This window comes from Diceros bicornis, chromosome 4, assembly GCF_020826845.1.
Source record: "Diceros bicornis minor isolate mBicDic1 chromosome 4, mDicBic1.mat.cur, whole genome shotgun sequence".
In the NCBI taxonomy this organism is placed as follows: domain Eukaryota; kingdom Metazoa; phylum Chordata; class Mammalia; order Perissodactyla; family Rhinocerotidae; genus Diceros; species Diceros bicornis.
The window spans coordinates 54,680,503-54,750,807 of record NC_080743.1 but is presented as its reverse complement, the minus strand read 5'-3'; the positions used below and the strand labels follow the sequence as shown (position 1 = coordinate 54,750,807).

At 41.8% G+C, this 70,305-nt stretch overlaps 4 protein-coding genes across 8 annotated transcripts in view; 2 read left to right on the top strand and 2 right to left on the bottom strand.

The window, feature by feature from the left end:
- Positions 1-3,591, bottom strand: part of C4H1orf54 (chromosome 4 C1orf54 homolog) — a 7,747-nt gene extending 4,156 nt beyond the window's left edge. For 2 of the 3 annotated variants that reach the window (XM_058539033.1, XM_058539036.1), the window contains exons 1-2: positions 1,453-2,146; positions 146-229 (exon numbers count right to left, since the gene is read on the bottom strand). In XM_058539033.1, coding sequence (XP_058395016.1) covers positions 146-229; positions 1,453-1,498 — 130 coding nt within the window. In that variant the 5' untranslated portion in view covers positions 1,499-2,146. The other variant, XM_058539035.1, reaches the window with a different exon arrangement.
- A 248-nt stretch (positions 3,592-3,839) lies between these two features.
- Positions 3,840-6,981, top strand: APH1A (aph-1 homolog A, gamma-secretase subunit). 2 transcript variants are annotated; one of them, XM_058539032.1, is made up of 7 exons: positions 3,843-4,145; positions 4,701-4,871; positions 5,049-5,122; positions 5,359-5,481; positions 5,635-5,762; positions 6,178-6,301; positions 6,639-6,793. In XM_058539032.1, the coding sequence occupies exons 1-7, from the start codon at positions 4,033-4,035 to the stop codon at positions 6,701-6,703; spliced, it is 798 nt and encodes a 265-aa protein (XP_058395015.1). In that variant the 5' UTR covers positions 3,843-4,032; the 3' UTR covers positions 6,704-6,793. The 2 variants fall into 2 exon arrangements, with proteins under 2 accessions (XP_058395014.1, XP_058395015.1); XM_058539031.1 differs by lacking the exon at positions 5,635-5,762 and having other exon boundaries at positions 3,840-4,145; positions 6,639-6,981.
- Positions 6,982-7,495: 514 nt separating this feature from the next.
- On the bottom strand, positions 7,496-13,739 carry CA14 (carbonic anhydrase 14). The gene is made up of 11 exons (XM_058539030.1): positions 13,628-13,739; positions 11,620-11,640; positions 10,491-10,670; positions 9,953-10,095; positions 9,635-9,730; positions 9,375-9,441; positions 9,032-9,189; positions 8,819-8,939; positions 8,554-8,571; positions 8,359-8,443; positions 7,496-8,236 (listed from the first exon to the last, which is right to left on the bottom strand). The coding sequence occupies exons 1-11, from the start codon at positions 13,680-13,682 to the stop codon at positions 8,173-8,175; spliced, it is 1,008 nt and encodes a 335-aa protein (XP_058395013.1). The 5' UTR covers positions 13,683-13,739; the 3' UTR covers positions 7,496-8,172.
- Positions 13,740-32,115: 18,376 nt separating this feature from the next.
- Positions 32,116-46,886, top strand: ANP32E (acidic nuclear phosphoprotein 32 family member E). Of its 2 annotated transcripts, XM_058539028.1 has the most exons (7): positions 32,119-32,473; positions 35,564-35,713; positions 36,205-36,327; positions 37,076-37,241; positions 38,556-38,734; positions 43,764-43,818; positions 44,493-46,886. In XM_058539028.1, the coding sequence occupies exons 1-7, from the start codon at positions 32,420-32,422 to the stop codon at positions 44,561-44,563; spliced, it is 798 nt and encodes a 265-aa protein (XP_058395011.1). In that variant the 5' UTR covers positions 32,119-32,419; the 3' UTR covers positions 44,564-46,886. The 2 variants fall into 2 exon arrangements, with proteins under 2 accessions (XP_058395012.1, XP_058395011.1); XM_058539029.1 differs by lacking the exons at positions 37,076-37,241; positions 43,764-43,818; positions 44,493-46,886 and having other exon boundaries at positions 32,116-32,473; positions 38,556-38,717.
- Positions 46,887-70,305: the final 23,419 nt, after the last annotated feature.

Genomic DNA, 70,305 nt, shown 5'->3' with positions numbered 1-70,305 from the left:
ACATCATGAGCCTTGACAGTCTTTGCTCATAGCCAAATTTCTCTCTGTCCCAGTCGCTCCATTGCAAAGGGAAAGGCAAAGTGTCAGACTAAGTATCCCCCACACCTCCCTCCATCCTAAAGGTCAGAGCCTTATACATACTCACCATAATTGGGGGTGATTGTGTAATAATAGACCACCTGATAATAATCATCTTCTTCCAGTCCTTTTTCATCCTCATATTCTTGTCCTGTGGGGACAAGGAGTAGAGGTCAAAGGGCACTTGGAACTCCTTAGCAACAGAAGGACACCTGAAGTTGATCTCAGCTCTATCAGTTTCCTTTCTCTCGGCCTCCCCTCCAAAGGTCCTATTATCTCCCTGCCTCTGCACCTTGAAACACTTCTCAGTCTTCTGGGCTCCATATCTGTGATGAGGCCTGTTACTCTGTGCCCTTTCAATCCAGGAACCCCCAGAACAGAAAATGAGTCACTTCACATACTGTAAACCCAAAACAAGAACTAAACCTAAAAAAGATAGGAACCAGAGAGAGACCAGAAATCAGGAACTCCAAATCTACTCTTCCATATTCTCTGGACAGTATTGTGTTTGTGAGAGATCTTCTCTTATCAAGATCTCTCACAAATAAGGAACACACATATCTGCTTAGGCTTTTAGACTTGGGTTTTAGTTTCAGCTTCACAGCTAATATCAGAAAAATCTTGAACAGGCCATTTAACATCTGCTTTCTTAAAATGAGTCAGCTGGACTAAATGACGCTTTGTTAGTTTTTCTTCCTTCCTAGGACTAAAAATATGTGGCTTTGACATGATCGTTAAGAACTCTAGGCCTCCTGCTAAACATTTCCCTAAGCTCCTTGAATGTTCTCCCTTAACAGCATGTGATGACACGAGAAGCTGGAGGAAAAGGAAACAATGAGAGCACCTGGCAGACTGGGAACAAAGGAGGGAAGGAGCCAAGCTGCTTTTGGAACCCTGTCCCTGAAGGCAGCCAGTTTTCCATTATCCTAAAGGCCACCCCCACTCCTATGTCTTTACTAATACAAGGATTTTTCTCCAACTACCTGGGAAAAAAGATACCCTGTCTTCCCTCACTAGTTTCAGACTGCCCACTTCCAAGAGTCCATCTCTCTCCTTCACTCTCACTTTAGTCCCTCTCATCTTGTTCAACTCCGTGGTGATGGAGAGCTGAATTCACTTTTGTTAGGACCTCCCCGTGTCTGGGGCTCTATCCCCATCAGCCATCTCTGCTTTGACAGGAGTAGGCTTTCCTCCCTCTTTCCTGGCTCTTTCTGGATCTCCCCTCCGCTCCCAACACTGGGCTCAAGCACAGATGAGAGAGTGTTATCACTCCCCATCGAACTGCACCTCTCACCCTCTCCTCATTTTCTTTTCTCCCTCCCCATTTATGGTAGAAGACCTGGCCCAAAAGCTCAGGGAGAGAAGTGAACTTACCCAGGATAAGCGGCACAGCAAGGATGGCTACAAAGAAGACATTCATTCTGGATTCTGCACTATTGTCGTGAAAGTGAAAAAGGAAATTACAGCGTTTCCCACCAAACTTAACCCCGCCTCCTGCCCTCCTCCAAAGCAGGGAGGGAGCTGCAGCAACTCTTCTCTCAGGGGGTGCAATTCCCTGACCACTTGCTGACTGACTAGATCATCAGTTACTACCCATCCAGTCCTCGGCCAGAGCTGCCCAGATTAAGAGAGGCAAAGTGGGTTCTGATGTGAACACGTTGATTGAGCTCCCCCAGTCCTAGATTAGATCCATTCAGGATTCCTGCTGCCACTACCAAAAAAACAAACAACTTTCCCCCACCAAAACCCTAGCCTAGAAAGGAGCTTCCCCTCTCCCCTCCTTTCCTTCCTTCTCTCTCAGGCCTCACAAAAGGCTCACCCTCCCTCTCACTGTCCCTAATTTACCATCACCATTCAGAGTTGCCCTTCTCTCTGGGGCTTAATCTGAATCTTTCTTCAAAGTCAAAATGTTCTGAGGAAGGGATGAGCCTTTTTCTAGACTGAAAATAGTCCCTCCCCTCTGCCTATCTTGGACTACGAAGTATGGGAGCAATATCAACATCATTGTCTGATTCTCAAAGCACCTGCTAACCTCTCAGCCAAGGCCAGTTATTTCTTCCCTGGTAAGTACTGACCTCACCTCACTTCTTTCTCAACTTTCTGGACACAGGATGGAGGAAGAGAGGAAGCCGATAGTCCCTTTCCCTTCTGTAGATGCCACACCCCTTCTGGTACTTTCAGTCTCTTGGTGTGTTCCCTTCATTACAGCCTACAGGGGTAGAGTTCATCTATCCTTCTCTCTCTGCTTTTATATTTCCCACTTTCATTCAATTCAATTCAGAAACATTTAGTAACATATTCTAGTCAGTGTGCTGGGCCTAGTTTGATAGGCAGTTCAGGGTACACACACAAGGGAATAAGAAAAGAATACGGTTACTTTTTTTAAAAAAGGGGTTAATAAATATCTATTCAACATCTCCTATGAGCCAGGCAGGCACTATGCAAACCTCAGTGGAACCATGAATGAATGAGACAGTCAGAAGATGCTGTGGTAACAGCCCAAAGGAGAGATGAGAAGAGTTGTCTTAACCCTATCTCTTTCCCTGATTCAGCCTTCTACACTCAGAAGCAAGACACGCTGGAGTCTTGAGCAGTGGCCAGGATGCTCCCACCCTCTGGACCTTATTGGGGGAGGATTTGCTTGGCGACTTTCCATGTAAATCTATACAATCTATTCCTTCAACTCCTCTCCAGAATTTCCTGGAAAAAATGTAAAACACTTATGTGGATGTACATATATGCATTAAACCATAAATCACTTCAGGAAGGAAAGAGGAAAGGAAGCCTGGTTCTCTTTGAACAATTTTATGGTTTTTGGTACTTGGATTACTCTCTCAAAAACAATATTCCAGATTCCCTCACTTTCCCATTCTGGTACTGTTTTGCCTAAACATTCTCCCTAAAGGCTAACCCCACCCCCATCCAAAATCGGTTACAATACCCTCCTCTCCTACTTTGACTTTCTGTCACTCTAATACAAAACCCTTACTGCTTCCCCCAGCCTGAGGAACAGACACCACTGAGGTTCATTTTCAGAAAATAAATAGAGGGAGTATGACATAAAAGAACTGAGTGACTGGGGTGGGGAGGCCTGTCATTTTCCTTCAACCCCATCTGTCTAATTGCTTTTTACAAACAATTTTAACTCTGAATCCCCCCTAACCTCCTTCCTAACATTGCTCTCCAGGCTCCTTTTGCTTCTGATTCTCTTGTCATTACAGATGAAGGCTTCATTAGCGATAGTGTATTGCATGTTTCCTATACTAGCCTCTTCAAAGAGCTCCTACTTTTAAGTCTAACCGTCATCTCTTAGTCAGTAGCTCTAGACTATTTCCTCTCATTCAAGTAAGAACAATACCCGTCCCTATCTCCCCGCACCCCTTATCCTGTGCTTTCTTTGTATTTGTCCCTTAGGTTCCAACAGGATCTTCCCCTCTCTGCAGCTCTTTAAGAAGAGATAGGATTGCCACCACCCTTTCCCACAAAATAACGAAAGGAAATCGCGGCAAAGGCCCAGCTGAACCCAGGAGGCCGTGCCCCGCCCCAGTCCCGGCCCACTCCCTTTAACCGGCTCCAGCCACTCCCAAGACCGAGATCGAGGGCTCAACAGGCCAGGAGGACTACAACTCCCAGCGGGTTGTGCAGCCACGCCCCCGCCTCCGCAGCTCCGCCCCCGCCGATTCTCCATTGGCCTTCGGGGGGTGGGGATTAAATGGGAGGTGGCCAAGGGGCTGCGGCCGGGATTTGTTCCCTCCTCGGCTTCCGTAGAGGAAGTCGCGCGGACCTAAATCTGGGGTTTTGGTTCCCCCCGCCCCTTCCCCGGGGTCCGGGGGTGACATTGCACCGCGCCCCTCACGGGGTCGCGTCGCCACCCCACGCGCACTCCCTAGCTGGCGTGCTCCTCCCATTCGTCTTTCTTGGCCAGGCCTCCAGCCCGCCCCCAGCTGCCCAGCCATGGGAGCCGCAGTGTTTTTCGGATGCACTTTCGTCGCTTTCGGCCCGGCCTTTGCGCTTTTCTTGATCACTGTGGCTGGAGACCCGCTTCGCGTCATCATCTTGGTTGCCGGGTGAGTAGGGGGTCGGGGAGACGCGGGGGGCACCGAAGAGAGAGGTCCGGAAAGGGCTGGAGGAACTGGGGCGAACCCGGGAGCCTCAGTGGGGGGAGACAAGTGGGAGGTGAAAATTGGAAAGGGTCGAGTCAGGGCTTTGGGTGATTTGCCCTCTCCCGCAGTTGGTTTCCGCCTTCCAGGGATCGCATAGATTCCTCCTATACTCCTCCCGGCGACGTCAGAGGAGGCCCAAGGCCAGACTCGTGAGGGGGCTGTGCTGACCTCGGCCCGCCCTAAGGGAGGATCCAGGAATGGATACCTCGCCCTTCTGTGCTCGTACACTCTGGCTCTCATCGCTCTGAAGACTCTTTAATCAGATTTCTACCCCTTCCCCCGCGTCCAGATCCCTACAGACTTTCTTGGTGGAGACACCTATCCTATCTCCGCCCTGTCTCCCTGACCATCCGGAAGTCTGACTTCCACTTTCCATGCTGCAGCTTTAGTTGGTTCCCCTCCTTGATTTCTCTGGCTGCCCCTTCCCTTGCCTGTCTGATTGCCCTTGTGTTTCCTCAGGGCATTTTTCTGGCTGGTCTCCCTGCTCTTGGCTTCTGTGGTCTGGTTCATCTTGGTCCATGTGACCGACCGATCAGATGCCCGGCTCCAGTATGGCCTCCTGATTTTTGGTGCTGCAGTCTCTGTCCTTCTACAGGAGGTGTTCCGCTTTGCCTACTACAAGCTGCTTAAGTAAGAAGATGGGATGGCCTGGAGGGGAGAAGGGCAGAGGATTGCACTATGAGAAATGGGACAGCCCCTGGGTGGTGGTTTGGAAGAGGAGGCACTAAGGGAGAACATTAGAGGGAAAGGAGCATTTCTGCCTTCCCTCATGTTTCCCCCACCCCATCCCATCCCAACCCACCCCAGGAAGGCAGATGAGGGGTTAGCATCGCTGAGTGAGGACGGAAGATCACCCATCTCCATTCGCCAGATGGCCTATGGTGAGCCAAGGGAGAGGGACTGGAGGAGGGAGTTGGACACCCCCACCCCCCTCCCAGGGAAGTCTCTAGACATCCACATGTTCTAAGTGGCTTCTTGTTTTCCTTTCCTGACTCCCAAGGAGAAGTGGTGTGGAGGGAGACTAGGTGTGGGGGAATTGTGACTGGGCATGGGGAGGGATCACTGGTAATGAGGCTATAGTGATCTCTGACATTGATGAGACCCTCCCTCCCCCCAGTTTCTGGTCTTTCCTTCGGTATCATCAGTGGTGTCTTCTCTGTTATCAATATTTTGGCCGATGCACTTGGGCCAGGTGTGGTTGGGATCCATGGAGACTCACCCTATTACTTCCTGACTTCAGGTAAGTTCCATTTTCTATCTTGCCTTCATGCCCCATCCATCCATGGCCCTGATCTGATTTATTGGCCCTCCCTGGGAGACTTCTTTGGCTCAACATCTCAGGAGGCTGGGAGAAGATGAGGGATGTATCTCATCCCCATCTCCCTCCCTGCAGCCTTTCTGACAGCAGCCATTATCCTGCTCCATACCTTTTGGGGAGTTGTGTTCTTTGATGCCTGTGAGAGGAGACGGTACTGGGCTTTGGGCCTGGTGGTTGGGAGTCACCTACTGACATCAGGACTGGTGAGTTGGGGACACCAGGGGCCTGAGTTAGAGAGAAAAGAATTTAATGGTGAGTGGGATGGAGGGGAAATATATCCTCACTTCTTAACATCTTAGAACTTACCTTGGGAGGAGGCAGAAAGGTGAGTCTTTAGAAGTCTCTCACCTCAGCATCAATTGTATGACCTGCTCTGGGGCTGTCTTGGGGAGGAGTTTGTAATGTAGATGGCCTGAGGTGAGCAGGAGTGGCAGAAACCTCTTAGGGAGCTGAAAATCAAAAGTCTCCTTAATCACAAGATGTTGGTGCTCCGAAAGGAAGGACTGGGGGATTTGAGTGAGATATTTGGGGGAGATTTGGGTCAAAGGCACAATGAGAATATGGGGATTAGGCAGAGGGAGAATCTAACTTCTATTTTACTCTTATTCCCATCCCCAGACATTCCTGAACCCCTGGTACGAGGCCAGCCTGCTGCCCATCTACGCAGTCACTGTTTCCATGGGGCTCTGGGCTTTCATCACAGCTGGAGGGTCCCTCCGAAGTATCCAGCGCAGCCTCTCGTGTAAGGACTGACTACCTGGACTGATCGCCTGACAGATCCCACCTGCCTGCCCACTGCCCATGACTGAGCCCAGCCCTAGTCCGGGTCCATTGCCCACCATTCTCTGTCTCCTTCTCGTCGGTCTGTCCCACCACCTTCAGGGTTTTGCTTTGTCCACCCATGACCTTTAGTCTCTAGGCTTTACTAGGAGCAGCCTGGGTTCAGCCAGTCAGTGACTGGTGGGTTTGAATCTGCACTTATCCCCACCACCTGGGGACTCCCTTGTTGTGCAGGACTCCCCATGTGTCAGTGCTCTGCTCTCACCCTGCCCAAGACTCACCCCCCTTCCCCTCTGCAGGCCGACGGCAGGAGGACAGTCGGGTGATGGTGTATTCTGCCCTGCGCATCCCACCCGAGGACTGAGGGACCCTGGGGGGGACCCCTGGGCCTGGGGTGCCCTCCTGATCTCCTCGCCCTGTATTTCTCCATCTCCAGTTCTGGACAGTGCAGGTTGCCAAGAAAAGGGACCTAGCTTAGCCATTGCCGTGGAGATGAAATTAATGGAGGCTCAAGGGTAGACGAGCTCTGAGTTTCCCAGTACCCTCTCCCCAGATTGGACCTCTTGGTCTTTTACTCAGGTCTGAGGGAAGCCATTTTTGGTGTGATAGAGACCCCAAACTGCCTTTTTCTTTGGGGGGGGGGGAGGAATTCTTCTCCTGTTGGAGAAATTGGAATTCTTCTCCTAACCTCCTTGGACTATATTTTCCCTCCTCAAATTGCTTCTCATGGCTGGGCTCATATCTATCCACCTTTCCACTTGGTCCCAGGCCTTGGGGGAAAGGAAGGAAGTGCATGTTTGGGAACTGGTATTACTGGAACTAAAGTTTTAACCTCCTTGACCACCAGCATCCCTCCTCTCCCCAAGGTGAAGTGGAGGGTGCTGTGGTGAGCTGGCCCACTCCAGAGCTGCATTGCCCTTGGAGGAGTCAGACTACCATGACATTGCAGGGAAGGAGGGCAGATTTTTTCTAGTTTTTAATTAGGGTGTGTGGGGGGCGGGGAGGTTTTCTATAAACTGTATCATTTTCTGCTGAGGATGGCATGACCCATCCTTTTAATCAAGGTGATTGTGATTTTGACTAATAAAAAGGACTTTATAATTGTGGGGGAACTTGGCTTTTAAGGGAGGGGATAACATGCTAATTTGCCCTCTCACATCTCTTGTCCAACCTCCTTCCTAACCTGGTAACCTCTGATCCCCTCCAAGCATAGCTTTGGAGCAAGGGCAGAAATCTGGGCTGGTGGTCTAACATGTCAGAAACTTTCGGTTAAGTGTTGTCCAGAAGTGGATCTCCCCTTCTAGAATTGGGGTACCAGTGGTTATTCGCCCGTACTTCTTTTTCCCTATCCTTTGCCCACTTCTGCCACCTAAGGGTTAAGGAACTCTCCTACTCAAGAGCCCCAAAGAGAAGGCCAGAGGTGGGGTCAGAAACTTTAATTTCCAAATATATTGAGCAAAAAAATATAACCCCAACAACAGCAGCCCTTTTTCCTAAAAGGAGATCCTGCACTATATCTAAGGAAAGGGACATAAAGGTAAGGGAGTGGGGGACTTTGGGGCACATCCCCAGCTTCCCCTACAATTTAACTTGCTCTCTGCTTTGTCAATTTAGGGGTTGTCTGATGTCCTCCTATATGTTTTGAGAGGCTGAAGACTATGCTGTTCTTCCTTGAGTGAGAGCCTGTCCATGCCTCTCTGTAGGCGCTGTCCAGAGGAAGGGGGGGTATCTCCCTACTACTCCTATAGTATTTTCTGGCCAATCTGTGCACCCCATTTTAGAAGCTCCCTGATAGGCATGAGAGGAAGGCATCCATGATGTCCAAGAGGGAGTCTATGTCTCGGTGGCTCGTGCTGAGGTGAAGACCACACTTTTCCGGCTTCCCAGTCTCTTCTTCCTGGATGGGGAAATGGTTCATGGAAATGACTACTGTCCTAGATGAAACAGATTAGAGGTGGAATAGGAGAATGCTTTTCAGTGGAAAAGGAAGGACTGGAAGAATAGAAAGTAGGACCTCACCGAATCTTTCTAGCAATGAAATAAACAGCCAGCAGAAGGCAGAGACAGCCAACCAAGATTCCTACTCCTAGACTCAGCATTTCGCCTGGGAGAGATGAAGATGGAAGGTGTCAGGCTAGGACTAACAGAGATACCGAGCCTTTCCCTCACTCGCTGAGGAGTCCCCCACCCCAAACCTGGGTGGAGCTGTCTTACCTGTGGTATACAAGGATCCTACAGTAAGGGAAGAAAACTTGGGTCAGTGGGACTTCAGATCACCATCCCAGCTGGGAGCAGCACACTGTGCTTCTATGCCTGGGGAAATCACCTGGGTACTCGGGGTTGGGGGGTGGTTCCCAGTCCAAGCAAGTCCTGGAAACCCCTTCCCCTCTTAGCCGCCTTTTCCCTCCCAGGGGCTCTCTAGTTGCTGCCATTGAGTCCCCCAGTTTCCCATCTCCTTTTCCCAGCCCTGTACAGTCACCTTGGATGAAAGAGGCAAAGACCGTTCGCTGATTGAGAGGCTGGGGTGCTCGGTAGTTTTGTACCAGGAGCTCAAGGGGCTCCCCTTCTGTGGAGAACAGTGTCTCCTGAAGCTTTTCCAGCTGAGGAGTAAGAGAGTGGGATTGGGGGGGAAGTGTCACTCATGTGGGGGAGTGGAAAAGGGTCTCTGCTGCCACAACTCTCCACCACTTACCTGTTCCCTCGAAATCTGGGCCCTTCGATTGAAGACTGTCCAGAGCACACTCTGGTAGCAGGGGGGTGTGGTGAGTGAGCCATTGTAACGGAAGAACTGCCCCAGCTGTGGGGGAAGCAGCTCTCCCACGTTGAAGGGAGGCATGGAGGTCTTCTCATCTGGGAGAGAACAGACGAGGACTTGTCTTCCTCTCACTGCAACCTAGCTCACCTAGACAGGGCTCCCAGAAGTGAAACCCCCTGGCCCCTAACTCACTGCTTCATCCCAGGCCTCTCACGCCTTTTTGGGGAAATTTAATCCCTGAAATCTAATCTTATTTTGTCCTTAGATTTTTAGGGCTCACCTTTATGCCTGATTTCATGCAAGTGACTCAGAATGTGTTCATAAGCTGGATTCTTAGCCTCACCCACCTGGAAGGGGAGGAAAGGGAGAGAGTTTGGAATGAATCCATGTTTGAAGTAAGACATTCCTGTATAGAATAAATGATCAGAGTGGGTTGCTGACTTGCCTTGGGAGGGAGACCAGCAACAGATACGGACAGAATAGGGCTGAGGGATACAGAGGGAGTGGAGAGAGACCTGGGAGGGATTGGGGGCCACTGACCTCAATGAGGATGCCCAAGACAGCCAGGCCCTGAGGCCTCTGAGCAGCTTCACTCAAGCTATCATAGGAATCAGAATCATAATGTACGATGTGGAGCTGAGGGAGGGGAGAGGAAATTGAATCATTTAATGTTTCTCCACTACCCCCTCCCAAAGGCTTTGACTCCAGCCACTGCCACCACCTCCAGCATGAAATCTGTCCCATAAAGCTTGGCCTTATCCCCCAAGTAGGGACTTTTCCCAGTTTCCAGATCCTTCCTTTCCCCAGTACCGACCATGCCTGTCACTGTTGCCTAGTCCAAGCTTTGCTCCCTGATACCTCTGCAGCTGTGGCTTCGCTGTTGATCTGGTGCTCTGACCCCCCTGGGGCTCCTTTCTGACCCCAGTGCAGATGGAGCTGGGCAGCTACATATTTTTGAGGAAGTCCCTCCAGATACAGGGTAGGGGGCAGAGAGAGTTGCACTGAGAGGAAAAGAGAGCAAGCTAGGGTTGGTGGAGGAATGTGGGTACATTCCCACCCCTGAATTGCCACCACTTCTTGGGAGACTCAGCCAGCCTTTTCTCTCTCCCTCCCCTAATAGCACCCAGTTCTTCCCAGAGGTCACTGCTTTTCTAGCACATCTCCCTCTTTCTCAGTGAAGATCAAGTTGATGCTATAATACTAGTCCACCCATAGAGAGCTTGATCATAGACTTTCAATTCCCATTTTTGGCTACCGGAGCCTCATCCCCATTCTCACATCTTCATATTTATGGATGAAGTCTTCTGAGAATTCAGAAATTAGGAGAATGCTTCTTTCCCCTGGTGCCTAAGATTGGAACTGGAGCCTACACCTCCTTGGAGCCTGGGCTTTTTACCTGTGTGGCCATTATTGTGCAGGTCCAAAGGCTCGGTGCCAGGCTGGTCATATCCGTGGGGCTGCAGAGCAGGCAACTCAGGGTCAAAAGTCACACTGTCCGTCTGAATATTTATGGGGGACTGGGCATTGCTTCCACACTCAGGGTAAGAGGCTGGCCATTTGTCTTGACCATGTGGGCCTGGGGGTGGTTACCATGGACATTTGTTCTCCCCTTTAGCCCCAGCCACACTTGAGCAACACCCAACCAAGTGATACATCTATGTGGAGGTGGAAATGCTCTTCCCTCCACCCCAGGTGACAACCCCAGTTGTGCAGGGCTGGGTGGGGTAGGAGTCCCTGCTGGACTTGCTGCTGCAGTTCCCTTCACCTCACCAGAGGCAGTGATGATTCCCCAGCTCTCCTGATACGTGGGGATTAATGGCTTTACTTACCTGTAGTTTGAGGACAAGAAAGCTGAATGAGAAGAAGAGGGGTGGATAGAAAGCCTGCATACCCAGAGAGGTGGGATTAGAGTAGAGCAGGACAACTGGGAATAAAATGACCCAGGAGAGGGAGGGTCTCTGTGGGCCCCTAGCAAGTAGACTTGGGATTCAGATCTGTTGACATGTCGTCATTCACGTCTTGCTCTCACACTGGACCTTGCATTGACTCTGGAATTCGGTTATTAATCAAGAGTTCAAAGGAATTGAGTTGCACCTCCACTAGGGTCACAAACTATCCTGCCAGCCTCTTCCTCACCCCTGACCTCAAGCTCTGTCCCAATGCCAGATGCGGGTTGGGGGTAGGATCGATTAGGATAGAAAGTGAGCCAGGAGAAGAATTGGCAGCTAAGCTAAGGGTTCCTTTCCCCACGCAGTTTTCTTTCCACTCCAGCTCCCTCGCTTCCACACGGATTGACTGAGGACATACCTGACTTTTCTGCTGAATCAGGAAGTGTGGGATTTGATAGTTAGAACAGGGTCTAGGGGTCATATATGCAAAACCTAGGGCAAGGGGAGATGGGGAAGGGAGGAGCTAGGGTGAGAAGCTAAAGGAAACCCCCCCATCCACACGGCATAAGTCTTCCTGCCAGGTGAAGAGGTCCCCGTGTGAAAGGGGTGTCGGTAGGCTTTGGGTTCTGCTCTTACCCTCATAGGTCCAGTGTTGACCTGCAAGGCAGAGTACTTTGAGTTACAGCCAGCACAGCCTGGGGCAGGGCCCTCCTGCACTCTCCCCTCCCTTGGGCACTCTGGGCCGCTCCACCTCACTCTTTGCTCTTTCTCCTCCCTCCACTCCAGCACTTCCCAGAGGAAGGTCTGAAACTGGACACCTCGGTGGAAAGGTCGGGGGGCCTATTTAAAATCACCAGCCAGGCTGTGCTTGTGTTTGCTGAGTAAAGGGGGAGGAGAAATGAAAAGAGATAAAGCCCAGAGACTAAAATTAACCTGGATCCAAATGTGCAGTCTGCCCAACCGTCACTTTTCTCCAGCTTGGGCCAATCCAATCTAACATTTAGAAGATTGGCGTGAGGTGAGGGTGTGGGCAGAGGATTTGGAGGGAAGGGACTAGAACAAGGGGAGGGGAAAGAAGTTTAGAGTAGGGAACCGTGCTATTGAAGGGAGAAGAGCCATTATTCCTTTGCTTTGAAGCGTTGCAGAATCTGGACACTGAGCTCTAAATTCACATTTAAGTTCCTTCTTCTTGTCCCAGTAGCTCTAAAGGAAACTTTCCCCATCACCAGGAGCCTCTGCTCCCTAGATGCCCAGTTGGCTAGGGAAGGCAGGAGTCAGGGCAGGGTCCACTCTACGTTGAGGGTGGTAGGTGGGCACAGGCAGTCGGGCTGGCAGGGACAGGATGAAAGTGAAGCATTGTGTGCGGAAAAGAGAGCTGCCAGGTGGGTCACATGCCAGGCTGTCGTGCAGAGGCCGGGGGTCTGCTGGTCCAGACCTCATCCAGGGCCAAACTGCTTCAAGGGAAGAGAGGCCTTCTTGCAGGTTTTCTCTGCATTATCCAAATTGCTAGGAACTTCAAGAAAAATCCTAAATTCCTTCCTCCATCTTTCTTATTCCCTTAAATTCCTCAGACTTCTAAGATATCCTTGATCTCATCCTTGGGCTCTTCTGCTGGCCCATCCCTTGGTTCAGACAACTCTGAAAAGCAGCCCAGGGGAGGGCTGGTGGCAGCCTCTCGCTCACCAGCTCGGTGGGACACCCCAACAACTTGAATTCCCTGGTTCTGTGCAGGCTGACAGCCTTGCCTTTCCCACCCACCACATCCTCAACACACTAATTCTACATCTCTTCCTCCTCTTTCCCTATTTTTTTCTTTTTCCTCCGATGCAATTTGCAACTCTCCATTTGGTTCCACTCCTCACAACATCATCCTCTCTGCATTCCCCTTTGCTCTCTAGATGCCCCATCCCCCAAAGCACCCTGTTCTTCCAACAAATCTTAATTACACACCTACCATGTGCTAGATACTGTGCTAGGCACAGGAAACACAAAAATGGGGGGTAGGTTTCCTGGGGACACTCCTGGAGCACCTTGGTCTGTTCTCCCAAAAGTCCCTCATCTCCTGGGGGGTCCTGAAAGTACTTTGTAAACTGTAAAGGGCCCAACACTGTTGACTATTATTGCTACTGCTTTCAGGAAAAAACTGGGAAATTCTTCGCCCTGTAGAATCAAGAGGGGACCTCAGCCATGAGCTTCATAGTGGCTGATTAGGATCTGAGTTAGGCAGGAGGTGTAGGGTGTACCTCCCACCCCCCATCAGTTCTCTATCCTTTCACTCCAGGCCTCTTTGTCTCCATAATTGGGAGAGTTTGTAAATAAAGAAGGCCAGGAGGGCTGCCTGGGACTAGGGCAGTGGGGGAAAGGGCTCTAGAGAGAATCTATAGCCTGCAAAGAGATTCCCGCAGTGTGTGTACACATTCTGCCCCTGGCTAGTTCTCCCCACTCCCCGCTAACAGCAAGGCTGGAAAGGCAAAGGGAAAAGAAGGAAAGTGGTCTCCTGCCCACTCCTCTATTTCTCCACATCCCAGAGCCTATTATTCTAGCCCCGAGGCTTCCTTTTACACTCCTCCTCCCCCCATTAAGCATGCATGGCGACTTGTGGACATCAACACAGACTGACACACAGACATCCAGATGTACTTACCCCCATCTGCAGCCGGGATCCAAAGCACCTCTAGCAGGAGGGTGAAGAACAACATGGTATCCTCCGAAGGAGCACAAGGTACTGGGAATTTGGGGACTAGAGGACTAGGGCAGGCAGAGAGAGAGAGAGAGAGAGAGAGAAGGAGGGAGGGAGGGAGGGAGAAGAGTTTCCTGGAGTTGAGTGTATTTATCTTTTTCTCTTGCTGTTTTTATGTCTCTGCGGGCTTCCAGAGGATTTGATTTTCCTAGGGTACCGTGAGTTTCTGGGTCCCCAGACAAAACTCTTGCTGCCGCTCTCTCCGTCCTCTCTTTTTTATTTCCCTCTGCAGTCTTCACTCCATTTGCTGGGCAGCGACTTCACAATTGCCTCCTGCTTTTAAGGTGGCTCTGGAAGGGTGTACGTGGGGAGGGGAGGCTGCCTGGGTTGCTGGCGAACAGCTCCTTAAATAGCCGATTAGGCATGCAGGATGGCCCTGCTCAGAGCCAAGCGCGGCGGGTTTCACAGGAGCCCTGGACCTGGCTCAGGAGCCCAGCTAGGGTGAGCTCTTCCTTCCTCTGCTATTCACACAGACACTGTTCAGATGGGTGTCCCCTGGGGCGGGCAGGGGCAGGGAAGGAGGGCTTTGGGGTTCAATCCAGTGCCCTCAGGGGGGCACTGGGTTCTCATTCCCCGTCTGGCTTCTTCTCTGAGGAGCAACTCCTTGGGTGGTATGGGGCAGATGGTGGGAAGACCTGTTCCCAGTCCCCTGCAGAATTTGAGCTGCCCTGGAATAGGAAATAGATAACAAGAAGGAGTTGGGAGACTCAGGGTGCAGCTGGAGAGTAGGAAGTCAAAGACTAAAACCTGGGCCGTGGAAAATAAAGAAGAGAAGTGAGGCAAAGAGAACTTGTTTGGAACAATCTCTTTCTCCTGTGCCTGTCACCACCCGCTTCCCACGGTGAGGCCTGGGTCCACGTGCCTGTGTGGCCTGGGTGGGGGGAGGTGTGTTTGCTGTATAAAGCCCATTTGTATGCCCAGCGGGGGAGGGGCTGCAGCAGCACCATGGAGAGACAGCGGCTCTAACTGCCAGATCCAGCCACCTCCTTCCCCAGGGAGCCCAGATCTAGGGCGGCTTTTGTCACTGAAGAGGACATGGACCCCTGGCAGGGACGCCAGCGCGGAGGAGAGATGGGGAGACCTTAGAAACAATCACCACTACCATCAAAAAAAGGCGAACTCCAGAGAAGGGGGGGTGGGGAGCAGAGAGAGGCCATGTGATCCAGTTGGAAGAGGGTTCCAGGGTCTTCCCTTCTGCCCAACAAAGGGCCGAGGCGGGACTTGTGGGACTGAGTGAAACCTGCCACCCAGAGCCGGAGTGGAGCAGAGAGGCTGCTGCGTCTCAGGAATGTGGGCTGGTGCTTGTTCCTCCATGGGACTGGAAATCCCAATTGGAATGTACATCCTACATCCCTCATTAGAGAATGTGAAACCTGCAGATAATTTCAAGCCAGACATTGAAACCTCTTTCTCCTCCATACCCTTCACCAGCATCACCAGCCAGGAAGATGCACCTGCCAAGTAGCAATAAATAGCCCAAACAAAGAGAGCAGAAGCTAAACTGGGGAGCAAGATGAAAGCCAAATGAACAGAATAATGCATGTGCTGGATCATCAGCGCCTGCGGAGGTGGGAGCCGCCATGCCTTTCTGTCCCCTGTGATTGATCTGCAAAGCAAAGCTATTTTGCAGATGTCGTTTCCTTTTTAATTCTCTCATCACCCTCCAATTATTTTTCCCTTACAGGAAAGTTTATGTTTTGAGGTTCCCCAAAGCCCCACCCATCCCATCTAAGAAGAATAAAAGGCTTAAAGTGTAAATTAGACTTCCTGGGAATCAGGATAGTCAACAGAGAGAAAGAGAAAAAAGAAAGAAAGCAGAGATATCTTTTGTGTGATAGGAAAGAAGAGGCCCCGGGCAGAATGACCTCTGCCAGGACAGAGTTTCCTTGGAGCCTCTGGGACTGCGATTCAGCCTTCCAGGGCAGGTAGTGTGTCTTGCTAGGCGCCACCTCCTGGTTGTCTATGAATTTTTTGATTTTCAAAATTTTAGCTTAAAATGTTTTGTGTGTCATTCCTTCTGGGAAGTGTTTCACTGCTGATGGGCTTTGTGATTTTGCCTACACAATTGAACACTGTTTCACAAAGATGTCTTAGCCCCAAATCAGCACCTTCCCACTTCTGAGTGAGCAGTCCCTCCAAGCCCTTGGGCTTCCCAAATGGACAAAGGCCCTGGTTTCTAGGAGAAAGGGAGAAAGGAGGTGAACACCGCCCTTTTGATCTTTGGCTCTATTGTGGATATTTCTGTTGTCGCCAGGCTGATTTGGAATAGGTTGTCAAGAGGACCCTTATATGTTAAAAAAAAAAAAAAAAAGTCACTCCCTCCCCCCAACACAGACACACACACTCCCTCCACTTTGGTTGCTACTCAAACTGGCACTTTGGTTTCAATTCCTACATCTCCCCCTCCAGTCCATTCCTCACCTCGGGGTTGGCTAAAACCCTGCTAAAACCAAGGCATTCTGCTGCCTTCTGGCGCCATCTCCTGTCCTTTCAAGTGCAGTGAAACAAGAACAGGTTAGAGAATCAAAAGTGTCCAAGTGTGTTGACTTTTTCGTTTGTTTTTTCTTAGAAGGTTTTTTTTTTTTGTGAAGAAGACTAGCCCTGAGCTAACATCCCTTGCCAATCCTCCTCTTTTTGCTGAGGAAGATTGGCCCTGGGCTAACATCCATGCCCATTTTCCTCTACTTTATATGGGATGCCGCCACAGCACGGCTTGATAAGTAGGTCCACGCCTGGGATCCAAACCTGTGAACCCCAGATTGGTGAAGCGGAGCGCATGGACTTAACGGCTACAACACCGGGCTGGCTCCTAAAAGGTCCTTTTTAAAAAGGATATTTAAACTCACTAAATATCCTAAATAGTCTAAAAAACCTTACAGGAATCTGCTAAGTGTTCTGAGTTTTTGTGTGGGCTGTGGGTGAGTTCAATGAGGGAGGGAGGCAGATCAAAATGAAAGAAGAATGGTCAGCACAGGAACTTACTCACGAAGTACAGGTGGTAACTAATTGCTGAGAAGAAACAATCAATGAGGACACAGAATTAGATGGAATTTGATTGCCTAAAAAGCAAGCAACTTTGTGTCATGAAATAATGTAGGCCTAGAGATATTCTAACTTGATAGGTCATCACACAAAAGCCTTCAAAAATTCAAGTCAAAGTAATTTGGGGGTGGGGGTAGTCAGAACTCTTTGGATCATTTCTCAGTTCCCATTGCACGACAGATGCAGTATGAGAATCTTGTAGACAGAGGACAGGTAAAAGTTTGTGGTCTGAAATGTTGCAACTTTAATTAAAAAGGAGTAATTTTGTGTCATGCATTGATTTCATGCCCAGAACACTGCCTGGTACATAAATATTTGCTGATCGAATGAATGAATCTAGTCATTGGAACATTTATTTACTTTCTTTCTGCCTTTGGTATTTCACAGAATTTTAGACCAGGAGGGTCCTCAGGCATCATTCCTGTTATACCTGTTATTCCTGATATACCCTGTAAAAACTGAGTTTTGAGGGATTTAGGGATTCTCCGGTGCTTAGTCATATAGCTGCTAAGCTAAACCAGAACAAGGACACAGACGCCATTGGACATTCTTCTACACCACTGGTTCTCAAACGTCAGTGTGCAACAGAATCACCTAGAAATCTCGATAAAATACAGATCTCTGGGCCTCCCCCCAACAGTTTCTGATTCTATAGGTCTGGGGTATGTCCAAAGATTTGCAGTTCTTACGGGCCCCCCGGGTGATTGGTGGTCTAGTGGTTAAGATTTGTTGCCTTCACTGCTGAGGCCCAGGTTCATTTCCTAGTGGGGGAACCACGTCATCTATCTGTCAGTTGTCATACTGTGGTGGCTATGTGTGGCTGTGATGCTGAAAGCTGTGCCTCTGGGATTTCAAATACCAGCAGGATCACCCATGGTGAACAGGTTTCAGCAGAGCTTCCAGACCAAGACAGACTAGGAAGAAGGACGTGGCCATCCACGTCCGAAAAAAATTGGCCATGAAAACCCTATGAATAGCAGCAGAGCATTGTCTAAGGTAGCGCCAGAAAATGAGAGGATGGTGCAAAAAGGCCGAGCAGGTTCCATTCTGCTGTACACAGGGTGGCTAGGAGTCAGAATAGACTCAACAGCACTGACAACAACAACAACCCCAGGTGATACTGATGCCACTGGTCTGAGGGACTACACTTGAGAATCAATGCCCTACACCAACTGGAGAAGCAGAGGTAGTAAGGAGTTTGCCATTCTTTGTAGGGATTCCAGCCATCTAGAATTGTTCTTTGCAGTCACCTCTGTAGAGGTTAGCAACAATTCCTTCACTAGTTTACAAATGTATATTGAGTACTTCTAGGTACTAGGCACCATGCCAGGCCATAGAAATAAAAAATTGAGACGACATAATCCCTGCCCTCAAGAACTTCACAATCTCTTAGGGGATGCAGATACCTTACCCAATTACTAGACTACAACATGAGACGTTCTAAATGGTGGTAGAGCAAAGTGTTATGGGAACCAAGGTAAGTGGGCAATTAGCAGTGAGATTTTCTTTACCTGCTATCAACAATCATTCCACAGGATGGGAGGATAACCAGGTCGTATAGTTATGTGTAAGAACATAAAAATTGCCACTCCAATGCAGGCAGACCCATGCTTCACTGTTTCTGAGAGTGACACCAAAGGATAGGTTATATTGAAGCAGGATTCTCCTTAATATATTTAATAAACTGCTTCCTCTGAAAGAAGTAAGGAAAAAGGATATCATGGTGCCCTGGAATTGTAATTATTTGTTCCATCTGCTCTGGTAGCACTTCATTCTGCCTGTCTTCTCTTTTTTCTTCTTACTCTCTACCATTCGTCTAACTCAAATGAAGGTTGTGTACCAAGCCAAGCAAAAAACATGAACACTTCTACCACTTCCCTTCAATGGTGAGAAGATTCCAGTTAAAGAGAATTTTTTCTGTTTCTGAAAGAACTGTTATGTCTGAATCGCCATAGGAATAGGAATCAGAGGATAATACAGCAAAATCTCGTGACAATGGGTAGCCTATTACTGGTTTAATCATCCCCCAAATAAGAAGTCTGTTCTCAGATGATTGTGACAAATGATTTGGACTTCTTTGAAACCTCATAGTGAAAGAGCTTGCTGTGCTTTCATTGACATTTTATTTGCTTCAAAATATCTATACATTTTTAAAAAAGACACGAGTGTCAAAGGGTAAAGTGAGTTGGCTGAGGTCACATAGAAATATTACTAGACAAAGAATCAGGCTTTGACCGACCTGTTGCTCAAAATATGTTGATACTTAAAAAACAAAAACCTTTAAAGAAAATAGAAGACATTTCTGGCTCTGGCTGCTGCTGCCTCAGTTAATTCCCCGTAGTAGGTGGGGCAGCATTGCTCTGAGGAGGAGATCCAAATACAAAACCAACAACTCTTTTTTTTTTTATTAACCTTCGGGTCATTTCTAAGGCAACATCTGCAGAAGTGCAATGCAGTTGTTTGTTAATGAGCTCCTAGAGCCTGCATTCTCCCCATTTTTCTACCATCCAATAAGCTTATTATTTCATGTTTTACATATTTTATTTAATTAGCACTATCACAGGACGGTTACAAATCCATGCACTTTGGGAAGAATTGACTTTTTTGCTCCTTTTTAAAAAAATAAAAAGGAAATAGTTACTTGGAGTTGGCTTCAGAATGTGAGAGAACCTCAGATCTTAGCAATGGTTCATCACTTTTCCTCTTAATTATACAAGTAATACCTGATTAGTTTAGGGAAAATAGAAGATTCAAAAAACCAAAAAAGAAATAAAAATAACATCATTCAAAATTCTCCCAATTAGAGATAACCACTGTTTTTTTTTTTTTCCACTGAGGAAGATTGGCCGTGGGCTAACATCCGTGCCCATCTTCCTCTACTTTATAAGTGGGACACCTGCCATAGCATGGCTTGATAAGTGGTGCATAAGTCCATGCCTGGGATCCGAACCTGTGAACCCCAGGCCCCCGAAGTGGAGCGCGCAAACTTAACCACTACACCACTGGGCCGGCCTCAACCACTCTTTTTTTTTTTTAAAGATTTTATTTATTTATTTTTTTCCCCCAAAGCCCCAGTAGATAGTCGTATGTCATAGCTGCACATCCTTCTAGTTGCTTCAACCACTCTTAACATTCTGATATCTTACAAACTTTTTTCTATGAAGCTGCATCTAAATGCATATATTTTGTGTGTATAAATACTGTATTTTTTACAAAAATTAGACCATACTATATACATGATTGGCCTATAACCTTTTTTTCCTTAACAATATTTCGTGAACATTCTCCTATGTCAATAAATATATATCCCTGTCATTGATTTAAACCCCACAGTATTGTATAGAAGTAACCTAATGTATTTAACCAATTCTCTGCCTTTGGACTGTTAGGTTTTTAAAAAATTTTTACCTATTACAAACAATACTTCAATTAGAATATTCTAGTTCATATATATTTACACACTTGTCCAATTGTTTCCTAGAAGTAGAAGTATATTTTTTTTAACTTTTTAGTATGAAAAATTTCAAACTCATTCTTCTTTTTTAAAGTCAGATTTAAGGAGGTATAATTTACATAGAGTAAAATTCAGCCTTTTTAATGTACTGTGCTGAGTTTTGACAAATGCATACAGTGGTGTAATCTCCATCATAATCAAGATACAGAACGATTCATTACCCCCTCCCCGCCATAATTCTCTCATGCCCCTTTGTAGTCAGCTTCTCTTCCCACACTCATCCTTTCGTAACTACTGATGTTTTCTGACCCTATAATTTTGCCTTTCCCAGAATGTCTGATGTATTAAATTATACAGTATGTAGCCTTTTGAGTTTGGCTTCTTTCACTTAGTATTCATTTATGTTGTTGCATATCAGGAATTTGCTTCATTTTATTGCTGAGTTTTTCCATTATGTAGATGTACCACCGTTTGTTTATCCATTTACCAGTTGAAGAACATGTGGGTTGTTTCTGGTTTTTGGCAACCATGAATAAAACCACTATAAACATTCTAGTACAGGGTTTTAAGTGGACATGTGTTTTTATTGTTCTTGAGTAAATACCTAGTGCTGGGTTGTATGGTAAGCGTATGTTTAACTTTGTAAAAAACTGCCCAACCATTTTTCATAGTGGTTGTACTGTTTTTCATTCCCACCAGCAATGTAAGAGAGCTCTACTTGCTCCAGCACTTGATATTGTCAGTTACAAAAAATGGGTAGCCATTCTAATAGATGTGTGGTGATAGTTCATTTTGGCTTTAATTTGGGGTATGCACTATTTTAGGGTTTTGCTATATTTATTGCCATATTGCTATGGCATATTTATATAATGTATAAAGATTATATTCCTCCAATGGTATATACACAAGTTGTCACTCTTTTCTTCTTTCTTTGGAGAAATAAACAAAGGACCCTACAATTGGTGTTCCACAATTAGGCAAAAATTCAGTATTTTTCTCTCCCTTGTGACATTTTAGTTATTACACAAATAAAATGCACTTGTATCATGGTTAAATTTCTATACAATGAATCCCATATTCTCATGGATTTTCAGTTTAAAGAGAGATATGTTCATTTGGAGGAAATTTTGGCTTAAAGTTGAGTAAAGTCTACATTAATGAGTATAGCAAGCTCTTCAAGGACACATATTGAAAGTAAACCCATCATTTTATAAGAAATCATAATACTAAAATAATTTATACTAATGCAAAATACTACTTGTCAAAATAGCTCAAATAACCACTCAGGAGAAAACCTTAATTAAGTGGACCACATTGTAGGGGCCGGCCTGGTGGCGTAGTGGTTAAGTGTGTGCGCTCTGCTGCTGACGGCCGGGGTTTGGATCCTGGGCGCACACCGATGCACCACTTGGTCAGGCCATGCTGTGGCAGCGTCCCATATAAAGTGGAGGAAGATGGGCACAGGTGTTAGCCTGAGGCCAGTCCTCCTCGGCAAAAAGAGGAGGATTGGCATGGATGTTAGCTCAGGGCTGATCTTCCTCACCAAAAAAAAAAAAAAAAAAAAAGGAACACATTGCACCAGTCACCCAGCTTCTATAAATTTTGACATATTTCAGTAGGATTGCATTCAACACTTTAATTACTAAGACTTTGCTTTTGGCATTCTGTGGAAGCCATTGGTTTGATTGAGCTGAAGTTAAGTAGAAACACAAACACAGCCTTGGTAAAAATCTAAACTGTATTAATAAATAAAGAAACAGGGGAACATACTTATTGAAACACATGGCAGAAGAGTATACGAAAATCCTGTTGACAGGTATTGTAAGTTGAGTAAGTTCTCTATCTTGTAACTGTGTAAATTTGGATTTGTCACGCTAAACTGCCATACAAGAAAATATACGTAGGGGCTGGCCCCATGGCATAGCGGTTAAGTGTGCGCACTCCACTGCTGGCGGCCCGGGTTTGGATCCCGGGCGCACACGGAAGCACCGCTTGTCAGGCCATGCTGTGGCGGTGTCCCGTATAAAGTGGAGGAAAATCGGCACAGATGTTAGCTCAGGGCCAGTCTTCCTCAGCAAAAAGAGGAGGATCAGCATGGATGTTAGCTGAGGGCTGATCTTCTTCTCAAAAAAAAAAAAAAAAGAAAATATATGTATATTCTTATCTTTTACCATAGAATAAGAAAATCAGACATTGGTTTAAAGATAGCTGACACACTCAATATGTTTTGTTGTATTTGTAAAAGGTATCAAAGTAGTACCAGTACATATTTTTTTTTTTTTTTTTTTTTTTGTGAGGAGGACCATCCAATGCCAGTCCCTGGCCCTGGGCTAACATCCGTGCCCATCTTCCTCTACTTTATATGGGACGCCACCACAGCATGGCTTTAACAAGCTGTGCGTGCCCAGGATCCGACCCGGCGAACCCCGGGCCACCGCAGCGGAGCGCGCGCAATTAACCGCTTGCACCACTGGCTGGCCCCAAGTACATAGTTTGAAAAGTCAAATGGATCAAGAAATGTCATAATTAAACACTCTATTCTCTCCACATCCAATTCCTACTTCCTAGAGACAATCACTGCAACTTTTTAATTGTTTTTTTCTAGGCTATAACTCCAAATTTCCAATCTATAGCTCCAAATTTCCAAAAACATGTTTACACTGCTATTTCTTGATTTTTCAGTTTTAGATATTATTATCTATGAACTTCCAACTATGAAAGATGAGAATTTACCTCTTCTACACGACACCCCGTCCCCAATATATGTTTCTACCCTGTCCTCCTGATATAGTTATTATATCACAATTTTAGTTAAATCAGCATTCAGCATTTAAATTGTCATCAATATTTACTCACAGATAAGCCAATGAATGTATTATGATATTCCCTTTCTTGTATAACTTTTAATTTCCCTTGTATTGGGGGGCCTTTTCCCCCCTTTTGCTTTAGTTTTCTAGTTGCTTCTTCATCTCTAAACTTGCTGTTGAAAATGTAACTCCTCCCTCATTATGTTCAAACATAACAGGTAATCCGTCACAACATTTTTAAAAGGCTATTCCTCTCGGAGCCCTCCATCCTTCAGTTCTAAGTTGGACTAGCTTCTCTTCTCTCTGGAAGCTTTTCAGTATCTTTCCTTTATCCTAGATGTTCTATAGGTTCATGATAATGTATCTTGGTGTAGGTCTTTTTTATTTCTTGGAAGGGCACTCAGTGAGCTCATTTGTCTAAAAGCTTATGTCCTTCAGCTCTGGGACATTTTCTCATATTATTTCTTTGATGATTTTGTGTTATATGTTCTCTTTCTCTGAAACTCCTGTTAATTGTATGTTGAATCTTCTAGACTGATCTAATATCCTTAGCTTTTTTCTTCTATTTTCCATCTCTTTGCTTTTTGTTCTACTTTCAGGGAGATTTCCTCAACTTTATCTGTCACCTCTTCTATTTAGTTATTAAGAGGTGCATTCTTGAATATGAATATGAATTATCTGCATTCATATTTTTAATTTTCATAAGCTTTTTCTTCTATGAATGTTTTTTATAGCATTATTTTCTTTTATATTCGTGAATACGTTATCTTTTATGATATTAACATAGGCTTTCTTTTTTTTTTTTTAATTTTATTTATTTATTTTTCCCCCTAAGCCCCAGTAGATAGTTGTATGTCATAGCTGCACATCCTTCTAGTTGCTGCATGTGGGACACGGCGTCAGCGTGGCCGGAGAAGCGGTGTGCGCCCGGGATCCGAACCCCGGGCCGCCAGCAGCGGAGCGCACGCAGTTAACCGCTAAGCCACGGGGCCAGCCCAACATAGGCTTTCTTTAAAAAATTGTTTTCTTCTGTTTCTTGCCCTGTCTTTTTTTCTTCTGAGTTATTTTTTTCAGTTTGGTTATTTTTGGTCTCTGCTTTTATGTGAAAGGCCTTTCTAAGGTATTCGGTAATCGTTACTATCCATTCACATTTAAAAGATGTGTGTACATACACTTAAAAGATGTGTGTAATCATGTATGGAAGGTTGTTGACTGGTAGACTGCATAATGAGGGGATAGAACAGGTATCTGGCCATTTCCTACCATTTTGTCTGTATCTCTGGACTTATCTCTTAGGCTGGTCAGTTTCTCCAGAGAGGAAACCTCTAACTTTTTGCCTGAAGGTATACCCAATTGTGAGATGAATGGAGGAGAGAAAGGGGTTGATTTGTCAGGGAGAGTTTTTACTGTTTGAAATACAGATTTTCACATTTTCTGCCAGTTTTCATTACATCTAACCTGGCCTTAGTTATGCCTGGTGTCTCCAAGTTTAGAGTACTTTATTTTGACCTCTGTGGGTCAGAGTTGGGAAGGAATTTAGCTGCTTTTAATATGACCTTCAACCAATTCTTCTGCTTTAGCCCTACTCTCACTCTCATCTTCAAGGGTTCTTAGTGCTTCCAAATTCAGAATCTTTGTGGGGTTCTACAATGTAAATCAATTTGTCTCTCTATCTCCTGCAGGCAGTTAGGTTTCAACTTTCTCCTCTCTGCTAAGACAATTACTTCTAGTCTATTGGGATCTCTGAAGGAGATCCCAATAATAGTATTCCCTCTTTGTTCAAGGGTTCTGAACAAGTTGAGAAACAAAGCAAACAGTAAATATGAAGGTAAACATATCACCTTTATTACTGTTAGAGGCCAGATTGGAGGATGCAGCTTGGTGTAAGAGTCAGTGGGCCTGCTAACTGTACCCCAGAATCAGGCAGCCTGGCTTGGGGCAGACTTCTGTGTAGAGGAGCACAGCAGAATGTGTGTTCTGATGAACAGGCTCCCTCTCCCAAGAGCAAGGAGGATAGAGCAGAGTGGAACACTCCACTTAGAGTGGATGAAGAAAGGGTTGAGAGCAAGGCCCAGTTACACTGATTGAGCTCTTTTCGGAAGAAGGAAAACATCAGAAGGAAGAAGCATTTCTGAACTCCATGGTTCATCAGCTTTATAGATTCCAAAATTTTGTTGAGCTCTCTCATCAGCTGTCTTCTCTTTGCTCAGTCTCTTTGTCCTTCTGGGTTTCGTCTTTAAAAAAAATTTTATTGAGATATAATTGACATATAACATTATGTTAGTTTTAGATGTACAACATAATGATTCAGTATTTGTATATATTGTGAAATGCTCACCATAATATGTCTAGTTAACTGCTTACCATAATATGTCTAGTTAACATCCATCACCATACAGAGTTACAAATTTGGGTTTAGGTCTTATTCTTTCAAAGTCATTTTAGTAAGATTTGGGAAGAAATGGAAGTAAATATGTATATTAAATTCTCCACGTTTAACCAGAAGTTTCGAGCTATTTATTTATTTATTTTTGTGAGGAAGATCAGCCCTGAGCTAACATCTGATGCCAATCCTCCTCTTTTTGCAGAGCAAGATTGGCCCTGGGCTAACACCTGTGCCCATCTTCCTCTACTTTATATGGGACGCCACCACAGCATGGCCTGACAAGCAGTGCATTTGTTCCTGCCCAGGACCTGAACCTGCGAACCCCGGGCCGCCAAAGCGGAGTGCGCGCACTTAACTGCTGCGCCGCTGGGCCAGCCCTTCAAGCTATTTTTTGAGAGTAACCTTGTTATCAAGGTTACAAATTTCTTTTAAGGCAACTATTTATTATCTGTGCTACTGGAGAAATGCAGTGATGCAATAATTCTTAGAGGGCAAAATCTCTAAATCATTCCTATTTGATATTGCAATACGGATTTATTTCTAGAAGACTTACTCTTTTAATTTTGTTTGACTTTGACTAGTATTAAAACTAGTTTACACTCTGTTAGCATATAAAGAGGTGACTCAAATTGGAAAATCTCAACCTAGAATTTTAAATTTTTGCAGGTATTCCACAGAATTTGGTATTCATATAGCAATAATCAAAAGTTTACTGTAACAACACACAAGCTTTCCTCTTCACCACTTACTAACAATCCCTATAGAGAAAAGGATCCCAAATTAAAGAAAGAATGGGATTGGAAAAAACTTGGAAAATGCAGGGTAGTTCAATCATTTTATAGTATTCATGATGCCAATCAAAACCATTTCTCAAAAAAAATGTGATAAATATCTTCAACTAAGGTTTAGTAGAATAATCAAATTTACTTATTAGTTATCCTGGAGGTTTTGTATCTCAACGGGGTCATAATATTGAATATTTATTTGTGGCATTTTGGGCAACAGTAGGGAATGATATTTTAGGAAGTGGAACATTTTGTGCACCCATGAACTAAAAAGGATTATAAAGGTCCCCTTTGGAAAAAGATTTGAATTTTGATCAGAGGAACTGGGTTTGAGATTCAATGTCACAAATTACTAACTGTAGGACCTTGGGTATACCCTTTTTAAAGTTATCTATTGCTATTGTTTAGTTATTCATTGCTAACAAATCACCTCAAAATGAGTAGTTTAAAACAACAACCGTGCTTTATTTACTGAAGATTCTGAAATTTGGATGGGGCATGGTGGAATGGCTCATCTCTGCTCCACATGGTGTTGGCTGGGGCAGCTTGACAAGGGCTGGAGGATCCAAGATAGCTTCACTCACATGGCTGGGGTCTCCTATAGGGTGGCCAGGACAGCTTGTGGATGTCTGGGCTCTCTCTCCCTTCATAGTCTCTCATCCTCTAGGGCCTCTCTCTCTACATGGCCTCTTTCTCTGGACAGGGTAGTTGGACTTCTTTATATGAGAACTGGCATTCCAGAAAGCACGAACAGAACATGCCAGGCCCCTTAAGGGCTAGACCCAGAACTGGCACAGTGTTATTTTCACTACATTTTATTAGTGAAAGCAAATCACAAGGCTAGCCTAGATTCAAGGGGAGGGGAAATACTGATGAGAGGAGTACCATGTGTGCACAGGGATGGGAGAAATTGTTGGTGGCCATCTTTGGAGACAATTTACTCTACTACTTAACCTCAATAAACTTTACTGTTTTCTTTTGGAAACTTTAGATAGATATAAATATATAGGTATATATTCCTTAATTCAAAGGCCCTAAACAAATATAACAACTTACCTTGCCTTGAAGGGTACTGACCTAGAAGGTTCCCACAGGATATTAGCATAATGGGCATATAGAATTGTTGGTGTTCTCTGAGTATTGATCATCTGTCCTGGTGTTAAGGGGAGCAGTAGTGACCGTGTTGGATAGTTCTCTGGGACAGGATTTCTCAGAGGCATGGGTAGTAATGATTTCTGGTGGTTCCAAATCAGTCTGAAATCTGGAGAAAATGCCCTGGCATTAGTTGCACTGGCTTAGTTTTATCTCGAGACTGCAAATTAACTAGTTTGGAAAAGGGAAAAGTAAAAAGTTAAGAGGAAGAGCAGTCTGCAGTTATCCTTCACTCCTACTCACCTGTTCCTCAAGAAGGCATCAACCAAACTCTATATTTCCTAGTGGAAGTATGAATTTAAACTACCACCTGAGAATTATTTGATACATAATCAATACTAAACATGTCTTGAGTACCCACTGTGTGCTCAGCACTGTGCCAAGTCCTGTGAGTGATGCCAGAGAAAGCCAAGTTACTGACTTGGTTTTTCTCTAGGAAATTCCAATCTGGATGCACGAACCAGAATTAAATAACGTATATGAGATGTTGCAAGACAGCATAGGGTAAATGCTGAATAAATAGAACATTTAATAAGTCCTAAGAATTCAGAGGAGGTAAAATCATTTTGGTTAAGGTAGAAGAACAGCATAAACAAAACTAAAAAGAGCAGAATGACTATCACCTGTATAGAACAAAAGGGCGCTAGTGAGACTTGAGCAGAAAAATGTTTACTAGGGAGATGTTCCAGTTACTATTGCTGCATAACAACTCCCAATTTAGAGGCTTAAAATAATGATCATTTTATTATCTCTCACGGTTTCTGTGGGACAGGAATTGGGGAAGAGCTCAGCTGGGTGGTTCTGGCTCAGGATTTCCTATGTGGTTGCAATCAGACAGTGGCTGGAGCTGGAAAAGTTGGGGGCTGGAGAAGCCGGGGGCTGGGTGGGTACCTCTCACTCTCTTCATCTAGGCTTGAGGCTTCTCCACATGATTTTTCCTATAGGTTAGTTTGGGCTTCCTCAGAGGGTAGGTATTTGGAGAGGGCCAGTGTCATATGTTGGGTTCCCCAGGAAGTAGACTCTGAGATGAAAACAGCAGTCAGGACATATATTGGGGAATGATATTGGGAGCAATATCTGTGGAAGGGTGGAGAAGGAAGCAGGATTAAGCAGTGGGAGAAATTGAATGGCAATGTAGTCCTAACAAAGGCCTCAGCCAACCCGCGGCGGGTGCTCTGGAGCTGGGATCAATGACCCTTCAGAGTTTGTCTAAGTTGGGCAAAAGGGCTGGCTGGGCCTTTATATCTCTGCGGTGATCACTCATTGGATGTGGGCTGCCCCTAGAAGAGGGTATATATAACCCTGGGCAAGGCAATTTTCTTCAGCCGAGGTAATCCCCTTCAAGGCAATCCCCTACAGCTGAAGGTCATCTTCCAGCAGTACTCCCAGTACTAGGGGGAATAAGTCCTTCATTCCTGAAGAAATTTCTGGGAGATGCATCACAGTGTTCACCACAGCCCTGACAGGATCTGTGGCTTTCAGTAGAGGGACTGGGTCCTTTTGTAACCACCTGGCACTGAGGAAGTTGGGGAATAAATGCTCCCACCTCACCATCCTCCAGACTTCCGATCTCCTGCCAATGCCTCTCCCCCATGTACCAAACCCAGCAAGTCATAGGACTCTGGGTTTTGAGTCACAGAGCAGGGTGGATGGAGAAGGGTGAAGAGTGGATCTGGAGGGGCAACAGAAGATGTTCAGCAGCACAAGATGAGTTTAGTTTTTGAACGTTAAGGACATGTTGAGGGGCCGGCCGGTGGCTTAGTGGTTAAGTGCCCGCGCTCCGCTACTGGCGGCCGGGTTTGGATCCCAGGCGTGCACCCACGCACTGCTTGTCTGGCCATGCTGAGGCGGCCTCCCACATACAGCAACTAGAAGGATGTGCAACTATGACATACAACTATCTACTGGGCCCTTGGGGAGAAAAAGGTAAAAAAAGGAGGAGGATTGGCAATAGATGTTAGCTCAGGGCCAGTCTTCCTCAGCAAAAAGAGGAGGATTAGCATGGATGTTAGCTCAGGGCTGATCTTCCTCACACACACACAAAAAAAGGACCTGTTGAGTTAAATAATATCCTGATGCATGCTTCTTTTTGGTGGATTAAAGCAGTGTTCTGAACCACCCTCTCATTCATTCCACTCCTTGCTCCTTTGCTTTCATCCACCTCCTAATTACTTAACCTCACTCTTCATTCTACCATTTAAACCCTGCCTCATTACTTCAGCTTCAAACATGTTCTAAGTTCATGAGTTGGGCTTTTCTCCTGACTATATTTCATTTTTTCAGCCTTCATTTAGCTCCATACACCCATCTACAAGCCTGGTAATGTTCTTCATCCAGCCTCTTCTCAGGCACCTTTCTTTCTGTGCACCAACCCTATGGGGAAATCTTTCCTCCCCCAGCATTTTATTTATCCTGGTTTCTTGATTAAGACTGGAAAGAGGTAAGTTTCAAGGTACTGAGATAATACAGATGAGAGATGATATGAGGGTGGGGACAATGGTTATGGGGAGAAGGCCCATTTTGGTGGATCCCTGTCTAAGCTTACTATGGTGTACTTTCTTTTTTTTTCTTTTTTTAAAGATTTTATTTATTTTTTACCCCCAAAGCCCCAGTAGATAGTTGTATGTCATAGCTGCACATCCTTCTAACTGCTGTATGTGGGACGTGGCCCCAGCATGGCAGGAGAAGCGGTGTGTCAGTGCGCGCCCGGGATCCGAACCCGGGCCACCAGCAGTGGATCGCGCACTTAACCGCTAAGCCATGGGGCCGGCCCTATGGTGTACTTTCTGAAGCTACTATCCAACGGTAAAATGAATTCATGGCCTTTTCTCACCTTCATTCTTTCCAGCATACTCTCCCATTCTGTCTAATGTGTTCCAATACAAAAGCCCTACTATTTAATCCCAATAATCATCTCTTCTTTGAAGCTCTTTGGCTTCCCTACATTTTTTCCGAATTTACCTCCTTCTTTTCTACCTGCTCCTCAGTTTCTTTGATTACTTTGGTAGAGAATCCCTCTCTCCTCTCTTTCCCCTCAACCATATTTTGATCTCTTCTGCCTGATAGTCTTCTTATTATACATATTCTCTGTGGACATCTTATTTTTTTCTCATGGCCTTAACTATCACTTGTATGTGCCTGACTCCTAAATCTGAATCCCCTTCCTTGAACTTTCTCTGGGATTCCATTCCAGATTCCAGACCCTGCAGTGGCTGGTGGGATCAGAACACAGGACTTCTTCCCAAGCTGGAACTAAAATGTGCTTTCAGGTTTCTTTTTAGCCAGTTTTTTCCTTCCTTTGTTTTTTAACTCTTCCTTGAACCGTTCCTCAATCCATTTTGGTTCAGTTTTCATATCATCCTGGGTTTCTTTAGTCTGTATTAAAGCAAATAAACAACAAACAAACTTAACTAACTCCAAATTGCCCTCCAGAGATTTAATTTTATACCAAAATCTCTCTCTTTGTTTTCATCTTCACAAACTTTCCTCTTTGAGAATTCAAAGGAAACACTTGGCAAGGGGAAGACAATCACTATTTTGTTTTCTTTTAAAGTATTTAACATGCTAAATACCAAAGATTTACATTTTAAATGTAAGCCTATTTGAGGAGCTGTGTGTCTCTGTAGCGGGGTAGGAGGGGGTGGTGCTGGAGTGGTGAGGAGTCTGTTCCGGAAACCCTAAGGTCTCTAACCTGAGAAACTGGAAAAATATCAAATAAACACTCAGCTCTGAGAGGGGCTGGACTAATTCACCCACTTCCTTCCCCAAATCATTTGGAATTTCTTTGGGTATTTATCCTGAGAATGGGATAAGGGAATGAAAAGGACAGAATTTAAGCAAGAACTAAGAAAAGTTAGACTTTCAAGACATAACTTAAAAAATTATTCTTATCCCGCTCTTTTCTCTCTCACATTGACAGACTTTTAAAAGCACGTTTTACCTACAGATTTCCATGGAAACCACCAAAGGGAAATTAGAAAGGAGAGGCATTGCAGTACCATTTCTGTGCGAATTGATGTTTGATTTTCATTAGGCTAGCACTGTTTTTCCTCCAAGGTTTTAGTGTTTATTAAAGCAACAATTATCTCAGTAACAATTCCTCCAGGGTAGTTTTATTTAAAGGTGCCTAACCTATATACTTCACCCAACTGCTTTCAAAATCGTTCAGTCCTTCATGACGGAAGTTAACACACATCTTTATACCAGCTTGGTTCTGCACCAGCAGCCTGTCCCCGGCAGGGCAGAGCCACGAAGGCATGCTTTTTGTGTGATGTGCACGTTGCTGTGCACCTTGGCTGCAAAGCAGGAGCTGTGCTTTAAAATGGCTAAGAGCCAGTACATGCCCTGTGCTGAATTATCAGTCACGCAACCTGGCCACGCAAGAAGGATGCTTTCTCCCTCCCGTTAACACTAAAACGAGAAAAAAACCCAACCAACAAATCCAACAGGCATCAAAACCTTCCCTGCGCCTAGGGAAAGCGCGCCAACCACACAAAGAAAAGAGGGGGGCTACTGGGATTCAAAATCATTTCCCCGGGACGAACACCCTCCTGGACCTATCGGAGTTAACTGCGCGCTTGGTCGTAGCCAATAGACACAGTGTTTCTGGTTCAGGTCCGCCCTGAGGACGGATAGACTTTTATGCAGTCCAATGGAAGAGTGTGATGCTGGAGCATTAACCAATACATTCGGGAGGTGGGTGGAGTGTAGGCCAGGGGGTTGGCGGTGCCGTGTCATGGAGGCTCAGTCTCTGAGCAGCCATTGAAGGGGAAGGAACTGCGGTGTGTGTGTGTGTGTGTGTGTGTGTGTGTGTATGCGCGCGCGCGTGTGAGTGCGCGCGCGAGTGTGTGGACAAGGAGGTGGGGGCAGCTGAGTTAAGAGTCCCAACTCCTTGGACTCCATTTGATATTCTCTTTTTTCTCCCCCACACCTATCTGGTGGTGGTGGGCGTTTATATTTGCGTTTCTTTTCATTCATTTCCAAATCTTTTAAAATTTTAGGGTTGGGGGTAGTGGGAAAGGCAGGAAAGGGTAAAGGAGGAGAGTAGTAGCAGAAGAGCAGGAGGAGGACATGGAGATGAAGAAGAGGATTAACCTGGAGTTAAGGAACCGAGCCCCGGAGGAGGTGAGATGACTCAGCCCCCTCCCCTTCTCCACTAGCCCCGTATTGGGAGGATCGGGTTTCTGGGGGTCCCGGTGGGTGTGTGGGGAGGGGTAATGAATTAAGACTCACTTGGGGTTAGGGTTGGGGGGAAATATTTAATTTCAAGTTTTAAATCATTAAAATCTTTTACTTAAAATGGCGAAGGGTTTAAGTTTCTAGGGGCGTTTTGTGTGTGCATGGGGGCTTAGCCCTTTTCGCCTCTCTTCGAGTCAGGCGTCCTGGCCTCGTGGGGGCGGGAAGCGGGGTGTTGGGGCCCGCTCCGCCGCTGCGCCCCCCATGTTCCTCCTCCTGGGGGCCGGCGGCGTGGGCGCGACCCCCCAGTCCCGCTTGCCCCTGCCGCAGCCATCGTTGCCTGAGAAGTTAGTCCAACTTTTCTGCAGTGCTGCCAACTCTTTTATTTAGGCGGGGGGGTGCCCCCGGCCTCGAGGCCCTTGGGCGTCCGACGACGTCGCGCCCGGCGCGGGCTGGGGTCGCTCGCGGAGTCCGCGGACCGCCCGCTGCCGGCTGCGCCCACTCCCCCGGGAAGCGGCGCGCGCCGACCGCCGCCAGGCGGAATCTGGGTCAGCGGCCGGTTCTCCGGCCGTGGGGAAGTTTTGGGACTCGTCGCAGTGACCAGAGGTGGGGAGGGGACGCGAGGCGCAATCCCCTTCGTCCCCCGCGGTATAATGAAATTCGGCGTGTCGTGTCGTGGTGGCTGCAACTCCGAATTTGGTCCCGGGAGACGGTTTCACAAAACTCAACAAATGGGTCGTAGTAGTTCTGCGCTTTAAAGATGGGTTCGGCGAAACGAAATGATGCGCTCTCGCTGCTGTCGCCTTAGTTAAAGAGACGGGGTTGGGAGGGGCCACGTGAGGCGGGGTCGCGGTCAACTTTTCAGGGGTCGGGCAGAAGGCGTTTCCGCCTCCTTTTCGAGGGCGCCTCCTCAGCTTCCCCCAGCCATCCCCGCCCCGGGTGGGGGCGCTAAGGGAACACGGGCTGGGAGGCGACCCCTTTTTCCCTGGGGAGTCTCCGCCCCGCGTGGGGTTTCCCGTTGGTCGGAGCGTAAGGTCGAGAGAGCGGGGCCCACGGCCAGCAAGGAACCTTGCACTTCTGGAAGCAGAGGAAAGCGTCAAGAGTCTTACTAATTAATTGCGGCCTCTGAAATAAACCTTAGAATTGGAATGACAGAGATATAAGTTTTTTTCAACAAGGGTGGAGGTGGTGCCTGTGCATACCAGCATTGGGGACGAGTGGGGTCTGTCCGGTGGGCTGCGGCGGCGTGCAAACTGGGAACCCAAGATCTTTATGTACTTTTCAAAAAAAGTCTGTTTTCCTGAAATTGGCAGGGGGCAGGGAGGAGGAAACAGCCGCTGCTGTCATCCCAGAGAGAACTTGAAGTTTTCTACGGCCTTCTCTTTAGGGGCTTCAGGAAAAAAACAAATCAAACTTAAAAAGCTGCCTCTCAGGAGCACACATTTAGAATGCTTTTTTATGTTTTGGGTTGGAAAAGCGGATTTGTGTCTCCCCCGCCTTCCCCCATTCTTTTACCTACCCTATCCGTAGTAATTTCCTTGCCAGTTTTGGGGAGTGCCGGATGTTGCCTTTTTGCAGCCTCTCCTTCCTCTCCTGTGGTGTAATAACGGTCTCTCATATCTATATAGCTCTTTACAGTTTACAAAGCACTTTTCTTGTTTGTTATTTACTTTTGTCTTTCGGACAGACTTGTGAGGTGGATTGTATTGTATTGTTCTAGAATCCAAATTAGCAAACGGAGTCTCAGGGCAATGAAGTTATTTAGGAAGAACTGGTTTTCTGACACCAAATCTAGTGGCCCTCTCTCCTCCATTCAGCTCAAGTAGGAGTCAGAAGACTTGGAGTGGAGGCACGGCTGTGCCACATAATAAGTATGCGGTCCTAGGCAAGTCATCCTTACCCTCTGGGCCTTTGCTGCCTCATCTCTAAACAGGAGAGCATGATGCCTTCTCTGCTTACTGAAATAATTATGTCCAAGTCATATTCAAATAGAGAAGGTGGCATCCCTTGATGCTAATTTTTAGCCCTCAGAATACCTCAAAAATATTTTTGCATTGGGAAAGGAGAGCCAGAGTCTCCTGTCTCCTCCTTAAGATTAAGTCCATTTAGGCCCACGCCAGAAACTTTGGTTCTACAACTCTGACCTAACAGAGGATCCATCTCCCCCTTCCCAAGAATGGGGAGAAGTCACCAAAATGCTACCAGAGTGGCAGGGAGAAATAACATTTTGTCAAGGATGTATTGTTCTGGGTGATATTGTTTGGCCTCAATATTAGAACAAATAACATTCGAAAGCTGGACTGTCTCAGAAGGAGCTTTCTAACATTTCTTCCTGAAGGATAACAAGGTATTTTTGAGTTATGGTGGCATTTATCAACCAAAGATAAGGGCGTTTAAATTGAAAAAGTGAATAAAACAATTTCCTTTCGTCTCCCTGCTGTTTTGGGCAGCTCGCTTGAATCCTTTCCCAGTAGCCTGGGTATCCCCTCAGTGCATAAATATATGCCCTGATGTTGAGAATCCTTCTTATCATGGTCAGAAACAAGTTTCACATGGGACCTTTTTCAAAGTTTTATTTTTTATGTGACAGTGATTTGAAGCAGGCATTGAACTTCTTAGTCCAAGTTTAAATTTAAAAGGTTAACTTTATGATGACTTTAGACTGTGTTTCAGTTTTGGGGGAGAATGAAAAGGATCTGTGTAAGGGGCTTGCTGGTTTTAAAACTTTTTTTTTTTTTTAAAGGTTTTTATTTATTTATTTTTTCCCCCCAAAGCCCCAGTAGATAGTTGTATGTCATAGCTGCACATCCTTCTAGTTGCTGCATGTGGGACGCGGCCTCAGCATGGCCGGAGAAGCGGTGCGTCGGTGCGCGCCCAGGATCCAAATCCCGGCCGCCAGCAGCGGAGCGTGCTCACTTAACCGCTTAGCCACGGGGCCGGCCCTGCTGGTTTTAATGTTCACATTTCCAGAGTGTCAGGACCCAGGTCTTTTGCTAAACAGATTGCAAACTAAAGAATCATTCACGTTCTCTCTTACAGGTGACAGAGTTAGTCCTTGATAATTGCCTGTGTGTCAATGGGGAGATTGAGGGCCTGAATGATGCTTTTAAAAAACTAGAATTTCTGAGTATGGCAAATGTGGAACTAAGTTCACTGGCCCGGCTGCCCAGCTTAAATAAACTTCGAAAGGTAAGTTGGCATGAGGTGTGAAAGCATCATGATTTCTATGCCAAGGGCTATTATGTCTCATTCTTGGCTAAATGAAACGACCATTCTTTCTTTTAATTAGAAAGTTCTAAGTTTCCAGAGGTAAGAAAAAGGCTTATGTAGGATTTTTGGAATCAGCTCTAATATTTCTTTTAGAAATTTAAATTTAATAATGAAATCGCTTTATGACATGAATTTAGATTTAACATATACCAAATGTTTTTCTCTGAAACATAAAATTCAGCTGTTACACAACTGGAACCAAACCTGGGTTAGGAGCCCATTATATAGGGGTTCTAATATTTTATTTGGCAGTTGTAGGTGGGAATTTGGAAATTAATGACTTGTGACAGTCTCTTGAAACCAGGGAGAATAACAATTGGTTTTCTTCTTCAGATTGATATATTTAAAAAATCTTTAATCTGTCCTAAGTCTACACCATTCTTTGTTTTCTCCCCATGTTGAATATATAGTTGGAACTTAGTGACAATATAATTTCTGGAGGCTTGGAAGTCCTGGCAGAGAAATGTCCAAATCTTACCTACCTCAATCTGAGTGGAAACAAAATTAAAGATCTCAGTACAGTAGAAGCTCTGGTAGGTGGAAAGGTTTGTCTCTGGACTTGCTTTCTTTGGTTGAGTTTTCTGAGATTTGCTTGTGTTTTATCTTATTGATTTCTATTTAACTCTTCTGAAACTTCTGAATTTCTTATGTTTTGATCTAAATGATTATCGCTTTCTTTTCCTTTTGAGTAAAACATGCAGATAAATTTTTAAATCAGTGAGAAATTTATTATCAACTTTAAGAGTTGAATACCTGGTTTAAAAATTTCGAGTATTTTCTTAAATCCTATTCCTTTTCCTTGTTTCTTGATTATATTTTGAGTTATGTCATTATTTGCTCCTTTGTTTCTTGGTATGAGGGAAGGAAAAGGAGATGAAGTGAAACTCTGAATATTGTTGCTCTGATTTTTAAAAAAGCTTGGGAGGAGGTTGAAAATAAGCTTGACTGTGGCTTTAAACTAACCATGTTATTGTTGTTGCCTATTTGTGCACAGATTTGCTTAACAAAATATATCGAGTGCCCGCTATGAGTAAGGCACAAAGCCAGGTGCAGGAGATACAGCAGTGAACAAAACAAAGTTCCTACTCTCATGGAGTTTACATGCCAGGGCCTCATTAAGAGAATCGGCTGTGCTTATATAATAACCCTTCATTATAAAATTCTAAAAATTCAAAAATCATTCTCTTGATTTCAAGTGTATATTTTCTGGTTCATGAATTAAAAAGAAATAACATGATATTGTAAATCTTGAATATAAATTTTAACTTTTTTATTTTACAGCAAAATCTTAAAAATTTGAAAAGTCTTGACTTGTTTAACTGTGAGATCACAAACCTGGAAGATTATAGAGAAAGTATTTTTGAACTGCTGCAGCAAATCACATACTTAGATGGATTTGATCAGGAGGATAATGAAGCACCAGACTCAGAAGAGGAGGATGATGAGGGTAATCATTCTTTTTTTTTTTTTTTTTAATTTTTTAAATTTATTTTTCCCCCAAAGCCCCAGTAGATAGTTGTATGTCATAGCTGCACATCCTTCTAGTTGCTGTATGTGGGACGCAGCCTCAGCATGGCCGGACAAGCGGTGCGTCGGTGCGCGCCCGGGATCCGAACCTGGGCCGCCAGTAGCGGAGCGCGCGCACTTAACTGCTAAGCCACAGGGCCGGCCCAAGGGTAATCATTCTTAATACTTATAAATGCATCACAATTATAGCTTCCACTCTAGCCATGCAAATTAGATTGGGCCTGGATATTTAGGTGTAGAAAAAAAATGATGTATAGTAAAACAAGAGAAATTTAAAACCCTCAGCCCTAGTCCTGTATTTTTTCTTTCAGATTTCTGATAACTTTGGGGAATTTAATGACTATTATAATACCAATCTCCATGTAACCACCGTCCAGTAAAAGTGTTAACTTTTAAAATAGTAGTTTTTTTTTAAAGAAAAGAAACATTCATCATGGTATTATCCATAATAGACACAAAGTAGAAACAACCCAAGTGTCCACCTAAACTGATGAATGGATAAACAAATGTGATGTGTCCATACAATGGAATATTATTCAGCCATGAAAATGAATGAAATACTGATACATGCTACAACATGAGTGAACCTTGAAAACATTCTATTAAGTGAAAGAAGCCAGACACAAAAGGCCACATATTATATGACTCCATTTGTATGAAAAGTCCAGAATAGGCAAATTCATGGAGACAGAAAGTAGATTAGTGGTTGTCAGGGCTGGGGGAGAGGAGAATGGTGAGTGACTGCGAATGGATATGGGCTTTTTGGGGTAGGGGTGATGGAAATGTTCTAGAATTAGATAGTGAATATACATTTTTGGATAAATGGGTGACTAACAGATCACATGATGGAATAGCTGTTGTTAGTAATGAGACACTGTTACTAGTGGTTGAAAAATTTTTCATTATAAAAAAACTTTGATGGATAAAAAATGTTATAAAATGATAGAATGATGGACAAGCAGATTTTGAAGTGTCCACAAAGTAAAACAAACTTTAGTACATGTAATGTTTTGATGAAAAGCTATATGCTGGAAACATTTCAGTATTTATAAACCATATTTCTCTAGTAGTAAATATGCTTGTTGTAAAAGGGAAATCTTAAAAAAAATCACCCTGAGATACTTTCCACCCATTGACTTAAGAGTGAAGTGATTGGGTCAAGGGTAAAAGGATCAACGTACTAGCAAGAACCATTTACCCAGCCATTTGCTCATCTTTTAAAATATTTTTAAAGATGGAGATGAAGATGATGAAGATGAAGATGAAGCTGAAGCTGGTCCACCTGAAGGATATGAGGAAGAGGAGGAAGAAGAAGAGGAGGATGAAGATGAGGATGAAGATGAAGGAGGCTCAGAATTGGGAGAGGGTGAAGAGGAAGTGGGCCTCTCCTACTTAATGAAAGAAGAAATTCAGGTGAATGGACACTTCTTATGTGCACTGAAAATTAATTATTTAGGCAGAGGGCTAAGTACAATAAAAAGTAAGTTGTGTAGATATCTGAGAGTTGTTTGTCACTTGTGGGTGTGCATATGTCTGTCTGCCTTTTTTCCCACTGCCCCCCAGTTCATACTATATCCAGATAATCATAAACACCTATTGATTTTACCTCCCAGATATCTTTCAAATCCATTCTGCTCTCAGTAGCATGATATGGTGGAAACATTTTACAAATGTTTCTGAGCCCCAGTTTCTGCATTTATAAAGCAGATTATACCGGGGCCAGCCGAGTGGTGCAGGTGGTTAAGTGCACGCGCTCCGCCTCAGCGGCCTGGGTTTGCGGTTAGGATCCTGGGCGCGCACCCGATGCACCGCTTGTAACGCCATGCTGTGGCAGCGTCTCATATAAAGTAGAGGAAGATGGGCACGGATGTTAGCTCAGGGCCAATCTTCCTCAGCAGAAAAGAGGAGGGTCGGCATCGGATGTTAGCTCAGGGCTGATCTTCCTCACAGAAAAAAAAAAAAGAAAAACAAAACAGATTATTCCAACCTCATAGGCTTGTTTTAAGCATTTAACAAGATAATATATGTAAAGTATCTAGTTGCTGGCACATTGTAGGCACTCAAGAAAACTTTCCTTTCCCCTGATAATTTCTTGCTTATGCTTTTGTATTATCTTTCTAAATGGTCTCTCTGAATACAGCGTCACCGCTTAGATGTATCCTCCACGGTGCTTCTCTGCATAGTCTGAGTGCAAATACGATCATACCACTAGCCTGCTAGAAACCCTTCAATGTTTCTCTGTTGCTACAAAGACATACAAGGCCTGTCATCGTCCAGCCCCTGCTTCGTTTTCTAGCTTCATCTCCCTCACTACCAAATTAAATCGTCAGACGAAGCTGTTTCTTGCCTGTCTGTGTATACCTTGTTTACTCTATTTGAAATGACTTTCTACCCATGCCCTCTGATGAAATTTATTTTCTTTTCTCTGAGGTGAATATTAATAGAGTAAAGCATGTGAAATGCACTGATTTTATGTACAAGTCCGTGAAATTTTACATATATATATACTTGTGTAACCACCACCCAAATCATACCTCATGAACTCTTTAAAAACTCAACTCTGGGGCCGGCCCCGTGGCTTAGCGGTTAATTGCGTGCGCTCCGCAGCTGGCGGCCCGGGTTCGGATCCCGGGCGTGCACTGACGCACCGCTTCTCTGGCCATGCTGAGGCCGTGTCCCACATACAGCAACTAGAAGGATGTGCAGCTATGACATACAACTATCTGCTGGGGCTTTGGGGAAAAAATAAATTAAAAAAAAAACAAACAAAAAAACAAAAAAAAATCAACTCTGGGGGCCGGCCTGGTGGTGTAGTGGTTAAGTTTGCCTGCTCCACTTGGGTGGCCCGGGGTTGGCAGTTCGTGATCCCAGGAGTGGACCTACACCCTGCACATCGGGCCATGTTGCCTGGCATCCCATATACAAAATAGAGGAAGATGGGCACAGATGTTAGCTCAGGGCTAATATTCCTCAGCAAAAAGAGGAGAGTTGGCAACAGATGTTAGCTCAGGGCTGATCTTCCTCACCAAAAAAAAACCCCTCAGTTCTGGAGTTGCCTTGTTATTGAAGCTTTCTGTAATTTTCTGTAGACAATCACTCCTTCCTCTGTTACCTTTGCACCTTGATTAGGCTTCTGTTGCCTGTAGACACTTTTGTAAAAACTTGTTTACTTGGCCACTTTCTTCTGGTTGGTGAGCTCCTTAAGGGGAGGGCCATTCATCTTTGTATCTCATCATCTGGTACATTGATGGCTCATGGGAGATGTCAGTTGACTTGAACAAATGATCTTTAGACCCTGGGAGATTAGATAAGTTATTTTCTCCTAATGTTAAATTCTTGAGTTTTGTTTTCATAATTCATAATTTAAAATAATTTTGCATTATTAAAAATAACATTTCATATTTAGACTAGAAATTGTTAGGATTCTCATTTGTTCTCTTTTACATTGGTTAGATAAACAATATCATTGGTTAATGATAATTTTCTTCTGATGCCATTTTAAATATGGAACTACTGTGGAAAAAATAGGACTTGAACTTGTTAGGGGCCTTAGTGAGTTAGGAGCTATACAATAATGAAGAATAGAACTTTACGTATTTTAAGTATTCATAGAGAAAGGCAATGTGTTCAGTTTACATCAGCGTACAGCTTGAATATTTTCCCCCTAAGTTATTACTAATTTATTTAGTAAAATAATAGACTCATGTTATTTTGCATTTGGCTTTTTATTTTCTCTGCCAATAATTCCTCTTTAAGTCTAAATAGTATTAAGTAATTTAAAAATGACCTTAAGCTAACTGCAAGTGTTTATGTTTATCATTCCATTGAATATTGGGAAATATTAACTAAAAATTACATGGTCAAGTATGGAGCAGAAATCTCAAAGATGATACATGCAATGTTAAGTCAGTGTAGTACCTGGATAGCAAGGACCAGAAGAACCTTTCGATCATGGTGAGATAATTTGGATGTTTAAAATGAAGTCTTGTTTTCAGATGCTAAAAGCCAGGAGAGGCTTAAGAGACTATTGAGATTTAAAAAGAAATTAAAAGGAAATAGAAATGGTATTTGATTAGCTTTTTTTTTTGTTTGAGTCTTGTTCTATTTCAGCTGCTCTTCAGAGGTGAGGAATTAATATGTATAAAGGACTTTATGTATGTGTAATATATTTCATTAAAAATGGGGATGGGGACTTTAGAATTGTGGTGTCCTTGTACTATTAATAGTGCAAATGAGGAAACATTTAATTTCCCTAATTAGGAAAGGACCATAGTCTTTACAGAGCAAGTCTCTGGTGATCTAATAGATGATATTTCAAAAAAAAAAAAAAAAAAAGCCTTAAAAACACAAATTGATTAATCTAATCATATTTTGTTTAAAACAACATCCAGAGAAGTAATTAGCTTTTTTGACATGGGCTTTTCTAAATTATCAAGGAATGAATGTGATTAGTATCACAAGTGTTTCTTAAAAAATTATAAATATTTAAATATCCTCATTTATCATTCCTTGCAGATTTAAGATGTTTAAAACGTCTCTTCTCTTGCTTCTTCCTTCTGCCCCATTCTCCTCCTCTTTCCTTTCCCCTCTCTCCTGTGCCCCTCTTCTCTTCCTTTCTTTTCTTTTCTTTAGTTTAAGGCTGCCAGGTTCTCTTGATTTTTAGTGTGGTTCCTTTTTGTACTATTTGCTATCCCATCTGTTCCTTCTGCTCTTTGTAGCTTGGTGGTGTTCTGGTATGGAATGCTTTAGGTGTTTGAATTGACTGTGTAAGAATGATTTCTGATGTAAGTGTCATGCAGCTTGGTCTCTCAGGAGCTTCTAGCTAAATGATGGAAAATTAGGTTCCGTTTAGTATTTCTAGACACAAATGGGACTGTGGATACTGTAAAAAAGGTGGGTTGTCCAAGTTTTCCCTAACTACCCAGCAGTTCTTGACATCTGCCAATTAAAGTATTTTTAAGGAGCAGTAAACTTTTGTGGGGTTGGAAGGAAGACCTGAGATTGGTTCCATTTTTTCAATCCTATAGTAGAACTCAACCATTTGGAACATAGCCAAGAACAAGGCAGTAATTGTAACAGGCCTCTGAGTAGCCAAAATATAAGTGACAAAAGACATTTTCTTTGTAGGGAAGTGTTTAAGTTGTTATTCTAAACCAATTTTCCCTTTTATATTCAATCCTCTGATAAGCTTGTTGATCTATTTTCTAAATCCATGGCAGATTAAAATTGAAATAGTAACTGACTGCAAAAGAGAAGGCATAAAAACTAGGAAAAGATACTAACTCAAAGTAGAGGCCAGGGTCATTTTAAAAAGGAGAAAACCATCCTACCGATATTAATAGGCTCCAAGGGAATTGGCATATACTAATTAGTATAATGTTCACGATAAAAATGGTGACTATGATAATTCACAAAAAAGGTTTGTTAGGTTTAGCATAAAATGGTAGAAGAGTATGCAGTACACTTTAGAGATTTATATCCCAGTTGGCTAAAGTAAAAAAAATGGTTATGATATTTCAACATTATGCTTAAATCTTAGCTATCCAGAACAACTCATTCCACAAAAGTTGTGAATCAGGTTTTATTGTGATTTTTATTGATATTTGCTGTTTTGGTGTATAGATTTTTAGATGTAGAAGGAACTTACAGATCTTTCTAGATGAATACTTGCTTTTATTGATTGGAAAACTGAGGTCCAGAGCAATTGACTTATTCAACACATATAACTGTGTTGGGACTAGGATTCAGGTAATTCCTTCCTTAGTCTATAAAATAGAAGACTCCATCTTTTTTTTAAGAAGAGTGTTTTCATAATTTTATTTATTTATTTTTCCCCCAAAGCCCAGTAGATAGTTATATGTCACAGTTGCACATCTTTCTAGTTGCTGTATGTGGAACGCGGCCTCAGCATGGCCAGAGAAGTGGTGCGTCGGTGCGCGCCCGGGATCCGAACCCCAGGCCGCCAGCAGCGGAGTGTTTGCACTTAACCGCTAAGCCACGGGCCTGGCCGTAGAAGACTCCATCTTGGAAATAGTCAAAAGTTACTCTGTCCATTATAGTAGCCACTGGGTACATTTAGCTATTTAAATTAGTTAAAATTAAATAAAATGAAAAGTCCAGTTTCTCATTTGCACTGGTCACATTTCAAATGCTCAGTAGCCACGTATGGCTAGTGATTACTGTATTGGACAGTACAGATATAGAACATTTCCATTGTTGCAGAAAGTTGTTTTGAACAGTGCTGATCTAAAACATAATTTATTTTCAGAAAGAAACTAGATTTAGTTGGGTTTTTAAAAAGGACCTATGTACTTTAGGCAGAGGTTGTCATAACACAGAATAACGGTAGTTTTTCTGCTCATGTTGGAATGTATTTTTATTAAACAGTGAAAAATCTGTGTCATGGCTTATTTATTCTCAAACTGAATATTTGAATTTCAAGGATGAAGAAGATGACGATGACTATGTTGAAGAAGGGGAAGAAGAAGAAGAAGAGGGTAAGTTATGTTAGCCATAAAAAAAATCCTTAAAGTTAACAGCTGTTATTCATGGACTTTAAAGAATGCATCTATAATTCAAATTATTACTGATCTCTGATTTTGTAACATATAGAATGCCTTGAAAGGTACAAAACCTTTTTTAAAGATTAATTTTCTTAAGGAATTCATAAATTCTATTGAAAAAAACGGCATATAACATTTATTTTCAAAACAAGAATGAAGAGATAATGGAACCTTGAGCTCAGTTTATTATTTTTTTAGAGTCTTTTATTTTGGAGAGGGTAAAGCCTTATCTATAAGAGAAGAACAGCTGAACTCCAGATAATGTCCTTTTTAGATTTGCTCTCTGGTACTCTTTACTTAGGTCTTTCAAAATAAATTTAAAAATTCACTAATAATTCCATTAATATCAAGCCCTGTTTCTTGATCTGTACTTCATGATTTGGCCACAAGGGTGCATAGCAAGCTGTCATTATTTATGGATTTTTAAGTCTAAGTCTGTTAAGTCTGTTCAATACACTGAAATTGAAAGAAATTCAGAGAGGAAACTTAACCTATAATTTTCTTACGCTGTTAACTTTTCACTAAGGTAGTTTCAAAACCTTGTAACTTAAATTTATTCATTCATTAAAATTAAGTATTTTATAATTTTCCTTTCACTCTTCTTTCAGAAGAAGAAGGTCTTCGAGGGGAAAAGAGGAAACGAGATGCTGAAGATGATGGAGAGGAGGAAGATGACTAGATCATTCTAAGACCAGATTCGCTGATGTTCCTGGGTGTGCAATAGAGTGATCACATCTTTGTTTCTTCATGTACGATAGCTATCCTTACAGAAGATAATGTGTAACTTTTTATAGGAAAAGTGTGGTTTTACTATTTTTGCCTTATCATTCCAAATAAGATTTACTAGTCTGTTAATGATCATATTGTATGTAGAGAAAAATTTTCATTGACCCTATTGTGAAATTCCCTAGCAATTTATTTAGAATCTTAATTTTTCTAATTCAAGCTCACTGTATTAGTCATTTTTAGCCCATAATTAAAACATGATCACTTTTGCACAGGCATAGTATGGTGCGTTTCATTCTAAGGTTTTAAAGTTATTTATAAATTAACTGAAATCACAGTTGGCTGGAATATGAAATGAAAATATTCTCTTGAATGATAAGTTGGTTATTTTTTTAGAGGTGACTCGGAGATCTTTAGTTTGAAGGCAATGACTTTTGTTTTTTGGCTAAGGGTATTTGGGTGCTTTTTGTCACATGAGTAAATTGGAAAGTAGGAGTAGAATAGTAAAGGTTCTATTCAGTAATATAGTTCATGGCTTTGGTGGAGCCTTCTTTTAAAAAACCTTTTAAGCCAGGTGATTAAGATTTGATTTTTGAAGGAAAAGTTGCTTACACTAAGTTCAGAGACATGCAGGTGAGCCCTTTTTCCTTCAAGCTGAAGATCATGACATGCTAACGGTTGTTTATTTTGTTTTGTTTGTAAGTGTGCATTCTTTGTTTTCCTCTCGGCAATTCCTTTATAATCGCCTTCGTTTCTTCTTTCACTCCCTTCCCTCTATCTCAAAAAAAAGTTGTGAAACTTACGGATACCCAGGAATACCTTCAGTGGTACCTCAACCACCTTTTCAGATGTGTCTCAGTTTTAAACAAGCTAAGTGAAAGAAATTGACTATTTTCTGAGATACGAATATTATTATCAATAGTTTTATGCAACAGACGGCTTATTGTAAATCTTTCTTGGTTGACAAGATGTACAGACTGCATTAGTAGGATGAAGAAAGAAAAGAAGCAGAGGAGGCTTTCAGAAGCAGCATTAGTGTTCCTCAAAAGTCAGAACAACTGTCTCTTGACAATTAATGAGACATTCAAGTCAAATTTTTAAGTTGGCTTCCCAAATGATTTAAATACCACTCTGCAAAGTATTTCTAATTTTTCTGAGTAGAACCTTTAATTATTCTTCCTATAGTTTTAAAGTATTACCAGATATAACATTTAATTGTAATATACAGGGCAGTTGGAAAAATATTTGAAACTAAATCAATATTAAAATTAAGATTTGTTTTCAAGTGGATGTCCATTAAAAATAGAAAAATATTTGGGATAAGTGCGAGTGTTTCCTTATATGGCTCCTAAATATATTACGAGTAGACAAGTACATCTCCTTTTTTGTTGTGGAGGCTCCATGTTCAAGGCAATTCCTTTTTTAATCTCAAATTTAAGCTATCTAAAAATTTTTTCCCCTTCATTTTGAATATTTGTAAGTTTTTTTTAAAGTTACTGTCAGCAAATTAATTGGAGTTACACTTCCATACTGGGACACATTTAAATTACTGAGTATAGTACTGCTTCTTTTTTAGTTTAGAATGTATGACTTGGGGTTTTAAAGTAAAAATTTATGAAGTTATTTGTGGATAAACTAAAAAAGTTGCACAACTGACTGAAATAAAACTCTTGGGATAAGTTTAGTGGAGGATTGGAATCTTAAAAAGGCTAACATTTTACTCCATTTTAACAGTTGAAATGCCCTTTTTTAGTCCCTAAGAATTCTCATCGCATAGAAATCTCATCGATGAATTCTCATTGCCAGATTATAAAATACTTATTTTTAAAATTAAATCTATATATTGATTTTCTTATCAATCATCTTATTGTGCAATCAAAATTAGAGTTCTTTGGTTTGAAAACAACACTTAGAGCCTCCAAATAACTTTTTAAGAACTTATTTAGCTTTGTGGGTGGTATTTTCATGCAAATAAGTAAGGGTGGGTTTTATATTTTGTAGAAGTTTTTGGTCCTATTTTAATGCTCTTTGTATGGCAGTATGTATATAGTGTGTTAAATTCCTCAAAACTCTCCTTAAAAAACTTTGAAGTTAATACTTTTGTGTAACTGTGTTTTGAATAAAGCCATGACAGTGTTACAAGCAAAGAAATGCAGTACTCTTGATTATTCTTTTATTGTTTCTGACTATTCCCTGTTTTTTCTGTGACTGCTGTAACTTAAAGTTTTTGAAACCGAATTGCTTCAAATAAATTGAATATTTGTTGTTAATGATTAGTTTCAGTGTGTGACATTGACTTTTTAAATAGCACCACTGGGGGCTTTGAAGGTCTTTTTAAAAACTGAGAAACAGCTTGAAAGTTAATTCGTTCAAACACTTGGATGTGACATGAGGCATTACAATATAATAGTTTAACTCATCTTCTGCCTTATTAACTTTTTTTCCAAGAAGCAGAAAAAATTCTGGATTCCCTTAATTTTCCTTTTGGAGTTGCAAATCGAGCCACTACTTTTTATATTTTGATTTGAAGTAATAACTATTACCTATAGTTAAAGTAACTATTTCTATAGTTATCTAAAGTGATTATAAACCTATTGTATACTAATAGCTTTCTAAAATGAGTCCAGAATCTCCACATATACTGTGTAATGTTTATCTTCAGAATCCTTAGATAATATAAACACAAACATACATAATTCTTGCATGTTTACCTTGAGTAAATCAAACCTGAACCAAACAGTGTTTCTGTTCTTTTGGTTTTCCTGTGGTAAGTGATTTTTAAAATGTTTCATTTGTAGACAACTCTGGAATGTATTTTATAAAGTCAAGGCACAACTATAATGTTAAGTAATGTTTTAATGATTGCTTTACAGCTTAATATTGAAAAGGTCTTTTAATTATGGAACTCTGCTTCCTGAGAGGTGGGAAATATTGACGTATATTTCAACTACAGGAATTGTTTATTGAAATTAGTTTGGTTTTTTTTTTTTTTTTTTACATGTTTGAAAAATTCAAAGCCTTTTCCCTCTTGGTTAAAGAAAATGGTAGAGCTACGCTAAAAGTTTTTGGTGGAGGTCTTAGATAATGAAGCAATTCTGTGAGACCGTGATTCAGAACACTTAAGTATTCCTTGTTCTACATTTTAAAGAAGAGGCATTGGAACATGTGACATTTATTCTTCCAGTTGCTGAAAATGGCCCCTCTGTTGTTCCTAGTACTGGATGCAATGATATTTTGCAGCTGTTGCTTAATAATAGCATTCTACTACTGCATTCCTTTTTCATGTACTAATCAGCCTAAGTTGTGAGAACCTGGCTTGGGTAATTTGGGCCAAGGCAGCTACCTGTGTTACTAGTCTACTGAGCAGCCTTAACGTGAAGGAGAACAGGTTATACCACAACATGGAAATTACAAAATGAGTTGATCTCCAGGAGAATCTTTAAAAAGACTTTATATACTGGTAAAATACTTTGATTTCATACAAATCTAGCCAGTTTTTTGGGTAGTAAGACCCTGAAGCAGGGTTATCCCACAGTAGCAATTCTGATTAAGGAAGAAACAGAAATATGATTTTTTTCAATTTTACAAATATTTACAAATAATTTAAATTTTTGTTAAGGCTTCATTTGGACCTGGTGACTTATAAAATGGACACATCCATATTACCGGTCAATACTGACACAGGCCACCAAATAGGCACATAACACTGGTGAAAACAACCCATTCTAGCCGTTCAAGAAGTAATTTTGACATTGTAAACATTTCCCTATTTTCTCTGATTCTCCTATTAAATACTCAGACTGCACCATCTCGCAGATGAAGGCCATCATCTGTGCCCTCCACTTTAGTTGTGACTTTTCCTGGATAGACTCACTCCACAGCCCCAGAATTAGCTCACAGAGGCTACTGGTTTCTCCACTTGGAGGTATTTTCTCCCAGAGTCCTCTTCTCTTGGCAATGAGAAGCCAGCATCAGTGTGCTCAGTGGAGCTCAGTGTCATTTATATAGACAGCTGTGACTGAGAAATACTGGGGCTGGTAGAAGACTCTCTAAGTCTAATGGAAAGAACTGCAGTCGAAGCAACTATTCTTCTTAAGAACCAATGACAGCAGCACCAGACGAAACTATCGTCTGCAAAGGAAGCAGCGATTACCCTTACGCTGCAACTCTGGCAGAGAAGCCAGTACAAGTCTCCCGCCCTCCAGTTTTCTGAGACTATTCTGAGTTAAAAACAAACTCATTTCTGCTGTGTTGAGGATTTATTATTTGTAGGAAATGAGTGAAATCTTTCTGAATACAATTCCAGGTGAAGGGTCTTATATTTAGCAAGCTATCTATATTAGGATATGTGGAGGGAAATTTCCTTTTTTATTGTTTTGACATATTTGGCATTTTATCCTTTTGCGCTATTTTTGTGTGTGTGTGTATGTGTGTGTGTGTGTGTGTGTGTGTGTGTGTGTGAGGAAGATCAGCCCTGAGGTAACATCCATGCCAATCCTTCTCTTCTTGCTAAGGAAGACTGGCCCTGAGCTAACATCCAGGCGGATCTTCCTTCACTTTATCTGGGACGCAGCCACAGCATGGCCTGACAAGCGGGGCGTCAGTGCCTGCTTGGGATCCCAAGCCGGTCGCCAGCAACGGAGCGGGCGCACTTAACCGCTATGCCGAGGGGCCGGCCCCCTTTTGCACTGTTTTTGATTCCCCACTGCCAAGGTTCCTGGGCTATAGTAGTCAGTAAGTAAAGGATTAGAACTCTAGAACTCAGCCTCGTCCATTTTGCTTTTACCCCATTCCCTTCTCACTTCAAAGACTCCAGCCTTAAGACTGGTTTCCCTAAGTCCTTGTTTCCCGTCACACTCCTCTGGGGCGAACCAACCACATCGGGCAAGTAATCTTATCCCAGCATCACGACCTCAGATTCTTGATAGACTTGAAGAAACAGATGGGGAGATTTTACTTAAATGCTTACAGTGAAATAGCGATCTCGTGGGGTACGTTTTTGAGGTAAGTTATCTGTCGTAGTCCTATGGGACACTTACCTCTTTAAATTTTTACCTTTATTTCCCCAATCCTCAACCCCTGAGATACAGATAAAGCAGTTTTTCCTTTTCTAGGATACTATTTTTGCAACACAGCGCCCTCCAGCGACTCTGGAGTCTCAAGCAGTAGGAGTAGGATTTGGGCGTCTTGGAGAAAGCAACAGGATTTGACATTAGAGAAACGACGCTCTAATTATGGAGAAAAGGAAAAAGCGCCAATCACGTTAGAGTATGCTTCTAATTTAATTCGCGGAACACATGGCAAGAAGTTCTGCCAAACCAGACTCTTAGATTCAAGAGCGGAGTCGAAAAGCCAGGGGATTAAAAAGAGATCAGGAATGCAGCAGAACCGGAGCTACTCAAATTGCTCCACAATGGCGCTTTCCGAAACGCCTCAGATTGGGCCGGAAATGCCGCAATCCAGGTCACGTGCTCTTGCCCCCCCACCCATAAGTGAGGGCGGGCGCGCACCCGCGTCTGTCAGCGAGCTGCGCATGCGCGGGCCCGGGGGAGGGGGAAAGCGCCTTCTATGCCCCTTCCGCTTCCTTACTCTTGGGTCCGCCCTGCTAACGCAGGCTGAAACTCTTGGGTTCTTGGGACCTTCCTTTTCTTCATTCATTCGTTTATTCTTTACGACCCTCGCTTAACGATTTACAGAGCTTCTGTTTCTTTCTAATTTAACTTCAGATATTGAATTATTCTTAGTCCTGCATTCATGAAAATCATCCAATTTGGCTGCTATAAACAGCGATGTATGTACGTTTTTAAGATGTCTCAGGTGGAAATGCGATTGGAGCTGAGGCCACTTTGCTTCTGCCTCTTGTTTGTGCCTGTCCCGGTTCAAGTTTACACTTGGGTGGCCTTTGTTCAGTGAACTTTGCTTTTTTTTTTTTAATTTTTTGTTTATTGCAGTAACATTGGTTTATAACATTGTATAAATTTCAGGTGTACATCATTATACTTCTATTTCTGCATGGATTACATCATGTTCTCATGTTCATCCCCCAAATACTAATTACAACCCATCACCACACACGTGCCTAATTATCCCTTTTGCCCTCCTCCCTCCCCCTTTCCCTTCTGGTAACCACCAATCCAATCTCTGTCTCTTATGTGTTTGTTTGTTGTTGTTATTATCTACTACTTAATGAGGGAGATCATACGGTATTTGACATTCTCCCTCTGACTTATTTTACTTTTCGCAATACCCTCCATGTCCATCCATGTTGTTACAAATGGCTGAACTTCATTATTTCTTATGGCTGAGTAGTATTCCATTGTGTATATATACCACATCTTCTTTATCCATTCGTCCGTTGATGGGCACTTAGGTGCTTCCAAGTCTTGGCTATTGTGAATAACGCTGCAATGAACACAGGGGTGCATGTATTTTTATGCATTGGTGTTTTCACGTTCTTTGGATAAATAGCCAGCAGCGGAATAGCTGGATCATATGATAGTTCTATCTTTAATTTTTTGAGGAATCTCCATACTGTTTTCCATAGTGGCTGCACCAGTTTGCACTCCCACCAGCAGTGTATGGGAGTTCCCTTCTCTCCACATCCTCTCCAACACTTGTTGTTTCCTGTCTTGTTAATTACAGCCATTCTGACAGGCGTGAGGTGATATCTCATTGTAGTTTTGATTTGCATTTCCCTGATAATTAATGATGTTGAACATCTTTTCATGTGCCTGTTGGCCATCTGTATATCTTCTTTGGCGAAATGTCTGTTCAGGTCTTTTGCCCATTTTTGAATTGGGTTGTTAGTTTTTTTGTTGTTGAGATGCATGAGTTCTTTATATATTTTGGAGATTAACCCCTTATCAGGTGTATGGTTTGCAAATATCTTCTCTCCATTGTTAGGTTGTCTTTTCGTTTTGTTGATGGTTTCCTTTGCTGTGCAGAAGCTTTTTAGTTTGACGTAGTCCCATTTGTTTATTTTTTCTATTGTTTCTCTTGCCCGGTCAGACATGGTACTTGAAATGAACTTTGCTTCTTGTACCTAGGAGCTAGCCTGCTATTCTGTGCTGCTCCTATACCCATTTTCCCTATCATAAAGCTAGACTTGCTGGATTGATCTGAGTTTTAATGGTTAAGTCAAGTCGGTACCCAAGGACATTTGAATCTGGAAAATACGAGACCAACCAAGTACCCAGAGGGAAACCACTGAAAAATGACACACAGACCACATGTAAAATGATAAAGAGCTTTAACACAGGATCTGTTTCTTCTCTCTCATAGAAGGAAAGAATGGTTTCGTTGGGGAGATTTTGTAAAGATCATCTTGCAGGCTTAGGACTTAAACTTTTTATTCTTTTAGTTAGGGCAGCTGAATTGTAGTTTGAAGTCTCAAACTAGTGAAGAACAACTATCATCAAATTCGACTTTTTATTGGAATCAGTAAGTCTCTTTTCAGAGAATGTTTTCTTCAGTTTGTCTTGTACACCAGAAAGGCTTCTTTGGAGCTATGGAAGGTGGAGAAGACAATTGAATTCTTGTGTACACAATTTTTATAAAAATATTAAAGGATGGGTTCACGTTTCTATAGAATTAGCAACTGTAAATATTTAACTTCAGTAAAACCAACGCCAATAGTTTCTCAGGCATTTTCAGTGGCTTTTACAAAATGGCCACAAAATTGCTTAAAACAAAGGTCATCTACTTCATTTAAAATAAGAGATGAGAACATACTTGGATTTTAAGAAGCCAAGATTTTCTGCTCAGTAACAGCATTTCTCAGAAAAGTCTTTTCCTTTTGACAGAGTAAATATTTAGGAGAAGTTTTTGTGGTTTTTTTTCCTCCTTACATTGAAGGATTGTATGTATTTTCAGCATTGTTTTGATGCTGCCACAGTATTCAAAAATAATTATTAGCAGAGGAAGTTGATAGTGAATTTGTTGTTTACAACCAGTAGGACATTGAGAAGCTACTTGCTGAGAAAGGAGTTATTGCCATCTGGTCTATGTTATGAGGCCAAAGCATTACACTGATCCCATGATAAACCTTCTTTTCTTTTTGTGTCATCTTTTTCCCTTCCACCACTATTCTATGTCAAGCTTTGAGTTTGCTGTTGGAGTTCAGGGACAAATAAGAGGTCATATAGTGTAGGCTGTTGTATAATGATGAAATGTCAATTCTGTGGTCTGTCTCTAAGGCTCTGGCCTTGATAATAAAATACATGTGCTATGATGTTTATGAAGCTTTCACTCCATGTTAGATATTATTCACTATTTTTAGTTCACATGACTGTAAATAACTTTGCTTTCTTTCTGTTTTCCATGTGTTCAATCTTTACAAGCCGTTTGCAATTAACAGATGAAGAAATAACCAATGGAGAGGGCTATGTACAAATCCTTTTCAAGCCAGGGAGGCCTATAGCTATGATCAAAGTCATCAAATGTAGAAGAATGTTCATTTAACATAGTTTTTAATAACTCTATTTAAGGCACTTAAGTGCTAGGGAAACAAAGACGAACAATGCACAACACTATCCCTTGAAGAACATGGTCTAAACACAAGATTATGAGCCAAGAGAGAAACGATGGGAGGGAGAAAGGGCTGAGCTGACAGCTGTGCCCAGGAAGCTCAGAGGGTGCCAGCACCTTGGTCTGCTCACTTCAGTGAAGGTCTGAGTTTCCATTTAGCAGGGCTTGGTTTTGTCATTGCAAAGTTGATCAGTTTGTGAGGGACAGATTTGTGTCAACAGATCGATGTCTAAACCAGTGTCAATTTATTGGTTTATAGGGAGATTGTATATTTGCATCAACTGCAGTATTCTTGTTCAATGTTCTAGATCAGTGCTCTCCAATAGAAATAGAATACTGTCCACAAATGTGAGCCACAGAAGTAATTTTAAATTTTCTAGCAGCCATAGTAAAGAAATAAAAAGAAACAGGTAAAATTAATTTTAATAATATATTTCTTTAACCCAATATATCCAAAATGTTATAATTTCAACATGTAATCAATATAAAATTATTACTGAGATATTTTACATTCTTTTTTTATACAAAGTCTTCAAAATCTGGGGTGGATTTTACACTTGCAGCACATCTCAATTCAGATTAGTCACATTTCAAGTACCCTTGTGGCTACTTGAAGGTCTAGGGTATGCCCTTCCTAGATAAAGGTAACTGGGAGGCCAAGTTAATAATCAGATAATCAGAAGGCTCTCTGGTGAGCATGGAATCAGAACAGAGGGTGCTAGATGGTCCTAGAGATATGATCGGCCTGGCAAGCATGATGAACCTACCCTGATCCACAGTAGAGTATACCTTTTTAGTGGTTTTAGGATTTGTTGTATTGAGCATGTTTTGCCTCAGCAGTAGTAGAATAATACTGCCAAATTCTTCTTTTGATTCTATGTAAACCACTTTCTTCTCTTAACACACTTTATTCAAACAGGGTTTTTTTTTTTTTTTTACCTCTTTTATATTTAGTCATGTTTGAATGCAGACTAGTCAATCTGATTTGTATGTTCCTAATCTCTTCACCCAAGCAGTTTCTTTCATGGGGTTAGTATTTTCGACACGTGGCTAATTTTATCCATGATGTGTTTTTGAAAAAAAAAAATATTTTTATCATAAATGTACTTTGAGAATGTAAATTAAAACCATATTACCAATAATTTGGCAAACAGAGAAAGCAAATAAAAATTGCCACAATACAATAATTGCTTATTACGTTGCATATTTTTATTTAGTTGGAATAATAGATTATAAATTCATATTCTGTTTATTTTTTCCCTTTTTGTAATAGTACATTAAAAAAGCATTTTTCCACATTACTAGTATTTCAAATGAAATGGAATTTTCAAATGAAATTTTAATCTGTGGATATGGCATTATTTATCCAATGTCTTTTGCACATTTCTCTTTTTTTTTTGTATAAATAACACTACAGTGAACAGCTTCACACCGTGGTTGCTTTCCCATATTTTAGGGTAGCCCCTTAGAATAAATTCTCAGAAGTGAAATTTCTAGGTTAAAGGATATTAATATTTTTATGCCTCTTAATTGCCAAATTGTTTTCCAAAAGGACTTTTAACAAAGTATCATCGATGGTGAGAGTAACAGTTTTACTTTACCTGTCCTTGTAATGGTTATCTTTCTGAAAATATTTATGTGTTTAATAGAGTTATCCATTCATTTATTCATTAAATATCTATGGAGCACTTATTTTGCTCCAGGCAGTGTTCTAAGTGCTCAGGACACAGCTGTGAATAACACAAATATTCCTGCCCTCATAGATCCTCCTGGGTGAAACAATCAACTAGATAAATAAATAAAATATGTGTGCTAAAGGAAAAAAATAAAGCAGGAAGGGGAATATGAAGTGTCATTGGGGTGAGCATTTTAGAGTGGTTACTAAATGTCTCATTGAGTAGGTGACAAGTTTTTAAAAAATATTTTACATTTAAATCAGAAATCCACAGAAAACTTGCAAGTATAGTAGCAAAACTTTTCTCTGAACTATTTGAGAATTAGCGACCCATATAATGTCCCACATAAAGACAGTGTGTCTTTCCTACAAAGATATTCTCCTACAGAACCAAAATGTAACCATCAAAATAAGGGTATTGACATTGATACATTAATACTGTCTTATCCTCATACCCCAGTCAAATTTTGCCGACTGTCTCAATAATGACCTTTATAGCAAAAGGCTCCCGTTCTGCATCATGAGTTGTTGCATTTAGTTATCATGACTCTGTAGTTTCCTTCAGTCTGAAACAGTGTCTCAGTGTTTCTTCAACTTTTATGAGCTTGACACTTATGAAGATCCCAGGGCACTTATTTTGTAGACTATCCTTTAATTTAGGTTTGTCTGCTGTTTCCTCATAATTAGACTTAGGGTTATGCGTTTTCAGCAGGAATATCACTGAAGTGATGCCGTGTTCTTGTTGCCTTATCAGGTGGCACCTAATTTCTATTTGTCTCGTTACTGGTAACATTTACTTTGATCACTTGATTTAGATGGTATCTTCCAAGCTTCTCCACTGTGAAGTTAGTCGCCTTCTCTTTGTAGTTAAGTATTTTGTGGGGAGATACTTGATCACATTCCTCATTAAACTTTCAGTTTGTTTGTTACATCTATATCAGCTCGTAGTTTCCTATTTTAGTCAATGAGTTAGTAACATTATTTTGGTGTTGAAATTGTTTTCAGATTTTCCCATTGGAACCCCTTCAAGCTAAGCTTCTGTGTCCTTTTGATGTGCCTATATCATTCTTTGAGCACTTCCTTGCTTTCTGGCACACTGAGATGTTACAGGCTTATCTTGTATTTTCCTGTCCCAGCCCTGGAATCAGCCATTTCTCCAAGGAGCCCTTGAGAATGCTATTTTGAAGCCACACTCTGGGTGCTAGGTGTGCTCATTGTTATTGGGGTGTTGCTTATCCTGGGCCCTCTCAATGGACAGAGAATATGTGTGTATGAACATTTACGTACACATATATACAAATAATATACACATATATTTATTTATATCTTTATCTATAATGAAAATAATGAGTTCACTCTAATTTCAATCCAGCACCTCAGAGTTCATTCCATTTTTATTCCTTTCTATTTTTGTACCTCTATACTCTGACAGTGAGAAATCTGGCCACCTTTATCCTCAATTTATTTACTTATTTGATCAAACCCTCTGTGTATAATCAATCTCTTCCTCTGCCGCCATCTCTTCCCCTGCCTCTATGCCTTTCTGACCCTTTTTGGGCTCCAACACTCCATGTCAACACACCCTCACCTTGCTCAGGTCTGAAACTCTATGCCAGGCCACCTCTCTGCATGGGTGCTCTCCTTATCCTGCTTGGCTAACATACCACTATGGGCTGGTCTACCTTGTTCTGCCCCACCTAATGTCTTTAGCACTGAATTATTCAGGAAAGGAAGGGAAGGGGAGGAGGAAAAAAAGGCAAGTTTTTAGTAGTGACCCAAAGGAAATGAGAAAGCTAACCATTTGATATCTTGGTAAGAAGATTCTAGATAAGGAATAGCAAGTGTAAAGGCTCTGTAGTAGGACCATGGCTGGTGTGTTGGAGGGACATCAAGGCCATGTGGCTAGAACAGAGTAAGCAAGATGAATAGCAATATTGCATGAGGTCATAGAGATAAGGAGTGGTGTAGGGTAAGAAGGGGATAGACCACGTAGGGCTTGTGAGGTCTTTGGATTTTACTCTGAATGAGAATGGGGAAACTATTGGAGAACTGAGCAAAGGAGTGAAAGCATGTGCCTTAGGTTTTAACAGGTTCACTCTCGCTACTCTCCTGAGAACAGAGGAAGAGGGGCAAGCAGAAACCAGGACACCAGTTAGGAGGCTATTGCAATAATCCAGGTGAAAGATGATGGTGGCTTGAATCCTGGGGATGGTGAAGTGAAGTGAATTCTGGGTATATTTTGCAGGTGGAGCTGACAGGAATTGCTGACTGATCAAATGTGGCATATGAGAGAAAGAGAGGAGTCAGGATGGAACCAAGATTTTGGCCTGAGCAGGGCCGGCCCCGTGGCTTGGCGGTTGAGTGCACGCGCTCCGCTGCTGGCGGCCCGGGTTCGGATCCCGGGCGCGCACCGACGCACCACTTCTCCGGCCATGCTGAGGCTGCGTCCCGCATACAGCAACTAGAAGGATGTGCAACTATGACAAACAACTATCTACTGGGGCTTTGCGGGGGGAAATAAATAAATAAAATTATAAAAAAAAAAAAAAAAAGATTTTGGCCTGAGCAACCGGAAGAATGGAGTTGCCATTAGCTGAAAAAGGTAAGGCTGCAGGAGGAGCTGGTTTGGGGAAGAGAGAGAGAATCAGTAGATCAGACTGAGAAAGATTTACATTAAGTTTGAGCCACTTGTTAAAAATCCAAGTGGAGGTGGCAAGTAGGCAGCTGGATATTCCAGTTCGAGCTGGAGATATAAATTCGGGGAATCATTAATAAATAGGTACTATTTAAAGCCGTGAGACTGGATGAGATCATTAGAGAATGACTATACACAGAAGAAGAGAAGTCTAAGTACTGAATTCCCAGAGCACTTCAACATACAGAAGTTGGGGAGATGAAGAGCAAAAGAGGCTGGAGCTGTCAGAAAGGTAGGAGGAAAAGTGGGTAAAAAAGGTGCCTCATTGTTGTTTTCATTTGCATTTCTTTGATTACTAGTTGCACGTTCTTTTTTGTAGATTGTTTATAACCTTTATCAATTGGGCTTTTATGGTTTGATTTTTAAAAATCAATTGTATTAATTTCTCTATGTAATAGGGATTTTAATCCTTTGTCATACTAGATGAAAATATTTCTTCTATTCTTTGTCTTTTTATTTTCGTTATGTGAAAGTTTAAAATATTTATCTGGTAAATCAGTGTCTTCATTTGTGACTTATTCTTATGAAGCTAGAAATTTGTCTCACCCTCCAGAAATTTGATAGTTATTTATTTCTACTTTATTCTAGCTTTTCATTGTCTTGATTTATTTTTATTGACTTGTTAACCTTCTAGAATAGTTTTGGTGCATAATGTGAGGTCAGGGTTTAAACCCATTTCCTCAAGCAAAGAGCTCAGGTAAACACCAGCGAGCATTATTTGGTTCAAGCAGGAATTCATAAATATAAGGGTCAGCCGGATGCATGGCTCCCTGAGCTCACCATCCAGGAGAGTGGTGTGCTTGCTCCAGGATACCAGGTATGCTGTGGTCAAACATGGGAATGGCCTTGAGAGTGGAGCTAAATTTGGGTGTCAAGAAGCCTGATCTTGGGTGCCAGCTCCTTAGAGAGCTGCTGGGACCACTAGCTGCCCAGTACTCAGAGACTTTGGGGGAAGGTGAGATCGGACACCTGCAGATACCAGCCAGCACACTGTCAGGTAACCCTGAGGGAGCCCCCTGGCTCATACTTTGGACAATCTTTTTTGTCTTTCCATACTCCCAGATTGTTAGTTGTCCCAACACTTGTTATTGAATAATCTATCCCTTTGCCAATGAATTATGATATCTTTTTTAGCATATGTTAAATTCTTATGTATTATATTTTACTCACGTCTATTTTAAAATATTAATATCATTAACATCAAGATATTAACTTCATGAAGTTAAATTTTAAACATGTATTAATATGATCTGTAAAACATATGCTATCACTTAATATAGGAATAGGTGGTGTTAAAAGAAAGCATCATTATATATATTTACTATTCCTATTTCTGAGAAGTCTTAAGGTCTATCTCTAATATCAATAGAATTTTTTCTCTCTAGCTAAGTGCTATGGTTCTCTACAGTAGGGAATTTTCAGATAAAGACAATGCTTAAAATAATGATTTTCTATTTAATTAAAGCAGAAATTTGCAAGTAGGTTTATTTTCACTGCACTTTTGAATACATTTGAATTGTTGCACTCTTGAAGGTGAGGCATTTATTTATTATTCCTTTGTAATTATAACTGGCTGCTAAGTTCTGGTTCATCTTTTTTAGTTACCTAAAAGATCCCCTCTCAATCTGAAAATAAAATTATCCACTGAAAAATAAAACTAGTGGGGCTGGCCTGGTGGCATAGTGGTTAAGTTCATGTGCTCTGCTTGAGTGGCCCAGGGTTCACTGGTTCGGGTCCCAGGCGCAGACCTATGCAATGCTCATCAAGCCATGCTGTGGCAGCGTCCCACATAGGAAAATAGAGGAAGATTGGCACAGATGTTAGCTCAGGGCCAATCTTCCTTACCAAAAAACCCCTCCAAAAACAAAAAAAAACTAGTAAGGTTAATACTGAATACTAAAAATGAGTCTTACCTATAAATATAGACTTCAAATCTTAAATAAAAAAGCAAGCAAGTAAACGTTACAACGTATTGAAAGAATAATTCCTCATAGCTGAGAAATTCTTATCTCAGAAATTTGAGGAAGATTCAGTAATAAGAAATCTAATCTTAAAACATTGAATATGAAAAATACAACATAAAACATGTCTGATAGAAGTAAACATTCTGTTTTAAATACTTCTTAGGAATGGAATAGAAGGATATCTCAACATGATAAAATCTTTTTCAGAATAACAATATTAGTCTTTTTTTTTAATAGTTTTAATCTTTTTTATTTTATTTTATTATTACTTTTTTTTTGAGAGGAAGATCGGCCCTGAGCTAACATCTGCCAATCCTCCTCTTTTTTTTTTTTTTTTGCTGAGGAAGACTGGCCCTGGGCTATCATCCATGCCCATCTTCCTCCACTTTATATGGGACACTGCCACAGCATGGCTCGCCAAGCGGTGCAGCTGTGCACGAACCGGCAAACCCCAGGCCGCCGCAGTGGAGCTCGCGCACTTAACCAGTTGCGCCACCCGGCCAGCCCCAACAATATTATTCTTAATGGCAAAAATTTAAGGATGTTTCCATTAAAATGAGGAGCAAAATTAAGGATGCCTTCTATTGCCTCTGCAAATAAATGAAGAACAACCAAATGAGAAAAGCAAAACCTGTTTAATCAGAGCTTGCTATAGCAAGGGAGTCAGCCACGGTTTGAGATTTGTCAGTGACTCAAAGGCAGGCAGAGGAGTGGAAAAGCTTCATAGTGGAAAAATGAGAAGACTTCCAGTGTTCCCTGATTGGAGGCTGTTGGCATGGGGAAGATGTAGGCAGGCTAGCTAGAAATGGGGCATCCTTATGTGATTGGTTAGGGGAGCATGTTTGGCTTTCTATGGTTGGTCCCACTTTGGAAATGGGGATCAAAATTAGGGAAGCTGTCAGTTATTAATCAAGTCCTGGACGTTTTGGGCAGATTGTTACAGAAGCTTTTTAGATTGTCCGATTAGATAGCCACCTGGCTTCTTGCAAGTCTGACTTATAGCAGGCTGGTTTCCTGAGTTGTTTATTGTAGATAAGGGGTTGGTCTCTCTGGCAGGTGGCTTCAGCTTGTGGGTCAAGGTTTTATTTTCTATATGGTCGGGCCATTGTGCCTTTGTATATTCAGTCTCTCAGCTTCTATAATTTAAAATAGTTTTGGAATTTCTGACTAATGCCATAAGATAGTAAACAAATAGGAAAAGTAGATGATGGAATTTTTATGTTAAACTAAACATTTGAATTAATAAAGTAATTCAGGAAAAAATGCTAATATTCTGGCAATAATTAGGTAGAAAATGTAATGAAAAAAGGTCTCATTCATCATATCAACAAAGTTCATAGGCATGCTCTCAATGAGGAATGTGTTTGATTTACATAATCCAAATTATCCAACTATTACCAGAGAGAAAAAATATTGGAAACACCCTTTAATAGAAACATCCTTAGTTTTTCACCACTGAATAAAAGGAGAGGCATGCTAAGTTTTGGATAGAAAGCCTAAACATTGTAAAGATTTCAGCTCATCTTAAATCAACTTAAAAATTCAATGCAATTCCCATTTAAATTCCCAGTGGAATTCTTTTTTTTTTTTTTCTTTTTGTGAGGAAGATCAGCCCTGAGCTAACATCTGCCAATCCTCCTCTTTTTGCTGAGGAAGACTGGCCCTGGGCTAATATCCATGCCCATCTTCCTCCACTTTATATGGGATGCCGCCCCTGCATGGCTTGACAAGCAGTGCGTCGGTGCACGCCCGGGGTTCCAAACCCAGGGCTGCCACAGTGGAGCGTGTGCACTTAACCGTTATGCCACCCGGCCAGCCCCTCCAGTGGAATTCTTTAAGGGGGTAACTGAAAATGTTTTCTAAAGTTGATCTAAAAGAATAAACAAAAAAGAGCAAGCAAATTTATTCATTCAGTAAGTATTTATTGATTTCTATGTTCCAGGCCCTAGGGATACATCAATGAACAAGGTAAAATTTTAAAGTAATCAGGTATAAGTAAAATGTGTTATCTTCTTTTCTTATTGTTATTCTCATTAAAAATTTTAATTTTATGAAGATAAGAAGATGCAGATGATATAAAAATTAATGATAAAGAATCTTAAAGAAATCAAGTAAAAGTAAAATATGTTACTTTTTTTTTGCTAAATTCCTATTATAGCATAATATTGCTTCTTTTTTTTTTTTTTTTTTGAGGAAGATCAGCCCTGAGCTAACATCCATGTTAATCCTCCTCTTTTTGCTGAGGAAGACTGGCTCTGAGCTAACATCTATTGCCAATCCTCCTCCTTTTTTTCCCCCAAAGCCCCATTAGATAGTTGTATGTCATAGTTGCACGTCCTTCTAGTTGCTGTATGTGGGATGCAGCCTCAGCATGGCTGGAGAAGCGGTGCGTCGGTGCCTGCCTGGGATCTGAACCCGGGCTGCCAGTAGTGGAGCGTGGGCACTTAACGGCTAAGCCATGGGGCTGGCCCAGCATAATATTGCTTCTTAAGAGCAAGTGTATTAAAATGATACATTTTAAATCCTCATTAGATTAACAAATATTTTTTGAAGTCCTCATGCCTGAAAGAAATTTGGATAGGATTATTTCTAAGAATTTATTCTAAGGAAAATTTGTAAAGCAGATAGTGCACTAGGATGTTCATTGCACGGTTAATTATAGTAAGGAAAAACTGGAAGCCCAGCCTAAATAGCCAACAGTAGGGTAATAGTAAATTATCCTTTACTCATAAATGGGATATTATGCAGCCATTAAGAATGGTGTTTTGAAACAATTTAAATGAAAAGGGGAAACACTGGAATTGAAAGGAACATTGATAATCGTGGAGTCCAGCCTCTTCATTTTACTAGATAGTCTGGAGAGGTTAAGTGACTTGCCCAAGGATGCGCAGGGCGGAAGTACACATTGTGGTCACCAGCACAAGCTCTGGAGTAAACTTCAAATCCTTACTCTACCATTTACTAGTGTTATGATTTTGGGGCTCATTTTATGATCCCTGAGACTTAATTTCCTCATCTGTGAAATGGAGATGATAATAATAAGGTTGTGTGAGAGTTAAATGTGCCTGTTGCACATCAAGTCCTTAATAAATATTAGTTATTAATATGCATGTGATATAATAAAGAATATTTCTGGTCTTTGTCCCTGGTTCCTGGCACAAGCTTCAAAAACTTGGAATTTCCTGAGTGATAGGAGTGTCTTTTGTTATTCATTCCAAGCCCCTTTCCACCATACCTGACTTTATGCTAATGAAGTGACTCATCGTGGGCCCTTAGATAGTTTCAAGTGCAGGGCTAGCCACACCAGAAGAACCAAGCACATGATTAGAGGGTTGGAACTTTTAGCCTCACTCCCCCACTCTCCTCCCTCCCCCCCGACCTCCTGGGCTAGGAGAGGGACCAGAAATTGGGTTCAATCTCATGGCCAATGATTTAATCAGTCATGCCTACATAATGAAACCCCAATAAATACTGTGGATCCAAGGCTCAGTGGAGTTTCCTGGTTGGTGAACACATTGATGTTCTGGGAAGGTGATGTGCTGGATTCCATAAATAGAGGGCATGAGAGCTCTGTGTCCCCTCCTCCCCTTCTCTGTCCTGGACTTTGCCCTATGTATCTCTTCCATGTGGCTGTTCCTGAATTGTATTCTTTATGATAAAATTGTAAAAAACTGTAGTGCTTTCAGTGAGTTCTGTGAGTTGTTCTAGCAAATGGTCAAACCTGAGGGGGTTATGAGAACCCCTGAATTTGTAGTCAGCAGGGCAGAAGTGTGGGTGGCTTGGGAACACCCAAGACTTATGGCTGGTGTCTGAAGTGGGGCACTCTTGTGAAGGAGTTTGCCCTTAACTTGTGGGGTCTGCACTAACTCTCGGTAGTTAGTGTCGAAATTGAATTGTGGGATAATCAGTTGGTGTCAGAGAATTGGTGTTAGAATGCAATTCTAGAATGCAGTTAATATAACAATGATAATAATCATACCGCTATTCTCTTAGTCCCCAAATCAGTCTTACTTCATCTCTTATCTCCCATAACAAGTCTCTCTTGTGTGTCCCATTCTTTATAAGCCTTATGAGACCATTTTATTTGAGGCATCACAAACTCTCTCTATTCCTAACGTAGCTCTCTGACTTTGCCTATTCCTTTTTCTTTTTCTACTATAATGAGTTTTATACAATGATGACAAATTAATTTTCCCAAATGGATAATTTCGTTAGTAATACTCTTTTATTTAAAAATATTTTGTGGTACCCCCATTGCTTATTTATCAAGGTCCTCTACAACGCAACTCCTCTTTCCTTTGTTATTTCCATTCTTTGCCTAGATGTAGTCTACTTTCTGACCACAGTGAACTTCTCATTACCATATGTTGTGTGTTGAATTGTGTCCCCCAAAAAGATATGTTCAAGTCCTAACCTCCGCTACCTGTGAGTGTGACCTTATTTGAAAATTCATCGAGTCTTTGTAGATATAATCAAGTTAAGATGAGGTCATACTGGATTAGGATGGGCCCTAATCCAATATGACTGGTGTCCTTATAAGAATAGGAGAAGAGACACAGACACTCACAGAAGACAGCCATGTGAAATGACAGACACACAAGGAGAATGTGATGATGGAGGCAGAGACTGGAATGATGTTTCTATAAGCCAAGGAACACCAAGGATTGCAGGCAACCACAGAAGCTAGGAAGAGGCAAGGAAAATCCTCCTCTAAAGCTTTTAGAGAGAGCATGACCCTGTTAACATCTTGATTTCGGGCTTTGAGCTTTCAAAACTATGGGAGAATAAATTTCTCCCATGTTTGTTGTGTTAAGCCACTTAGTTTGTGGTACTTTGTGACGGCAACTCTAGGAAACTAATACACCATATCTCTCTGGTTTTCCTCACACTTTCCCCTTTGCCTGGAGTCCCCCCTCTCTACTCATTAAAATCCTCTCCATCCTCAGGACAGTTTCTTCTATGGATCCTACGGGATACAGTCTTTCTCTTGCATATCCTTGGGTTGCTTGTCTAGAGCTCCCTCGTGATGAGGCTATTACTCAGCCTCCTATCATTATTCTTCCTGTCGCCACCAAAGGGAAAATTCCTGGAGGGCAGAAATTGTCTTTGCATCTTCCACCTTTTGTGGCAGTGCCTTGTTTATAATGCTTGTTTAGATTTTTGTAAACCCCTTAGTTGCCTCATTACAGAAGTGCAAGAAAGGAAAAATTTCAAGTATAGGTTAAAAATGGCCAGAGTTTACTTTTCTTGAAATATTTTCCCTTAAACCCACACTGTACTTGTTGTTTAGACATAAAGCATAAAGTTTTCTAGAGGGATTTTACCATCTCAATGAAGGAGAAAAAAATAATGTAAAGCATTCCATAAGAGAAATACAGTAAAATCCCCAAATTACTATACATATGTAATCCATATATTGCCAATTCAGATTAAACTGCTTAGTACAAAGGACACCTGAGGCTCACATTGATGCTAGCTGAAAATAAAGAAAATGTTCTGTAATGAATTAATTTACTCTGTGGACACTATTTTAAAAGTCAATATGCTAAATGACCATTGGCTAAGAAGAAATGAACTCATGTTCTGATTGAAACATGACAGGAGGAGATGAAGCAAGAGAATTTCTGAAGCTTACTTTCTCAAACTATAAATGCTAAGCTAAAATAATTTCTTACATTTCAAATCAGGGAATGACACATTTTGGCCAATTTAGGAAATGGCATCTGGATTAAGTATTCTTGTTTTTCATAAGGACTTTGGAAAAGATGAGGAAATAGTCTATGTACAGAATTTTCTTCATAAAGTTTCAAGAGTCAAAATCATAAGCAGTAATGAACATTATGTTTGCAAGTGTATCTTTTCCAAATTTGTCAGTGGGTTGGCTGAGGAAGGAAAGTTGTTTTCTTTGGGAAGCATATACCATTGTTTTAGTTATTTGAAGGTATTATAACCCTTAAAGATTGTAACTATGATTCCTTAAAGAGTGTCTGAATAATACCTCTGCATGGCAAGGAAGAAGGTATGGATGCTTACCCTCAAAAGGACCGTTGGGAATTGCTATATCAGAATGAGGCAGAGCAGGCACTGTGTAGTATGCCCTCACAGTGGCAGCTTTCACTGTTAAAATACTAGTGAAATGAGATGAGCCTACACTGTCAGCCAGTTCTCTCTACATTAAGGGATAGGCCTATTTTTCATAATTTGTCAAGCTCAGCTCTCTCCTACAATGACTTAACTGGTTGTTTTTAACAACTGCTGAAAAAGGTCAGCTTTCTGCTAAAGGGTCATATCAAAGTAGCGCTGTTAACTTTGCCATTTTTGTCTTCTGAAGTCAGGTTCTATTTTCTGAATCATATTTCAGTTTAACAGCCAGTATGGTTGGGCTACTGGGATTATTTCTCTCTTGAGATTTGATAGGTAGCTCTTGCCACATATTTAAATGTGTGTGTCATGTCCACTAAATTTGCCGTGCGATGCTAGAGAGCATGCTCCTCATTGTAGTGCATTAGCCTCCAGGTTTTAATCTTGGGAAAAGTTATTTATTTAAAGGTAAACAGCAAGTCTATTTTAGTGAAAACATGATGGTTATTAGCAAGCAGAGAAAGCACATATTTTAAAAACACAAACATGATAATATGAGACATTATTTAAATGCTGAACTTCTGACTTAGGATATTAAAAGTACTGAAAGATTAATGAAACGTTCCTGTATTAGTTTCTTATTGCTGCTGCAACAAATTACCACAAGCTTAGTCACTTAGAACAATACAAAGTAATTTTCTTACGGTTCCGGAGGTCAGAAGTCTAAAATGGGTGTTGTGGGGCTAAAGTCAAGGCGTCGGCAGGGCTGTCTCCCTTCTGGAGGCTCTGGTGGAGAATCCATTCCTTGCCTTTTCCAGCTTCTAGACACTGCCCGAATTCCTAAACTTGTAGCCCCTTTATCTTCAAATCCAGCATTGCATCACTCTGACCTCTGCTTCCATCCTCATATCTCTTCTGACTTTCCTGTCTCCCTCCTTCACTTATAAGGAAGGACCCTTGTGATTGTATTGGGCCCAGCCAGATAATCCAGGATAATCATCCCGTCTCAAAATCCTTAATCACACCTGCAAAATCCCTTTTGCTATGTAAAGTAACATACTCACAGGTTCTGGGGATTAGGACATGGGCTTCTGAGGAGGAGTGGGGTAATTATTCTGCCTACCACAGTTCCTTTAAATCAAAACCAAAGGAAATATTTTCCTTCACTGAGGAGTTTAAAGTGCTATGAAATTAGCAATGAATACTTAAACTAATTTCTAGAATAATTTACTTTTTTAAAGAAGCTTCTGGATGCTTTAAAATAATTGCATATTACAGAATAACCTGAACTTTTTGTGTAACTGAAAAACGTTATACAAAATAACTCTCAAATAATATCACTGGGTGATGTAAATCTCTCCTCTCTCTCTGATCAGAGCCATATCTTTCCAGATTTTGTGTTTTCCTTTAGCTTTTTACTTTGATCCAAGTCATATAACTTTTCTGTCTTGTAGTTTTAAACATACATTCTAAATCATTTGGTTGTCCTTTAAAAGATCAAAGCCTAAAACCTACTTGTGCCTTGCTTTATTGTATGATTAGAAAGCTTTCTAATTAAATGTGATTAGAAAGGATAGGATGAAACCAATGTAAATAGAGTCAGTAAAGCAACAGCCTCTAAGAGGAGGTGGAGGAGCCATCACCTCTGTGTAACTAAAACAGACCTTCATTCCAGGTGTCTGCTAATAAGAGCTTGACAATTGTAGAGCTAGAATACTCTCAATTTCACTAAGGAATAAGTAAAATATTAGATCGGAATGTGTTAATAAAAAGTGATATATTTTTAATCGTATAAGTGAATTAAAATTCTTTTTTGCTAGGAAAGATTCACCCTGAGCTAACATCTGTTGCCAATCTTCCTCTCTCTTTTTTTTCCCCTCCCCAAAGCCCCGGTACATAGTTGTATATTCTAGTTGTAAGCTCTTCTAGTTCTTCTATGTGAACCGTCACCACAGCATGGCTATTGACAGAAGAGTGATGTAGTTCTGTGCCCAGGGAACTGAACTCAGGCCGCCGAAGCAGAGTACACCAAACTTTAACCACTAGGCCAACAGGGCTGGCTCTAAAACTATTTGTTGAGTCTTATTTCTTGTTTATTTCTTTAGTGAAACCAATTAAGTTAGTGAGATATTTGGTGAGGGGAGAAAGTTGCATTCAGTACCAGTCCAAACTACTTTTTTGTTTTTAAAATATCTAGTCCTCAGTCATTTATAGGCTTTAAAATGCATAGAATCAGGATTTATAAGCATAATCTGCTAACATAAGGAATAATCATTCATAGCAGATCTGAATAAACTCTCTTAATGTAACTTTCTAAAATCCAGATTTGAAACTTTTGATGTTTTATAAGAATTTTCATATTATGTTTACAATCAATACAGAGTCTCGGTTGCCTGTATTATTCACGCTGACCCTCTGAGTTTTGCTAGAACACAGTACAGACCCTCATACCTCCCCCACCCCTTTCCCTACCATATTCCCTGCGTTCGGCTAGAAGTGCAAGCTTTGTTTTCTAAGCACTTTGAAGAGAAGCGAACAGATCTAAGAAGTGAAGCTGGAACAGAAAGTTAAAGGTTTAAAGAGTTTTCCACTAGCTGGGACTTTGGGCAAGGAGAGGAGAGCTGAAAATGTTAATTCTCTATTTTTTTGTTTTTCATGCAGAAATGAAATTCTCCTTTCTCTCACTCAAAGGAATTAGTCTAGAGAAGATTTTTTTTACTTATAATTTTCAGGACTAATGTGAAAGTTTTGGACAACCTTTAGGCTAATACAGTGGTTTTCAACCAGGAGCTATTTTGCTCCCTGGGGGACATTTAGCAATGTCTGGAGACATTTTTATTTGTCACAACTGGGGTCGGGGGTGCTACTGCATCTAGTGGGTAGAGCCCAGGGATGCTGCTAAACATCCAACGATGCACAGGACAGCCTCCCACAACAAAGACTTATTAGCCCCAAACGCCTTCAATAGTGTGAAGATGAAAAATCTTGGGGTAATAGGATGTTATTTAATTTGTGACAGCCTTTCTGTGGTATGATGTCAGATAGTGTTTAAAAATTTTATTATAAAAGTGTAAGCACTAGAGGGCAGTACGTGCCCAACAGTTGCAACTGATGTTACTTCGGGGGTCTCTGAAGGAAAGGAGGAGCTCTGATTTAGATAACCTGAAGATATGTGACTGTAGCAGACCCTTAAAGAACTATTGAAGTAATTCTAGATCAAAAGACAGTTTTAATCATGACTGTTTCCGAAGTCAGTAGAAACAGAGTGAGCATTTTTTTTTTCTCCTTTTTATAAAGATGCCTTGTGAAGTTTTGCCAGAGAAAGGGGAAAATTCATGCTAGGTTTTCACACATAGAAACACGAACGTCATTGCCACTTACACTTCTGTTTGCTCTGTTGAAGCAGGTGATGGAAAGTCCCTATTCCTAGGGCATGCGGATCCTTGTAATGCTGTGGAAGCTGTGTCTGGAACAGGGGAACTTGGGGCAGACGGGCAAAGCTGGCTGAGCCCATTAGACCAGTCAGAGTCTGACACAGCTCTTTTTTTTTTTTTTTTTAATTTATTTCTTTCTTTTTCCCCAAAGCCCCAGTAGATAGTTGTATGTCGTAGTTGCACATCCTTCTAGTTGCTGTATGTGGGACGCGGCCTCAGCATGGCCGGAGAAGCGGTGCGTCAGTGCGTGCCCGGGATCCGAACCCGGGCCGCCAGCAGCGGAGCGTGAGCACTTAACTGCTAAGCCACGGGGCCGGCCCTGACGCAGCTCTTTGATTCTCTGAAAAAGATAAATAATAACCAGTTTATTGCTTGAAAGGATTTACACTAGCTAATTATGCAAAAATGCAATACAATTTTCTATTTTCTCCTAAGAATCAGTCCAGTTTTTAAAAATGAAACAATTATTTTTTCTTTTTAGTATGAGACATCTAGGTTCAAGCCTAAATTTTTGGGTATTTTAATAAAAATTGAGCCCCCTTTCCCAAAACAGGACAACCCATTTGCTAAACTCACATTAAACCTACCCATTCCTTTTTATTTATTATTAAATATTTAAGGTATATAACAGTATAAAGACTGGACATCCATGGACCTGCCATTCAGCTTAAAAAAAAACCAAAACAGCAATCCAGTTGAAACCCTCTGTGCACCGTTCTCCAGTTGCGTCCTTCTCTCTCTGCCTCCTGCCCTGCCATCATGCCCAGGTAAATGTTTCATGTTTAACATTCCCGTATATTTCTTCATACTTTTTTTATATATGTTAAATATGCACATATGTAATATATAATTTTTGCATATTTTAAAACTTTATATAAATGGCATGTAAGTGTACTGTAATTTGTGTTTTCCCTTCAACATTATGTTCATAAGATTTATCTTATGTTAAGTAGCTTCAGTTATACCAACATTTATCATCCTCCTATTATGGATAGCTAGGTTGTTTCCAATTATTTGCTATTAGAAATGATGATGATATTATATGTTCTCATATATAGCTGCTTTTGTGCATGTGTAAGAGTTCTCTAGGGCCGGAGTCAGTAAACTATGGTTTGGTGCATAGGCTTTCCATCCGTTTTTGTATGACCCAGGAGCTAAGAATGGTTTTTACATTATTGAATGGCTTTAAAAAAATTAAAAAAAGACTAATATTTTGTGACACACGAAAATTAAAATTTAAGTCCATAAATAAAACTTTATTGGAATAGCCATGCTCATTTGTTTATATATTGTCTGTGGCTGTTTTCAGGCCTAATGATT

Coding starts and splice junctions, on each gene's coding strand:
- APH1A (XM_058539031.1), top strand. CDS start 4,033: ATGGGAGCCGCAGTGTTTTTCGGATGCACTTTCGTCGCTTTCGGCCCG. Junction 4,146..4,700: donor GTCATCATCTTGGTTGCCGG/GTGAGTAGGGGG, acceptor GTGTTTCCTCAG/GGCATTTTTCTGGCTGGTCT. Junction 5,123..5,358: donor CATTCGCCAGATGGCCTATG/GTGAGCCAAGGG, acceptor CCCTCCCCCCAG/TTTCTGGTCTTTCCTTCGGT.
- CA14 (XM_058539030.1), bottom strand. CDS start 13,682: ATGTTGTTCTTCACCCTCCTGCTAGAGGTGCTTTGGATCCCGGCTGCA. Junction 8,940..9,031: donor CCCAGATTTCGAGGGAACAG/GTAAGTGGTGGA, acceptor CTTACTCCTCAG/CTGGAAAAGCTTCAGGAGAC. Junction 8,237..8,358: donor TTCATTGCTAGAAAGATTCG/GTGAGGTCCTAC, acceptor TTCCCCATCCAG/GAAGAAGAGACTGGGAAGCC.
- ANP32E (XM_058539028.1), top strand. CDS start 32,420: ATGGAGATGAAGAAGAGGATTAACCTGGAGTTAAGGAACCGAGCCCCG. Junction 35,714..36,204: donor GCTTAAATAAACTTCGAAAG/GTAAGTTGGCAT, acceptor TTGAATATATAG/TTGGAACTTAGTGACAATAT. Junction 38,735..43,763: donor TAATGAAAGAAGAAATTCAG/GTGAATGGACAC, acceptor TTGAATTTCAAG/GATGAAGAAGATGACGATGA.